Here is a 72,089-nt window from a genome sequence, read left to right on the forward strand (position 1 = left end):
TTGTAGGGGTGAGCGCATTCTCTGTATCTTTTGCGCATGAAATTATATTTAAGTATGTTTGTTTCCTATTATAAATTAATCGGTGAAATCTCTCTCTCTCTCTCTCTCTCTCTCTCTCTCTCTCTCTCTCTATCTCTCTCTCTCTCAGTTCATCCGGTTATTAAACAAAATAAAGATAATGAACCAAAACTGCATGATTTAATTTAATAATCGGTTGAAGGTATGTATTTTTTTTTAATTTCAATTATTTCTAGGTCTAATTCTAGATCTGCTAGATACATGTTAAAGATGAAAAGACTCTCAACTGCCTTTGTTATATCGGGCAGGATATTACTACTTTGTTTGTCTAGACATAGTTTTGTTCGTTTGTGTATATCTAATTAATACAGAATATACAAGATATACACAACAGTTGTGTCGTGTGCCCTGGTGCACGTTTGTGTATATCTAATTAGAGTCTATTGTTTGTCCAACTTAAGAAAACCCCTGGAACTAACACAGAATATACAAGATATACACAACAGGTGTGTCGTGTGCCCAGGTGCAAGTCAGGGTTTCTAAAGGCGTTGAAATCTTAGTATGTACGTGTATACGATAAGTCTAGTGAATAAAAGTTTATTTGCATTTGTAATTCATTTTCAAAGTATTATTTCCTAACTCTGGGTTTTAAAATGTTACGTCTACAAATTAAAGACACATGTATGTAAGAGTAAAATCTAGAGGCTAATTAATTCCAGTACCGGTGATAATAAATAGGGGTTAATTGTTTAAATATATGTATAAGAGTAAATATTTCATATACCCGGCCTGGTACATCATACAATTGTATGTACAAGTATATGTATACATCATTTGCAATTGCAACATGCAGTAGATACGTCACCCGTAATTGGTGATATTGTTTGTTATAGAATTGATAGTCTAAAAATCATGTATACAATTAAATGTTTAAACATACTGGAACCGCGCCATGATCACGAAAACCGGGAAAATTGCGTAGAACTAATACCCTAATAGTTTCAATGCATTTAATAAAAGAAATGATTTCATCTTCTTCCTTGCATTTCATTTACCTATGAATTAGATGAACGTTTATCTACTCGGTTTAAATTTATTTACTAAGTAAGCCTAACGGTTTCCATTAAATTAAGGTATAAGATATTTTTTTTCACTGAAGACCAAGTTCCGTATTTCATTCTAAATATATGCATGCATGTAATTTATAAATTAGATATGATTGATTGTTACAATTTGAATGGAAGACAAAATCTTTTCAAGTAAAAAATACACATTGAATACATTGATTCAATATCCACTGATATATAGGATATAAAAACCTCCAAAAATATGTAAGTTGCCGTGGCGCAGAGGTAGTGAGGAGATGCTAGTAAACGAAGGGTCCCGGGTTCAATCCTCGTCTTGGGCGTTTTGATAAAAAAAAATTTCATTTAATTTTGTAGAACAAAAACCGTTTATAATAACTTTTCTATCATTATCATATAGTTAATATATTTTAAACTCACTTGAGCCTTTGCCTCAGATGAGCTAAAAACAAAACCCTGAAGAACTCTCTTGCAAATGTAAAGAAGGAATGAATAATGTTCGGCCAATGGTGTAACATTTAGGAAAATCGGAAAAAAGAACGTACTGTAAACGTACTACATTTGGCTGCGTTTTCTATTTAGCGCTTTTGGCGGAATGTTGCTCTCCGCTAAATCAAATACATCGCTAAATACCATACATCTATGTATAAGAAAAGTCATATTCAGGAATATGCTAATTCAAATCCACGCCAACTTGTTCGAAAACTAATTTCCACCAAATAGCGTACGCACCAAATATAATACGTTTACAGTGTATGCTTATACCCCTTCATCATAAATGGACTTACTGTGAACAGAGTGAACAGGACATAAGTTAACATCATTATCGTATTGAATAAATCCCGGCTCACATAACTTAAGTCCTCAGATAAAAACTGGAATCCTTTAAATTCATGGTGTCCAATTTTTGTGGATAATTTTTTTTATTCTTGGGGATGTCATTTCGTGGATGCGTCGGTTTTCACTTTCAGTAAGAAAACTCTCTAAGTTTGTTTTCGTCGATGATGTAAATTCTTGTGTGGGGGCTTCCCACGAGTACCACCAAAATTGAGCCACCGCGAATTCTTATGATTCCACTACTACTAACGTTAGTGCTTTCAAACTTCAGTTTTCAAAGTACATTTTTTAAATTTTTTTTTCAGTCCAGACGTTGACATTTCAAATAACGCTTGTGCTGTTATAATGTGTTTTTAAACTTTATGAAACATTAACATGACGCTATCTATTATAATTTATTGCAAATCTGTTTTAAAAGTACAAAGTTTATTTGAAAGTTTTGAATAATTTAAACACAAAGCCAATTTTAATGAATGTTACAATTCTGAGGAGATACAGAAATAAAGATCATAGAGAGATACATATCATACATTCATCACGTGAAATATGTTTTAACTATGTACATGTATCCACCCAATGGCAAACAGACCTATCATAAAACAAAACGTTCATGCGTAAGAAAATATTTTGCGTTTATTGAAGTTAGAATTTAAGCATGTGAACACATTTCATTGTGTCATTAATATGAAAAAATAACCAATGTTTGCATGATATTATTTGCATGCATTTTTCATTAGCGAAGTGCATTATTCATGTTTCTATAATTGTTCCAACATAGCATCGCCATATTTTGTTTCATCCGGTTAATTTTTTACATTGTATCTTAAAGCAGTTATAGCTAGTTATCAATAAGTTTAAAAAAAAAAAAAAAACTTTTTAAGGTTTATCCCGAAATTTAGATACAGTTCTAATCATCTGAAACAATTAGGACATCTGTAAGTTTTTTTTACCAACCTCTTTGCTTCAATTATAATTTTGCCGGGCGAGTCTCGCGAATATATACGCTATTCCAAGTCTTGAATAAAATCAGAAAAACACACTATACATATATACATGTACTTGTTTGTTTATATTATTGATATTACTGAATAGCTTGCCTAACAACACAATAATGAATAATATACCTTTTTATTTAGTATTTAGTCTTAAAATATGCCTTTGGAAGTAAGTGAATACATGTAGACATGCATGTTCAATATACACATAAAACATCATAGACTACGTTACTCTAGTTTTTTTTAAGAGGTTTGTGTCTGCTCTTGTTCTGGTTTGTATTTTTGTTTTCTGCTTTTGATCTAAAACACTGTTCGTTTTCGCTACATTTCATTTGTATTAATGCGTTCAAGTGCGAGATATGTATTAAGTAATATCCGTGTGATTAATGAAATACACCTAAAAATACACCAAACTTGTCACTTATCTGTCAGTCTCTCTGTTTATATAACAAAGAAAAAACATTAAACAAACCGGACGTGCTAATAATAAATAACTAAAAAAATTATCTTGTAGCAAAATATGATGATGATTGTGAAACCCAAACCCCAGAATGATAAAATAAATATCAGAACATAAAAATATACGAGATTTCTCATCACCAATGACTCCCAAGTACTTTGATTTTTTGTGTTTGCTAAATTAGAGTTCAAAGAGTTACAAAACATTGTTTCACTATTTAACAGTATCCTGACTTTGAGTGGCTTTTGCAAAAGAAATAGTTCTCTTTTTTTTTAAATAAAAGTGCATTGATTTACATAAGTTAGAGAAATATAAATCTTAATGTTGGATATTAGAGGTTTGATATTAAATACTGGCGCCTAAAAGATATTCAAGATGAAGAGGTAGAAATAAAATAATACTTAAACACCTTAATAACACCTTAACAAGACAAACATATTCATAAATATGAAATAAATGTAAGGTTGTAACACAAGATGTTTGCAATGAAATTAATTACTTTAATTATTGCAATACTAGTATTCAAAAAGCTTATTTGGCATCACATATTTTGCATCCATAATCATTACGAAAAAAAGCATTTACAAATGATGATGTTTTCATGTTCTTTGAATATATAGAAACGATGGGTGTACGGACATATGTTTATTTCTTCCTGACTCTTATATTGATCTCCTTGACAGATTGTATTTGTAAGTATTATTTGATTTACATTCACACTCATTCGTGTAACGCTGTCAAATGTTCAACAGATTACTCAATGGCAAAAATATAAAGGTTTTACGTCTTAACCGACGTTTCTGGTTTTCTGAATATGAGATGATTTGTTACATTTAACAGCAATAGTTATTTTTAAGATGCATTGTTTTTAATTTTTATCATTTGAGATAATCTGGCCTACAAAAGGCCAACCTGGCAGATACCAAGCATTAGCATCTATCCTCCAGAAAGGGCTGTAGATTATCTAAAGTCTAACCGCTCGGCGGCCGGTAACCAATGTGCTATTTCTGACGGGACACCACACGGCGCCACTTGGATGGTGGACCTCCAGTCTATTCAAGTTATACACAACATCGTGATATATTACAGGACAGAGGGCAAGACGTGGAGTGAGTCTTCTGAAGTTATCATTGTTGTTATTATTATCAATTGTAGTAACATAAGTAAGATAAATAGTAGTAGTAGTAGTAGTAGTGGTAGTAGTAGTAGTAGTAGTAGTAGTAGTAGTAGTAGTAGTAGTAGTAGTAGTAGTAGTAGTAGTAGTAGTAGTTGTAGTTGTGGTAGTAGTAGTAGTAGTAGTAGTAGTAGTAGTAGTAGTAGTAGAAGCAGGAGTAGTAGTAGTAGTAGTAGTGGTAGTAGTAGTGGTAGTAGTAGTAGTAGTAGTAGTAGTAGTAGTAGTAGTAGTAGTAGTAGTAGTAGTAGTAATTGTGGTAAATTAAGTGGTTAAGAATGGTCAGCATTACTCTCTGTATTAAATGTGTCGAAAAATATTTGTTCTAAAAAGAATCTCTTAAAGGAACCTTAACATATATAGATATTAATAACATTGTTTACCCGTACGGTGATGAAAGAGATACATAAAATTGCGTATGCATTCAAATGAAGGTAATTATCAATAAATCACCAAAAAAATCGTTTGACGTAATTCAGGCGGCATATCGTCTTGCCCGTGAGGAATCTAATGAAGACCTAACGATACAAAGGTTTAGTTTAACCAGGCTAACCTAGAAATTGATTTAAAGCAATTCTTTTAACAATCTTGACAACTGCAATCAATTGTTATTGATCAGCGGAATAAAAATTCTTAAACTATTCTATCTTCATTCTTTACCCTTAATTACTAGTATATCATATCTGTTCTATTCGTTAAGCAACGAGCATAAGTATAACCCCCTTTCCAAGAAGTGTGTTATAGAATTTGAATTATAGCTTAAGAAAAGAACATTCTTTAAAACCAGTAAAAATGTTGAATAGAGATTTTGTCTTGAAAGCATATCGGGAAAATAGCGTTTTCTAAGTAGCTGTAATTTCTAAAAACATATACCGATATCCAAAGAAACCATATGTTGCGATTAGAATAATAAAAATTAATCAAAGACTTCTTTAAAGTATGTTTTCTATTTCACAAAAAGCTTAACCTTTTTTGAAGATGACATAACAACCACTTGCACAGTATTATTTTTAGGAAATCTTTTCCAAAAATTTTATTTTAATGATTTTGACCAAAAATACACTGTACTCTGTGATCCAAACGAGGATATATTTGGGTAATTTTATCTACAGTTGATTAAGGGCCTTTAGAAATAAACAAACACTGTCAACATTTCAGAGAAATCTGTACGCATATAAAATTGCAATAGATAAAACTCTCTTTGAAAGTTTGTATCATTTCATTTCATTTGAAGCAAAGTTATCTGTTTGTTTTTTTTTAATAAATAGGCAAGTTTGGTATAAGATAAATTGTTTCGTAAAATTCATTAGTTCATTTTATGTAAGATAACAGTCAAAACTGCTTTTCTGAAAATCAAATTTCAGGCTTAGGCTAATATTCTTAAAGTATGAAAAAACACCACTATTTTCCACAATTGGTTATATTTTTAATTACTGCCCTAGCTTTAATAACCGATGGACCAGCCAAATGGGTAACATTTAATAAATAACGTATTTGATTTTATTAGTAAGGTATGGGTCATTACCTTAAACACAAGTGTGTGCAAATATGTTAAGAATTTTATAATTGATTGATTTAGAATCCAGCAAGTATGCGAGCAGATTCATGAGTTTTTCTGTTTACGTATCCAATACAACAAACAAAGATGATGGGTTCCTCTGTTTTCACGATACAAAAAATGATGCCAGCTCCATACAAAGCGTCATGGACATCGATTGTCAAGTTGTGGGCCGGTACGTGATAAATTACAACACGAGAGAGGGCAAGCTCTTCCAGAAGCCCACTTATTCAAAGGAAGCATACATTGAATTGTGTGAAGTCGAAGTGTTTGGTTAGTTGATTCACAAAGAGAATAGTCTGGTTTACTTTCATAACAGGATAACTTTGTATCTTATCTCATGCAACCTTTGCAAAAATAATTGTGTTACAGTTTTGTATGTGAAACATTTTTGTCTTTAAACTACGTGCAATAATTGTGTAATATTTACGAAGTTCGAGAATAATGCATATAATTTTTTTTAGTATTTAATAAAATCTCAAAATTTAAACCTGATATTCCTTTTATCAATTATTTAGTATATATGTAATCTTGGTTGTTTTCTTGCCTAAAAAGGCTGCCCCGAACTTGGCTTCAAAGGACCGTATTGTGACGAACCTTGTCCACATAATTGTCAATACTGTAACCCCAAAACTGGGGAATGTATTGGAACCTGCAACCCAGGATACTATGGTGAACAGTGCAAATTCTACGATCGGGGTAATATTCATTACTTTTCATGATCAAAAGAGCTTATTTTTTCAAAAGGAGTATTTCTCACATCCTTAAAGTTATATATATATATTCTTTTCATGATTAAACTTGATCCCCAGAGAAAAAGGGCAATTGATAGAAAGTGTACATTTCACTTTTTACACTTATATATCCACAGCTATTTTAATATAACTTTACACAATTGTTTTCTAGGAAATCTAGCCCTACATAAACCGACATTCCAGTCCTCCACATTTTTTAGTACTACCGGAAGTAAGGCTGCTGTTGATGGTCAAAAGAATGACCTGAGTTTGTATTCGGGTCATTGCGCTGTGACCTCTGAGCATCAAAACTACGCTCTCTGGAGAGTTGATCTCCTGCAAAGGCGTAAAATTGAAAGGCTTACCTTACAAGCTTTGACTTCTGTTTCCAAATGGGGTTAGTGATTTTTTGTGTACCATGATTTTTACTACATGTATATGGGTATCATTATTATGATTTTAACGCGTTTTTGGTTAGCTAAACAAATTCATATCTGTACCATATGATTCCCCCACGCAACAATACGATAGGTATTTTAAACGTTTATTTTTTAAATTGTGACTTTATAATGAATTATATGCAAATAGTCATCATTTAGATTTAAGATATACGCCTTCTTTTTTTAATGCATACGTTCTGATTAGTTTATTGCATGTTTTGTCGTATATAAGATGTAACTTAAAAATATAAATTTGAAAATTGGATACATTTAACTAACGCAAAATGTACGATAAATACAATTCAAATTTTGCAACTCCTAAACTGAATCTAAATGTTTCTTTTTCACATCTTATGTTAAGTTTTTACCGGTTCACTCGAATTAACGTAGCGTCATTAATAACAATCAATTAGCTCTAAATAAAAAAAGAGATTTGAACGATGTTTGCCAATGTTTAAATAATATCAAAGTATGAATAAGAATTTGGCAAACATTTTCAAATGGCTGATTTGTTAATTTGTATTGCTTCCAGCTGAACTTACATAGCATGCCTTTATTTTTCATAAATTAGCTAGTAATTGTTTTTAAAAAAAATCCACCTTTTTCTGTTATATTGGATTGTAGCAATGTATCTTGACAACGTAAAGAACAGTGATAATAACATGTAAGAATGACACGTGGTTTTTTATTTATTTTAAATGAGAAAAAAAATTATACAGGACTTCTGCTGGGCTTTACATTAACAGTTTCTAACTCCACCAATCAAAACGACGGCGTCATCTGCTACAAAGACACAAACCATACAAGGTCAACTATACCTCCCTCATTCGAAATAAGCTGCCCTGTGATTGGTCAATATGTCTCGTATTACAATGAAAGACTCCCGGACATTAGCTACCCAGCTGGTTACAGTCAAAACGCCCAGTCAGCTCTGTGTGAAGTCGAAGTGTATGGTAGTTATTGTTTGGATTTTTCTTTGTTGTAGCATTATTCACAATATTTATAGCCTTGTCGCACAAATGTGTGTTTATAAATCCAAAACTAGCAATACTTTGCCTTTCTTTGTATTCAGGTTGTCCAATACCTGGATTTGACGGTCCGCATTGTGCTGTCCCTTGCTTCTCTAGCTGCAAAAATCGTAAGATCTTTTAGAATTGATCAATTTAGTTCAAACAGTTTAAAAACGTGTTCCAAGTAAAAGACATGCAGCTATTTTCTATACTAAATCATGTAATATTGTACTATACTTTTTCTTCTTTAAACGTTAACGTGAATTAAACGATTTGTAAACAAAATTGGGGTCAATAACTGATATCCTAGATGCATCTAAATGATGTTAAGCATGAGATGTGATTAATAATCCTATACAGTCGTTTGTTTGCAGTAATTGTCATGTTTTTGTTGGCAAATTATAATGCTTTTCTTAAAAGTTATGATTTTTGCATATTGAACGGATGCTCTTCGATTCCCACGAGACTCTAGTTCAATGCAATAATGCATCTTTGTTTTTTTTCGTTAGATCTAGAAAATCTAGCTCTATGGAAACCAACATCTCAGTCTTCCACGCGATCTGGCGCTTCCGGTTCAGAGAAGGCAGTTGATAACCTGAAATCTGATCGGACGTTTCGCGGTGGTCAATGTTCAGCAACTTTACCGGATACTCAAGCATATTGGCGAGTTGATCTGAAAGATGTATATCGGTTAGATCGCATTGTGATATATTTTAGGACAGAAAACAAAACATGGGGTAAGATGTGTTAGCGATGTTTTATCTATTAAATTGTCTTATTCTGTTTATTTTGATCGTCGGGACATCTAAAGTGAATTTAATAACGAGTTTGGCACGTCTTCTTACTCGCAAATGGTTGGTGTAAAGAAAAGACATAAAGAATTTTATTTCTGTGTGTTTTTTTTTTCATAATAATTGGTTTTTTCTTAAATCTGCAATATCTGGCCATTATAATTCAAACTGTAATACCGTCTGTGAGTTTGTCTTTTTTGCATTTAAAATTAATCTATTTTTTGAAAGTAAATTCAAAGGTTTTATGCAACGTAATTATTCTATACCAAAAACTAGCGCCTCAAATGTTGTCAACGAATATCGTAATAGCTCCGACAGCGGCTTCTGAGCAATCGACCATTAGATGTGTAGGGTTTATAGCACATCGTGTTACACGCACGCAACTGCAGCCGTTGATGTAACTGGTGGTTTTATATATATATATATATATATATATATATATATATATATATATATATATATATATATATATATATATATATATATATATATATATTTATACATATATATATATATATATATATATATATATATATATATATATATATATATATATATATATATATATATATATATATATATATATATATATATATATATATATATAAATCTGATTTAGGCATTGAGGAGACCATACCCTAAAATGTAGTTTAGGGAGACAATATACAAAATTTTTATATGTGCATATTTTTTATTGCAAATAGTCATTTAGAGGTCTTCAAGATTCAAATAACTTTACATGTGTTTTAATTTTTCAATATATCTTGTCCTTAAAAAAATACAGCAAAAATGGTCTCCATAATATTTTGTTACTCTCTCATAAGGCTTAAGGAGACCGTGCATATATTTTCATATATATTTTTTATGGCTTAAGTAGACCATTCTTTTTTCCCATAATTTTCATGATTTGCAAGTGCTCTATAATTTTTTATCGCCACGCAACATAGAATTAAGATATAATGCAAGGTCACTGTGTACATGTGCATGTATATGTAAGCTTTGTTAATATCTCACATAGTTGATGGTGTGGACTTTTAATATTCACAGTTGGTCATTTAGAGGTCTGTGGAATGGCAATAATCTCACATCGGTTTTAATTTTTCATTACTATTAGCCCTTAAAAATATACTATATTGTCCCTCTAATATTTTGCTACTGTCTTATGCGGCTATGGGATACCGATAATACATTTTTATTAATATTACTTAATTAGGGTTTAGGTAGACCATTCTTTTTTTTACCATAACATTCGTGATTTGCAAGCCCTTTAATTTTCACTGTCCGGTTTTTTTTCGCATGTCACGAAATTTGCGAAAATGGGGAAAATATGTAGCATTTTAAATTTGCGTCCCTACTGAAGATTATCTTCTCAATTCAATCCATTCTACATGTATCCTAATGTGTTTTAGAATTTCACATTCATAAATGAAAAAAAAAAAACATTTCAAGTTCATGAACAAACTTTACTAATCATCAAAACTAATTTCAAATAGATTTCATTTATAACTTATGGGCCAGGGTGTAAGCATTTGTTCAATTTTGAAAGTTTAAACAATTAATCATTTCAAATTTATTATTAGAGCAATCATTTGCATTCAAAATTCAGTGTACATAACATGTCCATTATTTTGGTGAACTTGCAGTTCAATTACAACAGTTTCATTTTTTTCTGTGCAACAAAATCATGTATGTAAGGATCTGTAAATTTATGAAATCAAAATATTCATAATCTATTTTCAACCTTCATATTTCAAATTTCATACATTTCAAGAAAATAAAGTTTTTAAAATTGATTTACTTAATATTCTTCATAATTCATATATAACAATAAAAAAAGGTGATCAAAGATCACGTATTGAATGAACCATTCATTAATAAATGTTAATGAATAACATTGATAATAAGTACACATGTAAGAAATTGACAAAGTTTAAAAGTTACTCTGGGAGCAAAAATGACTGATCAAATGCATGGCATAAAAAATATTAAAGGACGAACAGGATTATGCAGCTAAAAAAATTTCCAAATTTTTAAACATAAAGACATTAGGATGTCATCTACAATACATATCACGTTTAGGGGCCACTTTCTTGCCTTATAAGAAACAAAGGTAATCACAGATTACAAAGCACCGAGACGAGGCATCACCTTTATAAAGCATCACCTTTATGAGACCACCTTTATCACATTACCTGAATATCATAGTTAATGATCTTGGATATCTATGGATACTGTTTCGAAACAATATATTACTATATCATATGTTAAAAAATTGGATAATAATCATATGTTTATTTCATATATTAATATAAGATACACACATATAATAATAAAAATAAAATACTGTAATAAATAATGATGCAATATGATATTGTAACATATGATATGACATAGTGTCATGTTAAATACATTATTGCATTTGATCACATAATACAATATCATAATATATTATACAATGTCATATCACATAATACATCACAATTTTGTAACACATTATATTATATTGTATACTTAAATATGATATTGTATGATATTATATCATATTTGATACATAATATGATATTGTATCATAAGATACAATATAACTTGATTCAACATTGTATCAAATCATATGATACAATATCATGTGATGCAGTAATATATTATATAATACAATATCACTTTATACAATATCGTATCATATGTTACAATATTAGATACTCCAATATCAAATAATACTATTTCATGTGATAAAATAATATATTATATAAACCAATATCATTTTATACAATATCATATCATGTGATAAGATATTATATATTACAATACAATATTGTATCATATTATACCATATTAAATATGGCAATATAATATGAAACAATAGCATGTGATAAAATAGTATATAATATATTATCATTTTATACAACATTGCATCATAATAAAAAATACTTTACATTACAATATAATGATACAATATCATATCATAATGCACAAAAATATTGATACAATATCCTACTAACTTTTTATAATATAATATATGATATAACATTGTATCATATAAAACAATAGTGTATCAAATCTGACAATACTATATCATATGAATCATGTTATATCATTTAACAACAAACACATCTATCAATCAGGTTAGAGTGAGGTAGGATATTCTTTTTAAACATCCTTGATAATAGAGATCAGGATCTGAAACTGAAGCTACCTCTATGATTCATTTATATTATAGTTAAATTAACTATGCAAGCTATTTTCTATAAATCATGTGACCTGTTCCAAAATAACTAAACCTCATCCAGCATCCAAAACCTATGACTCGGATTCGGCATTCAAGCCTGCCTGATGCATCAGTATCATAAGACGCATCATCAATTCAAGTTTGGTTAAGTTAGGACCAGTAATTACTAAGATATATTTTTTAAGCATCCTTGAATATGAAGATCAGGCTCTGCATCTGAAGCTACCTTTGCAATTCATTTATATTATAGTTAAAAAACTATGCAAGTTTGAAATAGTACTAAATAAATTTAATATATGACCTGTTCCAAAAAACATAACCTCATCCAGCATCCGAAACCTATGGCTAAGATTCAGTATACAAGCCTTTCAGGTGCATCAGTATCTTAAGATGCATCATCCATGCAAGTTTGGATCAGTAGTAATTTAGAAATTGCTATCAAAGGCCACCTGCACCAAAAACTTTAACCTGTTCCAAAAACCTTAACCTCCAGCATCTAAAATTCATTGCCCAGATTCAGCATCCAAGTTTTTCAAGTTCATAAAAAGGTCCAGATGCATTATCCATGCAAGTTTGGTGAAGATAGGACAAGAAATAACTAAGATACAGGACCTGCAACAAAAACTTTTACCAGGTCCGGACGCCGACGCCAGCAGTATAGCATAGGTTCCGCCGAACTTCGTCTCGGTGAGCTAAAAATAAATTATCATACATGCCCTACGTCTTGTTGTTACATTACAGTTACATTACATGTAAAATGATGAGATTCATGTTTGCTTTTTCATTGATTTCATTTCATTTAATTTTTTAAATGTCCTAAGTCTTGTTGTTTTTCTCTCGTTGAAGATTTTAGATCTAATCTTCAAAAATTTGGTCCTCTCATCAAGCCGTTCGAAACTCCTGGATTTCTCTTTTACCTTGAAAAGATTTTAAAAATAATATGAACAATCAGAATTATTATATTGTTACATATTCATGTAAAAAGGATAATACCTATGTATAGATTCAAGGCATACCATACTCTGTATGGTTTTTGCTTCCACTACTTCTTGCTGAATATTTTGATTTTCATAAATACATTCATGCTCGAACTACATTCATCCACTTATATGTCAAGATTATCTGTTTTGAAATGCCCCCTCTACCGCTTTAGGCTTCAATACACAACCCAAAATAGAAAGCCTATAGGGATTTTGCATTGCATCGGCCATGAAATAGCCTGGATGACATAATTGAAAAATTGTATGAGGTATTTCAAGTGGGTTCCGAATGGTGAAAAGATGTAAACATATCACATTATAAATCTCCATGAGAAATTTGTTTCTATTCCTGTAACGGTCACCTGAGTAGCATATAACCCATACACAAACTTGTCGAGGAGTCTCATATAGGCATTTAATTAATTAGGTTTTATTCTGGAGTGGAAAAATCATAAATTAGTAATGACGGCCACCTCCCTGCCTGAAATCTTTCAAAAAGAACTGTGAAACCTACAATTTTGGCAAAAAACTTAAAAGATCGGGTCTACAAAATCATGAATTCAGTTTCCTTTCAGGTGTGTGGGAGTAAAAAGGATAATTTTTAACATTATATGCAATAACACCTATACATCCATTTTGGCCCTGCCCTAGAGTTAAAACCCATACTCCAGGGGACATGAAAATTAAAATTTCAGTAGAGGACTTCCTGGAAAACATAATTATAGGTCAGTTTTTATACAGATGTGTGAGAATAGAGAAGAAAATGTTATAACATTATATGCATTAACACTGTATTGCCTCCCCCCCCCCTCATGTCCTGAACCCCTGACCCAGGGGCCATGAATTTTACAATTTAGGTAGAGGAGTTAGTGGACATCGTAACCATGTATTCAGTTTTTTGCCCACATGTGTGGGAGTAGAGAAGAAGATTTTTTAAGATTTAAAACATTTTAATATATGGCCATATTGGCCCCACCCTAGAGCCTGAACCCCTGACTCGGGGGTCATAAATTTCACAATTTTGGTAGAGGGCTTCATGGACATTATAACCAGATATATATATATTTATATGGGAGTAGAAAAGAAGATTTTCTAAGATTTAATACATTTTTACTATATGGCCATATTGGCCCCACCCTAGAGCCTGAACCCCTGACCCAGGGGTCATGAATTTCACAATATGGACATCATAATCATGCATTTAGTTTTAACAAATATATATGGGGTAGAGAAGAAGATTTTCTAAGATTAAATACATATATACTATATGGCCATACTGGCCCCATTCTAGAGCCTGAACCCCTGACCTAGGGGCCATGAATTTCACAATTTATGTAGAGGGCTTCATGGACATTATATCTATGCAACCAGTTTTTTCCTAACATGTGCAGGAATAGAGAAGAATATTTTTTAAAATTTGGCTCTTTTTTTGCAAATTTGGTCCCACATGTGGCGCCCCGGGGGAAGTAGAGCCATGCATTCTACAATTTAGATTCCTCTCACCATAGAGATGCCTCACATCAAAAATGGTTATAATCAGCCCTGTAGTTTTTAAGAAGAAGTTAAAAATGTAAAATTGTTAAGGCACGATGCACGATAACGGACGAAAACGGATAGCAATAAACTCAGGTGACCTAAAAATTGCTAATTCATCAAATTGTGGATAGATAGACCAAGCAACAAAGATATATCACCTGAGCTGCTTTTAGTCTTCTTGGCTGCAACTGGGCTTGCAAGAACTTTAGTTCCATTATCATCTTCGATCTCAAAGAAGCACTCTGTAATAACAATATCATGAATATCTTACTTTGCAAATACTAAGGACAGGCATGCATAAAACGTAATGAAAAGAGAAAACATTATGGATGGGTTTTAATTATTAAACGATGCAAATCAATGTACCTTTGTCATCTTAAATAAAGAAAGAAAATTATTGAGAAAAGTTTTTATCATTTCAATAATATGACTTCTATTACCCCCCCCCCCCCCCCCACCACTACCACACACAGATTCACATAAATAAAAAAAAAGACTGATCACCTTGTGGTGTAACATCCGATGTATTTGTATTTCCACTCTCGCAGGGTTTGGACATCAAATCTTCTTCAGTCACATGTGATTCAGGTGCTGTACTTGGACCTTTAGGATTGTGCACATGTAACTCCGACACTCACCCTTTTAGATAAAATTTGAAAAATGTATACAAATACAAAAATTATTTAATGAAGAAAAAAAAAATACATACACAGTGATTTACCACAATAAAGCACTGCCCATATGCAAATGTGGGGGTATTTTACCCAGTTTTAAGCTTAAGTGTAAATTTTCCCTTACATGTAAATAATCCCTTTTACAGTATTGAAAGTGGTACTCAGCAAATGTAATTAAACACTTTACATTTTCATTACTATCAGTATCTGAACATTTCTTGAAAGTCAAATGGATTTGTGCACTACAGCCTCTGTCACAAGTCACAAGGAAATAACTCCATCTATACATTGTCATTCAAAAGCCTGAAGCCTAACACCTAGCTGCAATAATGTAGCCCTCTCCTGTTTTTTTTTTGTTTTTTTTGGGGGGGGAGGGGGGGGGGGAGTAAACATCAGTTATAAAAAATCGGAGAGGGCTACATTGTTGCAGCTACATATGTATGACTAACCTATTATCAAACAAGGAAAACATTCACATAATAGATTGAAACAAACCTATCAAGTTGACTTCTTTCATCACAGGAACTGAGAGAGGGAAAACAATGGTATGGAACTGCAAAAGATCAAAGAATCGTTATTGCATAGATAAAGTTTAAAACAAGAAATCTTTTAAAGAAACAGTTGCCTCTTTTGTGGCTTTATCAATCTTAAAATGATTACTTTCTTTCAAAAGTCAAAATTAATTATTCTTACTAGACTTTGACCCGTGCGTGCACGGGTTGACATTGCATATGATATCGGACATTTACTACATCGACGCACCGTATTGTTTACAATTACATAACCAAGCTTTAAGCCTACAATAATGCTATTAATTTCACTACACTCTGCTTAGTTATAATAATCTGACAGGAATGCCTCCCATATACCCGTAATGTAGCAGAAATTGCAGAATCGCTCTGAATCGATTTTTGAGAAAAATAATGAAGTTGTATTGAAAATAACAGTCAAATTATTCATAACAAACCATTCTGAGGCTGTAAACACTTTTCATCTAAATATGTAATTCATATTATTGAAGGATTCAACACTTTTTTGCTCGCTTCAAAGTTACACACCATGTTGATATTCGGATCTCTTGGGATTTTACTCTAACACAGTGTATTTATATTTAGGAATATTATTACATATAGGAGAATTTATTACATCCATTACATTCCACTCATATCATGGAAATCAAATGCATTATCACAGCATTAGGGAGACCAGACAAACATGTTAATTGTTATACATAATAACGTTGCAACTTTGATTCTAATTCATTTACTTTGTTCAAAATGCTCACTGTTTTCTCTGAGGTTCAAGATGTCCTGTTTTTCCATTGCGTTGCGGCTAGCTCTCAATAAATCTGTGGTGGACTCTGTATAAAAGTACTAATATATTGTATTGTAAATACAAGCTTCAACATTTACTTTTTAAATCATTGCAAATTTTATTCCTTATGACTAATTAAAATAAATATTACAAATATATTACCGGTACATCCATTACATTCCACTCATATCATGGAAATCAAATACATTATCCCAGCATTAAGGAGACCAAGCCCCAGGATCACATAATAACATTGCAACATTTAGTTTAATTCATTTACCTTGTTCAAAATACTCAGTGTTTTCTCTGTGGGTCAAGATGTCCCGTTTTCCGATTGTGTTGCGGCTAGATCTCAATGAATTTGGGGTGGACTCTGTAAAAAGTACCAATATATTGTATTGCAATTTCAAGTCTCTAAGTTTACTTCTTTATATCATTGCTAAGTTTATTCCTAATGATTAATAAAAATAAATATAACAAATATATTGCATCCATTACATTCCACTAATATCATGGAAATCTAATGCATTATCACAGCATTAGGGAGACCAGACAAACAATTTTATTATACTTTCATGTTAAATGTTAAATACTGAAATCTGATTGGTTTAGACGCAGTTGGTAATCCGTTCTATTACCCTCAGTGTTAGCAACACACTTGGCAATTGGTAACACAACAAACTGTTACATGCGCTTAAATTATGAGTGTACGGTTTGTCGTAGAATTTACTTCATTTCTAAATAAAAGCAGTAAAATTTTCTTTAGAAATAAGACATTCAGTAAAATAAAATGAATAGTGCCTGTTGGGAGGGTATCTATTGAAATTGACACCCCTCGAAAACCATTGTCAACCTCCGCTCCCTGCTTTACCTTAGGGTCAAGCTGTCTTGTTTTTCCATTGTGTTGCAGCTAGATCTCAATGAAACTGGGGTGGGCTCTGTAAAAAAGTACCAATATATTGTATCATAAATACATGCTTCTAAGTTTACTTCTTTATCTCTTTGCAAAACTTATTACTTATGACTTATACATGTACTTATAAGTATAACAAATATATTACATCCATTACATTCCACTCATATCATGGAAATCAAATGCATTATCACAGCATTAGGGAGACCAAGCCCCAAGATCACGAGCAATCTTAGACTTGAGTAGTAAATTGTACACTGTCAGTGGCGTAGCTACCATGTATGCTTATATGCCTGAGCATGCACATCATTTGGGGGGAAAAATCAGTAAAAAAATAAATAAAAAAAAAAAAATATAAAAAAAGAATTCAAGTATTAAGGTCCATACTTAGTTATTCCATCAACCCGTTTCCGTCACTCGGTCCTACTTTATCCGAAATCAATGCTAAACAAAGACGTATTAAGCACCAAATATAGCCACGCAATATGGTCTTAAAGTACCATATTAAAGAAACAGTACACAATGCATGTACCTAAAAAGGCAAATATTTATTTTGCAGTTGAACTTAGTTTTACACATTTTAAATTTCCCCGATAGAATATCACAGCTTTATTGAAATATTCATTACCATAAACTATGTGAAAATGAACTTAAGAATAAAAGCTTTGAGTGGGTCAAAGGCAAATGTCAAAAAAAATTTCTTCTTCTAACTTTTAATAAGTTTTGTGATTTTATTTTATGCCTAAACTATAACCCAAACAATTTTAACTGCCTAAAAATAGGCTTAAATAGTAAGCATTCCTTTCAATTTCTGCTTTAATATTTGGTGTTAAAAATCGTCAGAATCCATGAGCTTCCGGGGGCTTTCGCCCCCTGGGCTTTGTCCTGGACCCACTGGGGGCCTCATGGTGGCCCCCACACCCCCTGCCATTTTAAGCATGCACTTCGTTTCAGGTCTAGCTACCCCACTGACTGTATTAATGTTTCTTGCTTAAAAACATAATAACATTGCAACATTGAATTTAATTCATTTACCTGCTTCAAAATGCTCACTGTTTTCTCTGAGGGTCAAGATGCCCTGTTTTTCCATTGTGTTGCGGCTAGCTCTCAATGAATTTGGGGTGGACTCTGTAAAAATACCAATATATTGTATTGTAAATACAAGCTTCTACGTTTACTTTTTTAAATCATTGCAAATTTTATTCCTAATGATTAAACAAAATAAATACATGTATAACTGTTACAAATATATTACATCCAGTACATTCCACTCATATCATGTAAATCTAATGCATTATCACAGCATTAGGGAGACCAGATCAACATGTAGATTGTTATACACAACTACATTTCAAAGTATATCTAGTTAATATAAATGGATTTACTTTAGTCTTATTTAAAATGACTGGGCTCTCAGCCTCTTGTTCTTTCAGGTATTTTTTGCAAAGTGAAAATGGACTGCAGATGCAAAATTATTCTTTAAATAATAACATTACCCAAAACCTTCTTATTTTCATCTGATTCAGAATCAGAACTTGGCGAGTAGTTTGATACACTAAATGGGTCAGAATCCACATCAGAGGGAACTGAAAGAAATTAAAACAATATAGAAAATTTTCTTTCATAAACATTCATCAATTATTAGTTTACCACATTTGGTAATTGATGTTTCTTTTTTATAAATCTGACAACAGACCACTGACTAAATCAAACTTTTCAGCCATGGTACAAAAACAAGACTGTATCAATATTCAGTGAAAAATGAATTCCAATTCAGATTGATGCTTAAATTAACTAACCTACCAAATCTGATAATTCTATGTAAATGTATATTTTTCAAGAAGTACATTCTGTAAACAATTTGCAAAATATACATATTTACTACAGAAACAGATTTTGTAATTTATCTAACAAAAAACAATTTTGTTCTGCAAAGGAGACTCTCCACATTAGTGACAGATTCACAATGCACACTGACTTATATTAATAGCTTTTTGTTGGCATGGATGTTAGCGCGAGTGGGTCATGAAGTGGGAAGAAGTTGGGGTGACTGGATAAACCCACGTGACCAAGCAGGCGACCAATGTACCCTATCATATACAACAACTGTCGATCATGGGGATTAAACTTGGGTCGCAGTGGTGATAAGCAGGTGCATTGTCCACTGCACAACTGGACACCTCTTTCAAGCTTTTAATTTAATAGTGCTTGATAATGAAAACAAAATAAATCTATTCAGGTCTGCACAAGAACCGTATATAATGTTAAAACTGAAAGAAAATCAAACAACTATAAACAAAATAAAGTGAAATAAAACCTAACAAAACCATTACCAAAATCAAAAGGATCACAGCCTTTTCTGAAATCAATCAAAACTAGTACCGGTAAAAACATGTACATGAACAGGGGCTAGTGTTGTCACGATGATTGAATTTCAATCAATGATCAGTTGAAAAGGTTGTCGATTTATCATAATCGATTTTAGATTTTATAATCAATTATACTCAGTCTGGGTTTATTACATTAATATTATACCTATCATTTTGTTTTCTAATCTGTATTGAATGAAATGAAAACTGTTGTGAGCTGGGGGTTTTCTTCAATCTCAAAAGATGTGTAACATTCTACCTAATAAAAATACAGCAAAAGTCTTATAAGCTTTTAAAAGGAAGTGAAAATAGCACTTATATATTTTAGATTATACATAGCATAAAATTTAGTGCCCCATATTATTGAATTTAATATAAGTTGTTACCGATTCGATTATTGACCGATCATCAGTTGGCAAGAGACAACCAATTCTGCTGATTAATTGATCACGATTTTTAACCTATTTAACAACACTAACAGAAGTTTTAGGCTTGTTTTTCAATAAAAACATATAAATTATCTATTCTGATACTTTTTAAATTTTTGAGAAAAACCTATTTTTTAGATTAGTTTAAAACAAATCAATGTACGAAAAAATGCAAAAACAAAACCAAAGCCAGATAACAAGATATCCAAAGCCTGATTGTAAATCACTAAACTCTCTCTTAATAATTATTTTTTGTGTATAATTAATCCAACCATTTTCCTACCTTGCTGCGCCACCGCAAGCTTTTCCCATCACAACCATAGTAATATACATGAAGTATCTCTTCCCCAACCACAATGTCTCTCTTAGCAAACATTCATAGGTATTCCCTTCCATTAAACACTCTGAGTTTATGGTGGAGTTTGCATCGTCCTTGCCATCATTTACAAACTGGCAGATACATGTATGGTTGTTCACTCCTGACAGCATCAATACTACTGTAACAGTGTACATAAAAAGAAATCAAACCTTAAATTATATAAGAAGCATATAATTACTGGTATTTTTGCTTGACTTAATTAGAATTGTTTATAGTTATTTCTAGAAACATTACTGCCATACATAAATGTTAAAATATTACATTTAGCTGCAGGTCTGTATCTCCTGGTCTGAAAAAAAAATTTGGATAAACGTTGCTTCAATTTTTTTTTTCACATCAGGAGCTACATACCTCCAGCTTCATGTAAATATGTATAAATCGTATTACCAAAGTTCTTTTCCATTATATTGATAGATAAATATTTTGTTTTCTGTGCTTGTCTTCAATCTCTCCTCCCCATCCTGTCCTTTTAATGTTTCTCCTGCAGGAGAAAATCTCCACTGACATGACTGGTTGTGCTAATAACTCCAAAACCTACATTAAAACCACAAGCACCTGTGTGAAAGCATTGTTTATATGCAAAGAAAACTTTTGGATTCATAAACATCTACATTAAGCCCCATTCACAATTGGCGTACGAGCACTTTACAATAACTCTTTGCGATCGGAATGTTTTAGATTTGCACGAGCTCTCTCATATATTGCATGAGGTCTCGCATTTGTTGCATGCATTTTAGTGCTTGCATCAAGTCTCCTTAAAAATTGTGGACATGCACACTATTCAGACACGACTGAATGCGATCCAAATCATCGCAGTGCAATGCACGAACAATATATAGTACGAACATTTTACAACATTTTGTATACTCGCAAGAGTGCAGGTGCATGATTTTTAAAGGTCATAAGATGAATCGCTGCTGTAGAGAGAGAGAGAGAGAGAGAGAGAGAGAGAGAGAGAGAGAGAGAGAGAGAGAGAGAGAGAGAGAGAGAGAGAGAGTTGAATGTGATAATAGTCTACCATATATCATATGTGCATGTTCTAGTGAGAACATACATTAAATTAGTAAACAACAAAATATTTACAACCATCGACCATTTCTAATGCTATCATGTATGAAACATGTCATGTTATTCTAATAAATCAACAATTACAGGGGGAAGGGCGCCCCGGGTGCGCATAAACATTGAAATTAATACAAGTATTAAAAAGTAGTTTTAAAAGTGTTGCTACATTGGTCATGCTTCTGGATTGAATGTTCTTGAGAGCACATTGTGCACAACGCTGTGTAATCAAGACATACATGTTTTGCCTGGTCAACAGATCACACTCAGCCCAACGGGAATCTGCAGACACATTGTTTACATTATTATTAATCATCAAAAGCCAAAAATTTTACAAACCTGATAATATCCAAAAAGCCAAACGAGAGTGATACTATGATGTCACATTTGTAAATGTGGGTCACAATTGTAAATGTGGGGTGAGCATCCCGGTTGTAAACATGGAGGACTGACTATCTTACCTATAATAAGTCAATTCGTACATAGAATAGTCGGCTATCTTTCCACTATACAAGTGAAAAAGAGTAACTGATCTTAATTTGCTTTTAATTCATTTAGGTAACATGGGGTACATGTACATATATCTACATTACGTACATTATTAATTTAAAACAATATTACTGGTACATATAACTGTAATATAGAAAATTCTTCATGTCTATCTATTTACATAAAGCGACATTCTTCGGTTAACTTTTCTGTCCATTTTCAATAAACTAGCTATATAATTACAGGGATTTTTCAGCCTTTTTTTATTTTGAAAATGCCATTTTTTTTTTGGAATTGGGAAAATTGTATCGACAATTTCACGCAGTTGGGAGAAATCATATGTTGCATACATCATGATTTCTGAATTTATTATCATAATGGAAAATCAAAGAGCTAGACTTTAATTGAATAGAATCTAATTAACTTCACAATATAGATATATGTATAATATTCCTATATTTAGTTATTTGAACAAGTCTTTTTCCCTGAAATAAACACCTTCAACACTGGTCATAAAAGTATTACATTATTAAGAATTTATCAACATATCCCCTTTTAAATTGAGAATGTATTTTTCTGTTTGAAATATTTCATAACATTTACCTTTTACTTTTATATCAGTCTAGTGTGTGTAAAAAAAAACATGAACTATTTACAGTACTGTACTGTATACCACAAAATAACGATGTTTTAGAAAAACAGAGGAAAATCGGATTAAAAGTTGGCGATGTTTACAGCGTGTTTTGAAACTTTTATGACTGCAGTTTTGCTAAATGGGTTTAATCATTTGTTAATACTGAACATTTATGGACATTCTGGTTATTTTACGAAGTATTTTTTGATAAGAAATAAACATAAGAACTATTTACCAGTTGGGGAAAAATACTGCTATACTAGTATTGGGATCATAATTTGGACAGCTGCTGAAGTGAACTTATTTCCAATTGGGAATGGGGACGACTTTTGCTCCGGAGAAGGTACTGATAAATCCTTGAATTACATATTACATCAAACGTACAGTGGAAATGAATATCATGCTTTTATTGTTAACTTCGTTTCGAATTTCCTCGAAGATTAATCAACATTTGGTGTAAAATAGTCAAGTTGCACATATTATCGCCCTATTTTATTTGAATATTTAAAAAAAAAACTTCATAAAAACATTACTTTGTTCAATTGTAGTAGGATTATCAATACTGCTTACCATAAAGTGGCTTTGATTCCTAAAAGGCAGCACGCTGGCGTTAAAAGGTCCATTGTTTTAACCCGAGACGTTCCGAGAGTACTCGGAACAAATGGCAGAGAGCACTTGCCAAATGTTCAAACATGGTCAAGAAATTAACGACTTTTTTTCTAGTTAGGCTTTATACATAAAAAGTGAAAAAGTATTTTGAAAACAAGTTCATTTAGAATAATTAAAGGCTAAACAAATTATATATGTTAGATTTTTTGAAATATTGCAAGTTTTCGTTGGTCTCCTAAATGCAGAAAAATAGTCATTGCTAATTATACGATGGAGGCAGATTGAATTCCTTTTTACGAAAAAATATAGACAAAAGGCAACTATTGGATGTCAAATAATAGACACATTGATGCATTTTAGGCAAAGACACACCGTTCATTCATTTAAAGATAAGCCAATTACATTTTAGACAAGGTCAAAATAATACGGAGACCAAAATATGTCTCCCTAATCTACTGGTCTCCCTAATAAAGATAAAATAATACAATCGGTCTACCAAATGCATAAGTCAGGTATATATATATATATATATATATATATATATATATATATATATATATATATATATATATATATATATATATATATATATATATATATATATAAAACAAAAAAACCTTAGATACATACAATTTACATCGAGCAATTGAAATGAGTAATTTCTACACCACATCATTAAGGAAAACTTTAAAGTTTAAAAATTCTAGTTAATTTCAAACTATTGATAAATCATTTTTACAGAAATGTAAATGAGAATCAAGGTAAAAAACTTCTTGAATGACGATTTCAAGCTAGTGATGAATCATTTTTCACAAAAATGTAAATGAGAATCACGGTAAACAACTTCTTGAATGACGATTGTTTGGGAATGCACAAGGGAAACACATAATAGGATTTCGTCTGCTAAACAAGTGTTATCGGTAAGGTGAATTGAGTCTCTTTTTCGTTTTTGGAAAGAACCTAAACGTGTGCTTGTTTATTTTTTACTGTAATGCAGTTTCTCGATCAAATAATCAAATAAATCAATAAATTTATTTGAAAAAGCAAATACTTGCTTTTACGATAATTATTTTAATGAATGGACAACGTTCAAACGTCATAAATAGCGTAAAGCACCGCACATCAATATACAATAGTCAGCATAACAATAGAGATGTGTTGTGTTTGTACTATGCTAAATTAATAGTTTTGTATTAGCAGTTTTGTATTAGCAGGGTTAAATACATTAATTATGCACTCGCTTCCAGCTTGTTTACTATGTTTCAAGCCATGACTAATATTTATATAATAGTGTTGCGTTGTGCATGTACTATGCCTAAATAATAGTCAGGGTTTGACACATGGTGCATGAGCCGGAGGCGAGTACACTATCAAACCCTGACTACTATTAAGGCATAGTACATGCACAACACAACACTATTGTTATTATTATGCCGAGTGTTGTATATACTGACGTGCTTTGCTTTAAGTAGGTGTGACGTTTGAGCGTTGTCTGGTCCCAAAAAATAATCACCGGAAAAGCTAGCGTTTGTTCTTTCAAAGTAATCAATTGATTTCAAATTGATTGATAATTTAATCAACAAATTGTTGTACAATAAAAAATCAACAAATGTTTATGTTCTTTTCAAGAAACGAGGGACGTTTCACCTTACCGAGAAAACTCGAAATGTTAGCAGACGATTGAATTTTGTTCTTGTACATTCTTTATCAAGCGTCATTTAAAAAAAGTGTTTTTGCGATTCTCATATAGAATTCTTTCAAAATTGTTTAATCCACTTGTTCAAAAGTTTATCAAAACTTTAACTAAAAAAATTATCGTTAATAATGATGTGTTTTTGGAATGATTTATAATTTCAATTGCTTGATGTCAATCGTATGTTTCTACTTTATATATATATAAATACCGCCAGACATTCCATCGGCTGTTGTAGCGTAACGGTAACGGTTACGCGTTGGGCTTCAAACGTTATGCTTTTAGTGGCAAGAGTTCGAAACCCGCTGTCGGCGCTTGCAATATTTTCGTTGTAAACATTTGTCGTGCTCTATTTCGGCATAGTATGCTTACGCTATATAAACCCATTGTATACTATGCAAAAATAGATGAGTATTAAATATAGAGAGACAAACTGACAAGAGGAATGATAACTAGGCATAGTAGATGCACAACTCAAATCTATGATAATAAGAATAGGTACTGTAATAAGAAATGTTCTAATATTTCTATGCACATGTTTTATAAAAACATTGAATAATGTTGTGCAGATGAACACAACCCTCATAGAGCGGTGCCCCTTGGGTTCTACCTATACATCTCTAACACAACCGATATAACGACCGCTGTCCGATGTTATCACGCTAATTATGACACAATCTACGATCTTCCGGATGTTATGCACATTCTCTGCGCATTGTCCGGACGTTACGTCATCTACTACAACGAACGGAAAGAAGGATATGTCTACCCTGCAAATTATTCCCAGTATGCATTTGCTGATTTGTGTGAAGTTGAAGTCTATGGTATGTTTTCATTGCATCTGGATTTAGGGAGGGAATATGAAGTTAGTACGGTTCAATGTTTTATTCAGGTTATTCGATCCTCAGGTGGCTGGGGAAAGTTTTTTTGATACAATTCATTGTAGCCAAGGGATGCATGTCTTCGAAACTCTGTAACTAGAATTTCCTCAGTTCCCATTCAGCACAAATACCTTTAATTCACTCTTAATAAGGCCAATCACCAATTTCTGAAGAAAATTACTAATCAAAACCTGTACAATTCTCTACATACTGGTTTTTATGAGATTTTGACCCTTTCATAATTTTTAAAATTTTTTCATGATTTTTCAGCTTTTAAGACCTCCCCCAGCTAATTCCCTGCAGAGGGTTGACCTTCCGTACCGTGTGCATGTTTCACTATCACATGTCAGAAACTTACCGCTGTATAGTTTACAATGTCCCATCCACCTACTTTTCGTGTTATTTTACCTCCCGTCTGTAACTTGCAATTTCACTGTGTAAAGTCAGCACAACAGTCATAGCCGCAGGTTTCGCATTTTACTTCTGATTCTCATGTACCTAACATAAGGGGCCTACATATTGCATATCAATTTCAACAAGAGACACCCCTCTAACTAATGATAATCATTAAAAATCATTTCATTTTTTTTATTCGAAACTGTCCCTTGCTACCTCAGGCTCAAAGTTTGATTTTTTTTTCATCGTAAACGTATCATGTTTCTTTTAAACGTTTTACAAGAAATGAATTAAAATATAAGTTTAAGATTGTATCAATGCATTTCACAAAGGTATTGCAAAGTTGCAAAGTTACGATGGATATAGTATAAACGTGTTTGAAAAAAAAGAGTGGCGGTGCACCTGTGGCTTGAATTATTTATCATCTTGTCATTAATAAGTAGTTCTCCGTGAATCCACTACGCCGAGCACGTAGTTGTGTACCTGATGGTAATACTAACACTAGAATACTACTACATGTAGTAATTAAAATTGGTCGTATAAAAGATTTATGGTACGGATACAAGAAATCCAGATAATTTAGAGTTATCGAACATTGCTGAGGGTCGGAGATCGGTAGGGGTATATACTGTTGATGTGTTCATGATAATGCCTCTGCCCTTTGTTCATTCTTCCTTTGTTTTGTAAGCCAAAGTCTACCGATGTTAAATACTGTGCATGCATAGCTGACCGTAATTGGCCTGAACAGAAACAAAGTGAAATATAGTCAACATTAGCTTTAAAAATAAATAACTGATGTTCAATAATAAGTTCCCGACGGTGGAATTTTAATAAAACCCTTTTGCTTCATTGATAAAACAAAAACTGTGTATATATTCTAGTTTATTGAATACTTCGTTAAATTAAAATTTAATTTTGAGCAACTGTATTTTATCACTGAATCGAAATCTGAATAAAACGTAAGTGAGATTAAACCTGCGAGAAAAAAGTAAGAATTTATTGAACAAAAATACAGTATATGTAGTTTAAATGTATTTTATCCTAGGCTGTCCTGCCCCCGTAGAAGATGGACCAGGGTGTACTCGTCCCTGCCCAACTAACTGTGAACAGTGTTACCCATATACTGGGGTCTGTCAAAAATGCAAACACGGCTACCAAGGGACTGAATGTGAACCTGGTAAGAGCAGATTTCATTTTCCTGATAACTATATATATATATATATATATATATATATATATATATATATATATATATATATATATATATATATATATATATATATATTGGCTAGGCAATTCATGTTTCAAAATAATTAATTATGATTGTTCGATAACACAGGGTCCTTAGTCTGGATGAATATGCTTAGCGTAGTTCAGATTATCGATAGTTATATATTTTTTATAATGTGTAACTAATATAGATAACACTCGTGTGTTAAAATAGGTTCGATAATTAAACTTCTTCAATAATGGCCTTTTGTTTATACTAGTAACGTTAAAAGGGGCTCATCATTAGGTTGTCATCAAACGAAAATAGTGAACTTTGCCTATCTTTACAAAAATAGGAATATTGACTTTTGGGGAAACATATCTTAGAAACTCAAGTATGCCTGATTGTGGAAGTTGGATAAAAACGTACGAAAACTATATATTTATTTGCTTTGATTGGGTTAGTAAAAGCATTTTGAAAGCTAATTGTATGCATTGTTTTGAGTTCCTTGTATCGAATCAAAAAGTTCTTACTTTATTTCGATGTATATTGAAGTTACTGCAGTGTACTTACTATATATGTTTTCTTTAAAAGTCGTTTGCAGTGCCTCTGCCTCCATAAGTATTTCACCAAACAGTACATTAAATAGTACTGACTACAATGCTATATATTCGGCGGACGGACTCACGTTTCCTTCCAAAGGACGACTCCGGGTGGTGTATATCTACATTGCGTTGCCAAAGCTTGCATCCGACCTAGCTTACTTGCATATATCTATTGTTAAAGCTGAACATTTCAATGTAATGTTTCTGTCAGACAAAATGGAAAAGACAGAGGTATGATTTAAAGCTTATCCAAATACTTTACTAAAGAACGCAATGATCGCTTCTTGTTTCTGTTTGTCGGAGATTTGTATTGATTAACTATTTGTTTTGTTTTTTTCTGTTTTGTTTTTCTTTAAATTCCATATTGCATTTGATTATTTGTTTCGTGTATGAGGGCGTAAAACACACGAAAAACGCTAAAATGCTTGTTTGTTATACAAAATTTATGTATATATGCATTTCTGTTAATAATTCAAAACAGCCAGTACTTTATTAATTAAATTATTTAAGAATTAAATAATTTTCTTATCACTTAATCAGTTAAATGTCAGTTTGAAATGTAACATTAAAATAAGAATGCCATTTAAATACTTTTATTATCTTGGACAATTATGTTTCAGTATAGAAGAACGAGTATTCAAACAATGTTTAGAATAATTTTCAATTAAGATATTATAAAACAAAGTGACCGTCTCTTTCTTTCTAGCGTTGTGTGTATTGTAGGAACAGTATTGGACATTATATCCCGCATCAAAATGCAAATGAAATGCACAATGATACCTTTTTAATTTTGTACATTTTATTCAAACATATTCTCTCTCTATTGATTTGCTACTATTAATTCCATTCCTTACATATTATTTTGTCGTTATCTATTGTGATTTAAGACATTTCTATTTGCATAGAACGCGTAACTTTGAGTTTTGTAATTTATAGCATAACATTTGCCACTCAGATTTATACATAGGTTCATTCTTAATAAAAATATGTAATTTGTTGATGTTTTATTAGTTGTCAATGGCTTATGGAAATAAGATAGATAAATCAATCGTATTACATAGGCAGAATCTGAATGTCCTGTTTCTTATTTTGCAGTATGATCAAGATGTTGTGGGCCCTTTTCATGGTCGCATATATGCACGTACCAACTATGGCTCTGTAACCCAAGCTATCCGTATTAAAGTACGATATAGGAATTCGTTCACCATATCCAATCTCAAACTTCCTCTGAAGACGTGTAGAAATGTTACAGTAAGACAACCAGACATTTTATTTACTGAATTTTAAAAAAATATGTCACAATGAAAAATTATGACAGAAAAACGAAATGTTTAAGTAGTAAAGGAGACTTATAATGTACCTTTGATTTGAATTATTAAACAAATAAATACGTCTCAGACAAAACATCTAGTCAAATACAGAGAGAGAGAGAGAGAGAGAGAGAGAGAGAGAGAGAGAGAGAGAGAATGTTTGAATAAATGTAATAATTATTTCACTTTGTTTACAGACGCACACATAAACCAGGTGGGAAGACCGGAGAAAAGCAAATAACTAACATAATATGTTTAATGCGTGAACAGATTTACAACAAATTTGTGTAAATGTATCTATTAAGCTATTTTTGTTCTTTTACGTTTCTGATACACAATCTGCCCGACATGAATTCTTTACAAAGTCTTCATTGTGTGTACATTTTTATCATTTTAATTGTTTGTACGTTTTTTTTTTATTTCTACAGTAATATAAGTGCCTAACTTTACTCTTAAACTTAAACGTTTAAGAGCTTAATGAACTTGTATGAATATTCCATAAAACTTATCATCTTATTGGTCTAGAACGTCATCTGACATGGTAAACACAAATTGGTTTTCCCGGGACATAATTACCAAACTCAACCTTTTTGGAAACGTTGGGATTTTTTACATTCGATTTGTATGAGAAGCTGAACTAAAAACATCATTAAAAGATTATTTGAAGATTCTCATATTTTTTATCTTAGAACACACATCAAACTATCAATTAAGTTTTTATTTCATAGACGTCTTGGAGATATGACGATTAATTGCAAAATAAAAATCAAATTTACATTGGGAAATATAATTTTTCTTTGGTAAAAAAGAAAGATATGAATATTCTTATCAGAATTGTTGTACTTTCTTATCAAAATTGTTGAAAGGGTCTTATGGAATGACGATATTTGGTCGTGGGGTATCTTGATATTCTTTAAACTATTTATAGATTTCTGCGTTTACACACGTTATATTTTTTGCTATTCAGAAGGTTTACGGACACTCTACTTGATGTCATTTTTAATGAATAAATAACAATTGCTAATCAACAAATAATAATAATGTCATTTAAAGGAAACTTCAGAATATTTACAGTACATAAAAGAAGGAAGTATTAAATTACAAATCATAAAACAAAAATAAGCAAAACAAATACATTGTGTACGTCTGACTATCTGAATAAACTTGATTCATTTTTTTGCAGTATTGATTAAGATGGATGGATAGCAGTGGTCATTTCTTTATTAGATTGATCTCCTTTAAAAAAGAGCTTTATATGAAAAAAAATATTAACATATTCAAATTTAAGAGCATAAAAATGTGGAATATTTCTTTATAGAACAACTGTTTTGGCTTTAAAAATCATAGCTTAATTTGAAGTAGATCCAGTCTTTAATTTGTTGACCTCCCTGCCTTATTCACTGTACACTGTCCGTTATTATTCACTGTACACTGTCCGTTATTATTCACAGTACACTGTCCGTTATTATTCACAGTACACCGTCCGTTATTATTCACAGTACACTGTCAGTTATTATTCACAGTACACCGTCCGTTATTATTCACAGTACACTGTCCGTTATTATTCACAGTACACTGTCCGTTATTATCCACTGTACACTGTCCGTTATTATTCACAGTACACTGTCCGTTGTTATTCACAGTACACTGTCCGTTATTATTCACTGTACACTGTCCGCTATTATTCACAGTACACTGTCCGTTATTATTCACAGTACACTGTCCGTTATTATTCACAGTACACTGTCCGTTATTATTCATTAACTGAGTTAAAACGTTGGTTTTTGTTTCTTATTTGTAATGGAATTGAACGAAAATTGCTCTGATAAAAGGCCACGGTATGTTTACAAATTAAGCGCGCTTGTAAAAACACGTGTAAAAACAAAACAATTGTTTCACAGATATGAAGCATTAGATATTTGTATATCGCCTGTCGGCAAATGGCAATAGCAGTATACGGAGATTTATAAGGATTTGAGCTCAATTCTTCTTTTCATTCTAAATGTCTTCAATTATTATTATTAATGTTAGGAATCTTTCGCTGCAAGTGAGTTACAGGGGTTAAAATTATTTGTGTAGTAAACAAAGCACGAGACCTGTTATAGTTTACATATGCTTTGTATTGATATCAGTTACAGTCTAATATTGGTTTTTATTGCTGATCGAATTATTCAATTATGAACACCTGTCTGCCAAAGTTGTATTGTTAAGGATTTTGTAATTTATGTACATTATTTGTAAACAAATAAAGAACTCGAGCTTTAATTGCATTTCAATAACTTCTTTTCTCAAAACCTGGATTCTAATTTTACTTCTAACATTAAAATTTGATAATTCATTCAGATTAAAATCTGTTTATACAAAAAACTAATTATCTTTAATCAAGTAAAGTTCGATTGATGCTAACGGAAAACGGAACTAATTTAAACACCATCTTTGATATAAAGAAAATCAAATTCGTTTCTAGCATACATTATTTTCCATCCAATCGCGTTTTGTTTTTCTATGTGTCATAATGTACTGTATGTTAACACTTATTGTCAAATCTGTTGGTGATGTGACGTCAGTTCGTGCAAACGATATAATGAAAACTTTTGTTTAATAGGAGATATACGCTGGACATTGGAGATGTTAGAAAAGAAAAACACTTCTGAAAGTAGCCTTCTGTAAAGGTGTTAGTTAGCTTCTTAAACATTTTAGTATCCTTAAGGTTAGCGGACACCGTACTTAAAATCATTTCTAATCAATAAGTAGCAAAAGCTAAATGACAAAAAATAAGACATTTAAAAAACCTGTTTTAAAGTTAAAACAGTAACATTTTGATAGTTTAAACATATTTGTTTATAACCGATGTAATCTGCGTAAAATTACAAAGCACGGAAAATAATAAGAAAACCAAACAGACGTTGTAGTCCAAAACAAAGAATGATCGGAATGTAATGACATTGGCCAGCATACCAGTAAGGATATTCCTCTTGAATATACGTTATCATAAACGAATTTAGATATCCTTGTCAAATGTTGATAACTTTTGCATGATGTAAAAAGTAATATTGGTCTTCTTTCAAAGGAAACGATTTACGTATAATGCAATGTCCTGTATCATTGCAATATTAGTCACTGCTACAATTGACTGTATAAGTCAATGCGCACTTTATTATTGTTCATTCCTTTAGAATATGTGTCACTAAAATAAAGTTAATCAAATTTTTTTTGGTGTTTTTTTAAATCATTATTTCATTAAATAACTGTAATGTTGTATGCTTATTTATTTAGCCGAACTTGCTGATTTATCATGGAGCATACAAATATATAATGTCTTCATTGTTGATTCAGAGTTCCTTGTGCATACTGAATCTGAAAGAAAAAAGTAAAGTTTTAAACTATGTGCAAAACTATTTTCATTGCTTTATAACTTAATCCTGCTTATTTAAGCTTTTTCAACACGTTATAATTCGATATTGAATATCCTCTTGAAATCTGCTTTAGTCTTCCTTAAAATAGATTTCTTTGTTGTTTTAGATAACAAATATACAATTACATTTTATAACCAAAATAAAGGATTTTCTATCTTCAGTATCATCAGTATAAAAATGAAATAAACATTGCAATGTATAATAATGAATTTGGTGGACACGAAAATTAAAAAAAAACTTACTAATTATTGATATGCTTAAAGCATTTCCTCAAGGGAAGTCTCATGTTAGAAATAGTGAATGGGTATGTATAGTGGACAACTATAACGACGTGCGACACTTGGGCAATGACGCTGTTTGCCATTGAAACTTTCCAACGTTCAAGATCCTTAGAGTGGTCGTTATACTGTAACGTCAATATGTTAAAAAAACAAATATTGTAAACGTTTTATATTTGGCGGGAATTAGTTTTTTTAACAAGTCGGCGTGAATTTGAGTTAGTGTATTCTTAAATATGAATCGTACTATCCCTAAACATATATGCATGGCATTTAACGATGAACTTAATTTCGTTGAAGCAGAACACAGTAAAATTTCACTGTTCAATCTGACGATACAATTAGCAGTATGATGTTTTCTTTTACCAAAGAAACCTGTCTTCTTTATCGTAATCTATTCTCAAAATTATGTAAAGTACATGAAATGTTGTTAGAAACTAGTCTAGCTAGGTATATTTTTGATTTACATGTACCAGTATTTCGTATCATATTGATGACGTCACAAGCATCTTATCCAATACAAATTCCTCAGATTTACAATAGTGTAAAACAAAAAAAAAAGGACAAAAAATGTAACACTGCCCCGAGTATTATGAAAGAAAAATCTTCAAATATCAAAAGCAAATGACGTATAGCACTAAGAATGTTGGTACTAAAAACATTTGACTTGTTGTTACGTAATATTACGGGGCATGTTTAATAAAACAGCAAAATTTGAGAGAGTTTGTGATAAATAATGATATTGTTTATTTATAGGGATTAATAATTTCATTTTAAAAGTGTAAATATTAAACAAGAACTAATTGTCGATAAAAAAAAAGTGTATCATAGATAAAATGATTTCAGAGCAGTTTTACACATTTGATTTTTTGTTAAGGTAAAATAGTAGTATATGTTTTACTTTCAAGTGATGCAATGGAAGGAAAGTTTAACAGAAAGACTTCATTCGCAAGTAAAAGTATAGTTATTTTTAAAGAACACATTCACTTCATATTAATATTTAGAATTGTTTTCATTAAAAAAATAAACAATTGTTAAAAAGGAAATTCAAATTGACGATCATTAACCTTGGAGTTGCCTTAACCTACAGGCTTAATTATCAACTTAAAGAAACGGATTCTACTTATCTTTAAAGTTTTAAAATCAACCACCCATAAAAATAATTTACGTTAAGTTTGATTTAATTTTACTCATTGGTTTTGGGGATAAAAAAAATGTACCCAAAAAAAAAATCTAACAGACAGACAGACGGACAAACACAAACTGTCAATTGCGAAAAAAAAGGAAAAAAAATATTATTAAAAAAGCTCTCTTTATAGTTTATTTATGTGAATTAAAAGGTGAACAATCTGATATAATGTCTTCACATTAATCCTGTATGTATCATTCTATTTTTAAAAAAATGAATTAAAATCGCCATACGTTTTGACAGACACTTCAAAACACGAGATAAGAATAGCTGGTTTTTTTATTTTTAACGATTTAAAAGAGGATCCAATGAAAAAGAATATTTACTTACCAGTTTGATTTCATGATCTTCTGTATTAAACAAAAACACAGTGACGTTGTGTGTCTTATTTATTTCAAACGATATGTTAGCAAGGTTTGAAGACATTCCCGATAAAAACAGATTGATATATACGAGACCATCTTCGTCTGCTTCTGAAAAAGATAATCCGTTTCTCGAAGTCATGCACAGGAAAAATGTCCACATGTGTGCAACATGTGTTTAACATATATTTTACATATATATTTTACACGTGTAAAACACATAAAAAGAGCACACATATATAAAGTGTTTAATTCCACACAAGTTTAACATGTGTTTAATATGTGTCAAACATGTGTGAAATTAAACATAGCATATTTTATATGTGTAAAACACATATTCTATATGTGTAATATATGTGTTGCATTTTATATATGAAATTTATATATAATTTTTTGTTAGCAATTTTCAATAATAAAGGTACATCTTTACTTAAGCTTTCATTTAAAATATATTACGTACAGTACGTGTGCTTCATATTGCAAACTATTCCATGATATCAATGTATAGATCATCAGTATATTATTGCAGATGCACACCAGGCATATAAAAAAATAATAACAAAAACTTCATTAATTTGTTCTCAGGAGTTTATTCTTCATTGCCATGTAACAATTCATTTCTCTCTTCCTTGTTCCTGTAAAAAAAAGAAAAATGACACAATCATACATAATTATGTATTGTTTCTATTTCATTTTTAATGTACTACACCATTAGTTATTGTTTGCCATGTCTCTGTTTTACAGTATACATGTACACTTGTTACATTATCCAATGATATTACATTATATAGATTCAATACTAAAATTCATACAGAAATATATTAGATAAGTACCTGGTAATCTAGGTCAGAATATGTATTAATATTGAAAAAGAGTGAAATCACAACAATTTTTTAACTTACCGCTTGGTAACCTTTAATTCTTCTTTCTTCTTTTTCCTGCAGAAGCTCCCAGATGTTTCGTCTGTTGTCTTTTTTTATTGATACATAGAACACTGGTGACAGAAAAAAATCTCAAGTTAATATATAGTCATGGTATATTTCATAGATTGAAGATATAAATTAAATTGTCATGTGAAAATCAAATTTTCATTTTAATTTAATATAGCATTGAATGATTCATTTTTGACGTCGTCGTGTCAATAACTGCCGTCAGGTGAGCAGACAAATTGAATAACGCGCGTTAGCGCGTTATGATAACTTGTCTGCTCACCTGACGGCAGTTATTGACACAACGACGTCAAAAATGAATCATTTAATGCTTATATTTACATTCCGTTACTAAAGAAATCAATTGTTTACTTAAATAAATCGATATAAAGTGTAGATCACGGAGGGAGTGAATAAGTAACAGCAGGAACAGCTGTTTTGTAAAACCGGTTTAAACTGGTTTTCACATAGACTGTTGAGATGAGATCGACGAGCATGAAAATATAATCCATGATAAATAACTCTTGAAATGGTGCTTTAAACAATCAAGTAAACTTTTTTGTTGAATAATTATAAAACATGGTGTTTTTACAACATTCATGAAATATATTTTTAACAAATAACATAGAAATCACTGTTTGAGAACTACTTATGCAAATTACTCGTAAATTTATACGCAGTGAATAGGTGTTGCATTTAGAGGCATTTAAACATCACGGAATTAAATGGAAAAACACAGTAGAATGTAAATATATATATGTATTTCTCTAACAGAACTTAGTACATACATGTAGTTAATACTATACAATCATGTATATAATATAATTATAATTCTCACCTTTAAACTCTGGCCAGAACTTCTATCATTCGGTAAACTTTTTCGTTGTTAAGAATAACCTCTGAATTAAAGAAATAAAGAAAAAATAAGCAAAATTCTTTTATAAAGTATCATTCAATAAATAGTTATATATATTTATACACATGTACATGATGCACTTTATTTGTACATAATTATGTCCAAAGAAGGGACTGGTTGCATGTTAAGTTCAATTGTTTGAGTTGTTAGCCAATACATGTAGTATACTGTGGAATCATTTAAATTCATGGGGGCCAATTTTTGTGGATTATGACATTTTTGCTCTTTGTGGGGATGTAATTTCGTGGATGCGTAGCCTACTGTTTCAGTAACAAAGATAACTGTTTCTAAAATTGTTTTCGTTGAGGATTTAAATTAGTGGGAGAGGGCTACCCACGAATTCCTCGAAAATTGAGCCACCACGAATTTTAATGATTCCACGGTATATACATTAGATCTGACACTTTTAAGATGCCTTAATAGTATTGTTGATTTTTATCAATATATAAGTATGTCATACACATGATATTACAAAGTCAGACTTACAAGTGCTACTGTCATCTACTTCCTCCTCATTTCCACAGGACTCTTTCCTGGTGGAGTGAATTGCCTGTACAAATAATTGCACAGCCATCCAGGGGGAGAGGGTCTCAAATTAGTCCATTGTAGAGCAGAACAGCTAAGAAAAATAAACATCAGACTTTCAATATTAAAACTAAAAAACAAATATTTGTTTAAATCAGTCACTGTCTACACATGTAAGAAAAGTCATTGTTGTACATCCTAGAATTACCATTATTGAAACTATAAAAAACTGAAATATCCAGATTTTCAGAATTATATTGCTGTTTTGCAAGTACATGTACATGTTATATAATAATTAATTGTTACAAGTGCTTTTGATTGCTAAAAACTAACAGCAATTTTAAGAAGACTGAGATAATTAAATAACTAATAATACAAACATGCAGCCATCAGTGGATACCAAGCAGCTTTAACAGAATTCTGATACTGCATGCACATATTTTTGCAACAGAATTGACAAACTAACCAAAAAAACTAGCCATCTCTATGTTGATCTAACTTCAACTTCCTTCTTTTCAGTGCATTGACCTTAGCAATTCATGTGTAGACTGGGTTCTTTCTAAAATATAGTTATACCAACTTAATACAATCATCAGATGTTTTTAAATCAGCATATAATAAATATTTAATTTTGAGGAGGAAAACAGACATATTATGATAATATTTTTATAATTAAACCTGAAATATTTGTAAAAGTTAGATTTTCAACTCTTAAAAATTACAGTACACTATACAGAAATTCTTAATGTTAACAATACAGTCAGAACTCTACGTATTTAGATTTAATTACCATGATTTGTCACTTTTATACCAGCTGCAGTGTAGAACTGTCTATGAACTCAAGAAGAATGTCTGGATCTTGAAAAATTCATTAACTTATGTCTTCGGAGTTCCTGACCGACCAATATTGACAGCCTTTGTACTATAGCCATTTTCTACAAAAAAAAAGAATTTATACACAATAGTTGTATATATCAAAATAAGTTGCATATCATAGTACATTGCAGGTATATTATTGCATGTTTAATAATAAAAAAAATCACTTAAACATGACATTTAGAATTAATATGGAAATTTCATTGATTTTCTTTTACAAAATTTAAATCATGAATACTTTCAAAAGAAAGTCAAGCATCAGTTTTGAAGATAAAAAACTGATTTTTACTTATAAAACTTACAACTGCATAAACAGTTTAAAGAGACATATCCCTGCTATCCACTGCGTTAGTTTATGTCTTCTGTGACCTGTCTAAAAATAAAGTGTGTTGATTAGCATACTCACTTAAGTAACCGACTGAACATTTTAGCAAGTTGTTGCATAATAAGTAACATTCTAAACAATCAATTTAATTTTCAGTTTTGATATATCAACAACAACAACAACAACAACAACAAAATTATATAAAACTTACGACTTGCTGCTTTTAAGTTTTATTGAATACCTACTCGTTTATTTGCAACGAGCTTTACTCTAGTTTATTCTACTTTCACTTTTCAAGATTGAAATGTGTCTGATCTAAATAAAAATACATTTGATAAACATATATTTAATGTTCGCTTAATTTTCAAGCATTGTTCTGTCTATAAATCTGCTTTTTTCAGCTACAACTGCTTAATTGTAGCTTTGTGGAAAACGTTTACCGACAGACCTACCGTTTACCTACATTTAGCAGATGTAGTATATACCTTTATGTGTATTATATACATTAAATCACCGTATTTGCCTTCATAGTTCATCTAAAAACTTTCATCAATTTCACCTAAGTAGATTGGATAAGCATCGATCGTTGACAATACATGTTTCTTGTTTTCAACCCGAATTTTCCCGAAGAACACAAGCTACTTGACGTGTTGTAAAATGACTAGGTTGCTACCAGCAATATTTGTATATTTTACAATACAAATAAATGAATAAGAATGATTGACAAACCTTACCTTTAGCCTCAAATCGAATATCTGTAAATGATTGATCAACATCTTCTGCTTCCGTGACGTAAAAAATGACGTATGATTGCAAACGACAAAATTAAAGCCAATCGAGATTTTAATCCGGAATTGGTTAACTAATAAATATTCTGTAAGTTACTCTGCAAAAGTTTGTTAGATAAATTTTATTCTTACAAATATTTACTAATAAATGCATAAATATAGGTGAAAGTCATGAAAATAAATAATAAATTCAACATTTTTTTTTCGTGTATATGTTCTTTGAAACATGTATTGAACATATATTATTTCATATATGTGTTAAACATATGTAAAATATATATGTTACACACGTGTATAATATATGTGTTCAACATATAAATTTTAAAACATGTGTTGTACACATGCATTATATGTGCAAAACATGTGTAAAATTATACACATATTTTACACATGTGGACATTTTTCCTGTGTGGCATCATATATCGATGCATTAAACGTACTTGAGGGTAAAATGGTGGTTCTAGCCAGGGCATGGCAAACTAAAAAATAAAATAATATAATAGTAACATTAAAGTAAAGAGTGCACTTATAAACCATTAAAATAGTTGTAAACTGTTTACAATTTTTTTTTTTGCGAGCGAGACACTTTAGCGATTTTCGTGATTACATCGTCGTCGCGAATATTCCCCGCCGCGACTCAGCCCTTGTCGTATAGTTGTAATAACAACACAAGTCTTTAATGTATGTAAGTTTTATTCCCAAAAATAAGTCATCGCAAATCAGTCTCCAGTAAATCGCTAATCAGTCTCCAGTAAATCGCTAATCAGTCTCCAGTAAATCAGTCACCAGTAAATCGCTAATCAGTCACCAGTAAATCGCTAATCAGTCTCCAGTAAATCAGTCACCAGTAAATCGCTAATCAGTCTCCAGTACATCGCTAATCAGTCTCCAGTAAATCGCTAATCAGTCTCCAGTAAATCGCTAATCAGTCTCCAGTAAATCAGTCACCAGTAAATCGCTAATCGGTCTCCAGTACATCGCTAATCAATCTCCAGTAAATCGCTAATCAGTCTCCAGTAAATCGCTAATCAGTCTCCAGTATATCGCTAATCAGTCTCCAGTAAATCGCTAATCAGTCTCCAGTAAATCGCTAATCAGTCTCCAGTATATCGCTAATCAGTCTCCAGTAAATCACTAATCAGTCTCCAGTAAATCGCTAATCAGTCTCCAGTAAATCAGTCTCCAGTAAATCGCTAATCAGTCTCCAGTAAATCAGTCTCCAGTAAATCGCTAATCAGTCTCCAGTAAATCGCTAATCAGTCTCCAGTAAATCAGTCTCCAGTAAATCGCTAATCAGTCTCCAGTAAATCGCTAATCAGTCTCCAGTAAATCAGTCTCCAGTAAATCGCTAATCAGTCTCCAGTAAATCAGTCTCCAGTAAATCGCTAATCAGTCTCCAGTAAATCGCTAATCAGTCTCCAGTAAATCTCTAATCAGTCTCCAGTAAATCGCTAATCAGTCTCCAGTAAATCGCTAATCAGTCACCAGTAAATCGCCAATCAGTCTCCAGTAAATCGCTAATCAGTCTCCAGTAAATCACTAATCAGTCTCCAGTAAATCGCTAATCAGTCTCCAGTAAATCGCTAATCAGTCTCCAGTAAATCGCTAATCAGTCTCCAGTAAATCGCTAATCAGTCTCCAGTAAATCGCTAATCAGTCTCCAGTAAATCGCTAATCAGTCTCCAGTAAATCAGTCTCCAGTAAATCGCTAATCAGTCTCCAGTAAATCGCTAATCAGTCTCCAGTAAATCAGTCTCCAGTAAATCGCTAATCAGTCTCCAGTAAATCGCTAATCAGTCTCCAGTAAATCAGTCTCCAGTAAATCGCTAATCAGTCTCCAGTAAATCGCTAATCAGTCTCCAGTAAATCGCTAAATAATGTCATCGCGAATAAAAGTTGTCTACTACTTTATGTCTTTAAAATAATATTTCTGATTAAATAGTACAGACCCTGAAACGTACTACTACACCAAAAAAGCGTGCGACTTTCGTGCGAGAAACGTTTCGTGTAAACCGTTTAGCGTTTCGTGTAAACCGTTTAGCGTTTCGTGCGAATCGTGAAGCGTTTCGTGTAAACCGTTTAGCGTTTCGGGCAAAGCGTGCAGCGTTTCGGGCAAAGCGTGTAAATCGTTTCGGGCAAAGCGTGCGAGATCCGTGTGAAACGTTTATCAGATTTCATTCGGAACTCTCTGAAAATTTAATTGTTTCAAAATAGCGCTCGTGTTAAACATTACTTTAAACTGATTGGCAAAACTCCTTTGAGATATTCTCGTGAAAAAAATCTATAAGAAATGATATACTTATCTTTTTACAAAATTGAATTAATTTTTAACAAACAAAAGAAAAGTACGCGTATTGAAAGAAGACTAGTTACTGAGACTATTCGGCTGTGTACAACCAGTACACATACATGTAACCTCGGACATCGGGTAAGACCTGCACCTGGCTGAACCTGTCAATCAAACTCTGTGTATTCGTTTTCATTGGATGGTCACGCGTCTCTTTTTTTGTCAATAGCCAATAGAAATTTAATAACTTCAAGTTAGTCGGAATCAGTATTTGATGATGCACACAATTTCAATGATAGATTATTTAACATTAATTTGAACAAAATTAAATGTAAACATAGAAAGAAAATATACTGTTCATTTCTATGAAATGCGGGAAGTAAATTCTTTTGAATCCCGATTTAAAATATTTCTACAAGTTATTATTTTAATTATTTAAACACTGATAACGGAAAACAATAAGTAATTAACACACTGAAATTTTCCTAAAATGTACATATGCAATTAATTATTATGGGAGTTTATATGCATGGTACTTAATTCAAATAGATTATAATAGATATATTGTACGCTGTTATGCGGGGCGCTGGTTATGTATACGAATATTGAGACAAAAATCTAAATCATTTTTTATTTTTTGTTCTTTCCGAAATCCGAAATAGAAATGACAACTTTCTTTATTGTTTAATCCATTGATTTTTCTCTGTGATATTATGTACGGAACATTTATTTACGCGAATGATTCGACATAAACAGAATTAGTCGGTTGTTTTATAGCATTTTTCTAACTTATGTGACTAATTATATTTTACATAACTTTCAAAATTATCAATGTAAATAATCACAAGTTTATTTACAGTTAGTATTTTAACATCGTATTCTCTGAAACCAATAAAAATATCAATGTGAGAAGAAAAATCAAATCCCGCCGAAAACTGAAAAACCGATTTCAGTTTGTAATCATACGGATTTTATTTTTGGTATTGAATATTGTGTTACGGTAACTTTTTTCTCTGGATTTTTTTTATTATTTACGGCACTAATAAGAATCATGGATATTTCTTTTGAGCAATAAATATATTTATAGAAGTAATACATGTATTTTTGGCTAATTCTGTGAATAAATAATTTTTTGCTTTAAATATAAGTAACAAATTAAATTAATCCATCAATTCAATACTTATGTACATATATGTTTCTAATATCAATATTTCTATTAGTTCGTGTTTTCTTAAAATTAATTCTTACTAACAGAGCCAGGGTAAAAATCCGAGAGGACCCGAATCGATCAGGATAAAAGCGTGTCCAAAGCGTGTGAAAAGCGAGCAAATCGTTTCGTGCGAGAATCGTTTCGTGTAAACCGTTCAGCGTTTCGTGTAAATCGTTTAGCGTTTCGGGCAAAGCGTGCAGCGTTTCGTGTAAACCGTTCAGCGTTTCGTGTGAACCGTTTAGCGAGCGAGCGTGCAGCGAGCGTGTGGTGTAGTAGTACGTTTCAGGGTCTGTAAATACGGTGCATGACAATATCCAAACTACATTATATTCACATCTAAATAACTAAATAGTTATTAGGAAACATTTTGATAATTAGGTATACCATTGAAGGATTCAGCAATATTCCAATTCTTCAAGAAAAAAATCTTTCTACGCTTCGGGAAATAAGTTTGCCTTTGGAGAAATGGAACCTTGCTGTCTATCTTAATATAATATTTTTACTGTTTTATTTTACCGTCACAAGTATTCATTCAGAAAAAAAGTTCAGTTCAGTATAATGCTTCCTATAGCTCACAAGGTAACATGTCAAAGTCAATAAAATCAGATATCACGTCGATTTGTGACGTAGGCAAGTTATAAAGATGAATAAATATAGTTAATCCAAAAACAACGATAATCGTTGCAACGATAATCAAATCATATGGTTATGCACATTAATGATTTATTTCAGAATAATACTAAACTTTCCCCTTGGTTATTAGAAATAACTAAGTGATCCAAATAGGTTTGTATTAGCTCATCGAACTAATGTGCCTATTTCTAGGGATTTGGTCTACATTAAAGATATTCAGTTTGTTTACAACAAGTGTTAAGCTATCAGCCAAAAATATCAAAATACTCTAATAAAATGAAAAAAGAAAATATTTTTACTTTTTACAAATTTTGTCGTCTTGATATCGCCATAAATTTAAAAAAAAATCGCACTTTTTTCTCTCAAAACGTACAAAATAATTATCGTTTAATCAGAAGAAACTGTTTCAACACTAAATGTTTCTAATCTTATGTAAAAGGTGTTTTACTATTGCAGTTGGTATCCCAATAATCCTTTCCCTGTTAAAATGGATAGTAAATGAAATATATAGATATATATATATATATATATATATATATATATATATATATATATATATATATATATATATATATATATATATATATATATATATATATATATATATATATTATACATTAATAGAAAGAGGTGAAAGTGATACTCACCTATATCACAATCGACGCCATCGAATCCAGGTTTACATTTAGAACATAGCCCTGTACGAAAGTGACATTTTTCACAGTTTGAGGGACATGGTTTTGTGCATTGTGGGACATATGCAACGGGACTAGGGCAACCTAAAAGAAACACCCAACATTAGAGAATTAATACAAATGCATAAAAGGAACACAGTTCATGGGATACAAACCTTTCAAAAGACATACCAAAAACCTGTACTTCGCAAAAGTCCGTCTGAGCCTTAGTAGAATAACCCGGGGGATATTTAACTCCAGGGAGACGCTCGTTGTAGTATATGACAAACTGTCCAGAGTAAGGACATTTAACTTTTAACAATTTTGGAATGGTTTGTTTCGTGAATGTTGTATCGTGATGACAAAGAATTCCATCTTCAAGATTAGTTGTGTTTGAGATATACAGGTAAAATCCAAGGTATACGGCCGTGAATCCATTGTCGGGTCCTTAAAAAAATAAAACAAGTCTTAAATTAGAAATAAACATGAAAAGGGGATTTACCATTATACCAAAAGGAAACAAATACAATATTTTTTAACAAATTATGTGCACAGTTCTGTTTTCAATTTTAAGTGAAAACAAACTTTAAAGTATTTGTTTCTGATTAATTAATTTAATATTTGTTAAAAAATAGAAAGGAGCAAATGGGAAAAATGTATGAAAACATATCTGACTACCCCAGGGCAAGTTATCAGTCCGGAACATGAAAACTACGTGGTCAATCGCGTAAACTCTCCCCAAGTTCACCCGCCATGTTGCTTTTGTTGACGGTATTGTCAATGAACACTGTTTGCCATCCCACTTTAATGATTCAAAATGACCGTCAACAGCCTTATCACTTGTCCCGTCTGAAAATGTCGAGGACTGCCATGTTTCTTTTCCAAAGCTTAAATTTTCCAAATCTACAAAGCTCAACAATCTATACCACTATATTAAAATAATAGACTCGATTTTTTGGGCTTTAATACCGAGAAATCGGATATTATGTACTGTCTTTTGTTTTAAATATTTTTAAAATCATTGTTACTTGAAGATAATCATTTTTTTTCTCAATTAAGCTTCGCTCATTTATAATTAAAAAAAATTCCTTTAAAAAATCCGGAAATCATCTGCAGTTTTCGGATTTTACAATATTGTGCATGCGCTTTACATTCACGCTAAATCACTGGAGGTCCTTCGTTTAAATTTCCAAATCATCACATTTGTATGGATAAACTCAGAAACGATATGACAAATACGAGTAAATCTTTTATTGAAGGAAATTTAGGAGATAACTCTACCTCAGTGCATTTTTTATGAAAAATTCCGAGAGTTCCGAATGTAAACATGGTGTGTAAATTCAAAGCGAGGAAAAAAGTTGGTTAGAAGTGTTAAATTCTTCATAAGTATGAAATAAATTTTGAGATGAAAGATATTTACAGCCTCAAAATGGTATATTTGTGAATAATTTGACTGTTATTTACAATGCAGCTTCATTAATTTTCTCCAAAGTCGTTTCGGAGCTATTCTATAATTTTTTGCTTCATAACGGATAACGAGGCGTTTTAACTGTGGTTAAGGCCCGTCCCGAGATTTTTCAGTTAGATTTTTCTAACTAAGCAGAGTGTAGTGAAAATTAAAGCATTATAGTAGGCTTAAAGCTTGGTTATGAAATTGTCAACAGTACGGTGTGTCGATGTATCAATTTCGTAAATGTCCGATATCATATGTTATATGTCAACCCGTGCACGCACGGGACAAAGTCTAGTATTAGTATTATGACTTTTCATTCTAACAAGGTAACAAAATTAGCTGTTAGGTATCCAAATATATGTGAACCAAAAAAGTTCAAACACTTGTAAAGAGTACATGTATGAAATAAAATGTTATTTTGTTTGATGAACGGCAAATCAATATTGTAATTTGAGTGAGTGGGCTGAAGTATTGTGTAACAAGTCTTTTTGAATCAAAACTCTCACTATACATACGCTCTTGTAAGAGGTAATGTCAGGTGCCATGGAGAAGTAAACATCCGGTACTGACCGGTAACAACCGCCGTGTGCTCTTTGTCGTATTTAGAAAATCTGTAGACAACTTTGTAATTTTTTCGCTATTACAGTAGCAAAGAGTTGTACATACAATCCAATTATGTGAGAAAGTTATATACTTTTGTCTTCTTACAACATAAACTTCGGTGTTCTTTCATAGTTAAAATATTCAAATTACATAAATGAATTTGATTTCCTTATGGGCATATTACAAAAATGCATAATATTATTATTTATAAAAGGTTTGTCTACCGAATAGTTGTGTTTAATTCATATCCTGATGTTACGTATCGACTGAAAACAAAGCAAACAGGTAACAAAATACAGGGTTTTATTTTCCTGTATTTCTTTTTTAGGGTCTTCCGTTTTCAACGGAAGACCCTCTTGTTATTCTATTGTTTCTTTTTAGGGTCTTCCGTTTCCAACGGAAGACCCTCTTGTTATTCTACGGTTTCTTTTTCTTTATTAGGGTCTTCCGTTTCCAACGGAAGACCCTCTTGTTATTCTTCGGTTTCTTTTTATTATTATTTTTTTTCTTTTTCTTTTTTTTCTGACTCCTTTTCGGCTTCATAACTCAAAAAGTTTTCAATTTATTTAAAGGAAACTTTCAGGGATTATGTGCAATTATAATGCCTCAAAGATGTTAAAGTTTCTATAACAACGTCACTTCCGTTTTGACGTTACGTCATTTTTAAACTCTAAAAAAAGTCATTTTGTCCGCGACATTTCTCAAAAACGCTTTAAGATAGAGTCTTGAAATGTTCTGTGGTTATGAATTTGGCAATTAACATGTGCAATAAGGCTGGAAATAGAAAACCGTCACTTCCGGTCGAAACCGGAAGTGAAACAAATTTTTCGAAAAAATGAATTTTCTGATCAAATCAAAAATGAATATGTGTTTTATGAAGCTTATCAAGCTGAATCTAACACTGAAAGCCGTTTAAAAATCGGACGATGCATTAAAGAGATATTGGGGTTTAAAAATTGATTTTTCCGGAAATTTTGATTCCGCGTTCGTGGTTTAAAAAATAGCGTAATGTTAAAAGTAAAATTAACTCGTACCAAAAATAATTGTTAAGTCGTACTTGAACACATTCGGATTTTTTTTTGTTAAGTCGTTCTTGAAATCGGAAAGGTTTTTGTTAAGTCGTACCTAAAATTATTCGGATTTTGTTAAGTCGTACCAGGAATATTCGATTTTTGTCGTCTTTTTCTTTTTTTTATAAGAGCTCTGCTTCTTACAGGAACTTCCAGCTTTACTTCCGACATTAACGGAAGACCCACTCGTTGCTTTGCAACGAGCTTTGCTCTAGTTCTTATTATTCTTTTTTTTCTTTTTCTGACTTTTTTGGAGCGTTATATCTCAAAAACTACCCAACCGATTTGCACAAAATTTTTAGGAGTGATAGAACATCATCGTCGCTACATATTATTAAATTTTTGCATGATGACGTCACTTCCGGTTTCAGATATAGACGATTTTGTAAATTTTTAAGGGTCATTTTGTCCACGCATCTCCTCCGAAACTAATCAAGATAGAAGCTTGAAATTTTCAGGGGTTGTAGATGAATGTCTGTAGATGTACCCCAATGCTTCCAATTATGAAAATTACTCAGGGCCTCGAAGCTCGCCTGAACCTGAAAATTAACACCAAATTTTTCCACGAAATTTTTGCACATTTTCTGTAATACCTTTCGATGTGCACATAATTTGTTTAAACATGTAATGCAAAAGTTGTTTCAATTTTCACGAGCTTTCCTTTGATATCAAGAAAAAGGGGCTGACCCCTCAAATTAGGGGCCAAGGGGGCTCTAAAGTCTTCCTACAATAACTCTTTACTGAACAATAATTTGTTATTAAATACTAGTATATAAGCAAAAATGTTCATTGTACAGCTGTTTATCTATACAGTATCATACTTAAGTCATATGTTACGTAATTAGGGGTTTCAAGGGGCCAGAAGTTCAAAATTTTGATCATTTATAGCTGAACAAGGAGAAATATTTTGAAAAGCAATGTAGAACAAAAGTTGCTTAAAATGGTGTTCTTGTCAATATGCTACCTTAAATGTTTTTGCTTATGACCCCATTTAGGAGTTAAAGGGTCGGCCCCTAAAACACATTCGTACAGATATCTCAAGAACGGTTAACATTTCATGAACACTTGTTGAACAAAATATGTTTAAATTTGCAAGACCTTAAATTTCATATCAAGAAAAAGGGGCCGGCCTCTCAAATTAGGGGCCAAAAGGGCTCTAATGTCTTTTTAGAATAACTCTTTACTGAACAATATTTTGTTATTAATTATAGAAGCAAAAATGTTCATTGTACAGCTGTTCATCTATACAGTACCATATCTAAGTCATATATTGCGTAATTAGGGTTTCAAGGGGCCAGAACTCAAAACTATGATCATTTATATCTGAAAAAGGAAAAATATTTTAAAAAGCAATGTAGAACAAAAGTTGTTCAAAATAATGTTCTGAACATTATTAAACCAAACATTTTGTTGTTAGTGGCCCCGGTAAGGGGTTAAAGGGTCGGCCCCTAAAACACATTTGTACATATATTTTGAGAACGGTTTACAATTCGTGAACACTTGTAGAACAAAATATGTTTATATTAGCAAGACCTTTTATTTGATATCAAGAAAAAGGTGCTGGCCCCACAAATTAGGGGGTACAAGGGCTACTAAGTCTTTTTATGATAACTCTTTTCTAACCAATGATTTGAAATTTATTATCAAGCAACAAAGCAGCTTTTATTAAGCTTATTTAAAAACTGAAATCCGTTTTAAAGTCAGACGATGCATTACAGAGATATCGGGGTTTAAAAATTGATTTTTCCGGAAATTTTGTTTCCGCGGCCTTGGTTTCAAAAATAGCTAAATGTTTATGGTAAAATTAACTCGTACCAAAAATAATTGTTTAGTCGTACTTAAACACATTCGGATTTTTTTGTTAAGTCGTTCTTGAAATCAAAAACGTTTTTGTTAAATCGTACTTAAAATCATTCGGGTTTTGTTAAGTCGTACCAGGAATAATTCGATTTTTTTCATCTTTTTATTTTAGTTACTCTTGTTATTGGTTTAAGAGCTCTCCTTCTTACAGGAACTTCCAGCTTTACTTCCGACATTAACGGAAGACCCACTCGTTGCTTTGCAACGAGCTTTGCTCTAGTTCATTATTATTATTTTTCTTTTTCTTTATTTTTCTGACTTTTTCAAAGCTTAATATCTCAAAAAGTTTTCAACAGATTTACATGAAACTTTCAGGGATTATGAAGCATTATTGTGCCTCAAAGTTTTAAAATTTTCAACTACAACCTCACTTCCGTTTTTACGTTACGTCATATTTTAAATTTTAAAAAAGTAATTTTGTCCAGGGCGTTTTTCAAAAACGGTTCAAGATAAAGACTTGGAATTTTCTGTGTTGAAGCAATGATCGTTTTTATTTGGACATAAGACTGGAAATTAGTTTCTGTCACTTCCGGTCTAAACCGGAAGTGTTTTAAAATTTTCGAATTTTCGAATTTTTCGTTTTAATTTCAAATGTTTACGAGGTTTGTAGAGTTTGTTATGCTGAACACGAATCTGAAATCCGTTTGAAAATCGGACGATGCATTACAGAGATATCGGGGGTTAAAAATTGATTTTTCCGGAAATTTTGATTCCGCGTCCTTGGTTTAAAAAATAGCGTAATGTTCAAAGTAAAATTAACTCGTACCAAAAATAATCACTAAGTCGTACTTGAACACATTCGGAATTTTTTGTTAAGTCGTTCTTGAAATCAGAAAGGTTTTTGTTAAGTCGTACGTAAAATCATTCGTATTTTGTTAAGTCGTACCAGGAATAATTCGATTTATTTCATCTTTTTATTTTAGTTACTCTTGTTATTGGTTTAAGGGTTCTGCTTCATACAGGAACTTCCAGCTTTACTTCCGATATTAACGGAAGACCCACTCGTTGCTTTGCAACGAGCTTTGCTCTAGTTTATTTTCTTTTTATTATTATTTTTTTTTTGTTAGCCAAAACATTATAATCTATATATAAATATAATATATATATATATATATATATATATATATATATATATATATATATATATATATATATATATATATATATATATATATATATATATATATATATGATGTAGTCATAGCCGCCTTCAGGGGCGAATTTTGATATGAGGCGAAATTACGTAGTCGTTCTTCATGTCTTGTTAAAGCGTTCACAAAATCTGATGTAAAATCGGGCCAAGCAATGAATATGAAAAACGAGTGTCAGCATTCAACTTAGCGCGGGAATTTGTTTCATGACAAGGTCGTTGTATCGACGGTTAAACTGACGGAACAGGGAATTCAATTTAGACTGTTGTTAATCTTCAGTATTTTCAATTTCAGTAACTTTTCAGTCCCATTTCAGTTGACTGAATGGCACAGTTTCATCATGTGTTTAACGTTTTCGCTTCTCTATATGTGTATATAAAGAAGCATTCTTGCAAATGTAATTATTGATACTTAAGTATATATATTCAACCGTCCTTTAAAGTATTATAAGGGTACACATTAAATGCATATCCATATTTATTCTAGATAGCAATGGACAGTTATAACAGATACAAAAAACCATTAAAGATTTGCAAAATTCTTCGTTCCTTTTATTTCTATTTAATTTTTTGAGATAAATTAAGGTCAAGATCTAGTAAATGAATCTAGAGTGTCCCTTTGATGAAAAAACCATTATGACGTCATACTTTGCATCATCAAAAAAATTTATAACTATTATATAATATTATAAATCTGTAGGCACCTTTCATTTACTAGATCTTTACGTTACGGAGCTTTCTGAATCAAGGCATAAACTGTAAAGTGAAAAAAATACCAGCAAATAAATTGTTTGTGTTAAGGTATTTCGCAAAATATTATCTAACAATGATGTTAAGAAGTCACGCTTGTAAATCACGTAAAATGATTTTGCATCCGTCTGGGAATGTCGTTAATTCATATCTTATTCATTAAACTTTTCATACTAATGATTTTTGTATACACAAATATATATCGAATATTAGACTTCTAAAATGTAATACTGTACCAGACTTTGAGTAATGATAAGGTAATTTGCCGCTGATTTCAGAAACTATTTCAACGAGAAGTATACACCTATAAATATATCACTTTATATTCTGATTTACCCAGATACAGCTTAAAAATGCATTACTTTATGGGAAACAATAGTTATAAAAGTTTCAAACTTATACTTTGTTTGACCAGAGCAAGAATGGATTGACTTTTTGAGAATTAAACAAAGTTGGAAAAGGTCAGAATGATAATTTTAATCCACCAACCATTTTCGTGCTTTATATTTCAAAATTCATGTCTATCATGTTGAATTGTACTTGGTTTTTCAAATCAGATGGAATTCTAAATTCCAAAAACACTTACTGCAAAATCATGAAAATTCGTCGGGGCGAATAATTTGTGGATTACTTTTGTTATTTGTTTGTTCGGACGTAAATTCTTGTACTTTCTTACACCTACAAAGGAATACAAACTTCCTAGTAACCCATTATTTTTATTTGAGGAGTATGTCAATTAGTGTATGAGAGGTACCCAAGAATTCCAAAGAAGTTGAGCCACCTTAAAATCCAATGATTTCACTGTATCATAGCAAATACTTAATTGTCGTTGCAGTTCATTTCTTTATGAATTGTAAGGTAAACATACTCACTGCTGCAACTGTAAACAACAGTAAACGACTGTAAACTAATATATACCACTCTAAACGACTGTTAACTACTATAAACAAATGTAAACTACTCACATTCTTTACAGGTAAATATACAAGGGAGTGTACATTGGGGATCCCTGTAACCATACTGTGGAGAGGGACACCCTATTGTATGATAAATACATTATGAGTTTGATTGTAAATATCTAAAAAAGTTTCCGTTATCCTTTGATCCTTATCTATTATTGTTAACAATTGTACTGAAAACATTTCTTGTGTATATACAATGCATCAACATTGTTTTATGTTTTATAGTTAGTTCGGAGACAAATCTTTGACTTTTTTCATTTTATCTGTTTCAATTGAATGTCTTTCTCAGGTATGGATATGTATTTTGTATATTAAAAATCGTCCAAACGTGATGATTAAATATATTGAGACACAGTATAGAAAAACAAGACCTTCAAATCTACGTTAGACTAAGAAGATGAACATTTCTTTGATATTTTTCATCTGATCTGTTTCAATTGAATTTTTTCGCAGGTATTTATTTTTCATCAAAAATGAACCAAATTTGATGAATAAATATACTAATACAGAGTTTAGAAAAACAAAGACCTACAAATTAACACAGGACATTGATTATTTTTATGTGTATACAATGGAATAAAGTGGATTTAGAAGAAAAAAAATCGATCTAAAACTAACCGTACACTTCGACCTCACAAAGGTCAACAAACGCGTGTGGACTGTAGCCCTTTGGGTATTTTAATCCATTGATTCTCTCATTGTAAAAGATAACGTATCGACCAACAGCAACACACGTAATGTCCATCACTGCAGGTAAGGTATAAATGGTGTGGTGTTTGTCATGGTAACAAATTGTACCATCCGTATGATCTGTTTTGTTGGAAACAGCAACTGTAAATCCCAGAAACCTCGCTCTAAAACCATTGTTTGCGTCTACAATTAAAGTAAACATTTGTAAACAAAACATTAAACATAGAACAGTCATAATCATCGAAAAAAATTTCGAAGAAAAAAACTGTACATGTAAAACACGAAACAAGAATTATATGTATCAAGTTTTAAAAAAAAAATGTAGGTTTCATACTTAAGATAATTGTATCAAAATGGATATTTTTTATTATCATTGTTATTATAGTTATTATTGTTATCATGATAATTATTATCATGATTATTATCGTTATCAGTATTATAATTATTATTATTATTAAAAACACCAACAAATCATAGACTATAAATTACCCCACTTTTTGTTGTCCGTTCTAGCATACACCACAATGCGCTCCACCTGTGAAATGCGCTCTAAATCCACCCTCCACATCGCAATCTCTTTATTTTCCAAGGTGGCGGTACATTGACCGCCTGCATATGCAAGGTTAGATTTCATACCATCGACAAGTTTACCACTTGGATTTTTAGATGAGAACGGATAAAGCTCAGTTGTTGGTCGATGAAGTGCTAAGTTTTCTACAAAAAATGTAAATTTTGAAAGAAATGAAAAGTACTTAAATTGTTTATTCATCACAACATCAATCTTATGAACAACATTTTATTCCGTAATAATATAGATCTTGATAAGGATATTCTATTCAAAATATTTTTTTTTAAAACGATTATAAGTAATACTATTGATCTTTGTGAAAATTGAAAGAATTACGTTATATCAGTGTGATATTAGCAATCTTGATTATTTTTGTTGTAACAATAGGTCCGATACTTACCCCTACCCCTCATCAAATAATATTGCTTACTTCGTACATAATTTTCACAAGAATGTCCTGAATAACCCAGACTGCAGTCTCCTAGGCATTTCCCCGTTATGTAGTTACAATACGTGCAGTTCCGGGGACAGGAAATATCGCAGTTAGCTCCGTACACTCCAATTGGACAACCTTGTTGAAATGTCAAAAAATGAAACGTTAAAGGATAGTTTTTAAAACAAACAACAAAGAATTCATTAGCGGGTGAACAGTTGAAGCAAAATCATACATGAATGATGTTGAACAGTTATTTAATTTGTGCTTAGTATATTAATTAAAGAAAACTTCTTTACAATTTATGCTTACAAAATTTGACTAGCACCGCCAGGGTGTGTGACTTAAATATAAAAAGGTTGATTAACACAATTTGCTCTTGGTGGGATTGATTATGTAATGAATACAATGTTTTCTTGTACAAATGGGGTGTGCTACTGCATAACAATATTCGTTCGTACCATAAACCTCCACTTCACAAAGATTATTAAAAACCTTTGGAGAATAATCGTGGTTGATGGGCGACAAGTTTTTTCTGGAATTGTAGTATATCACAAAACGCCCGAGAACATCACATGATATGTTCATGGTCGGCGGAATAGAGGCCGCAGTAAAGTTGGTGTCTTTGTAACACAACATCCCGTCTTCTTTGACCGTTGTATTTGATACATACAGAGAAAATCCAAGGAATCTGCTCGCATATTGGCTGTGTGCTTTAGGAAACAAAATTGAAATACAAATAGCGAGATAAATTGCATTGATTTATTATAATTACTTTACAATCTACTGAAAAACGATATTATGTTTTAAATGATAACTCCAGAAAAATACACAAAAACAGTAGGAAGTTAACTTGCATTATATCACCTCACTTTTTTACCGTCATACTTTGCTGTGCAACTTTTTAACAAAACTTGAACCCCTTCCCTCTTGATTTAAGGTTCTAGCAACTTAAATAAAATCTTTAAAACTCCAACAAATAATAAAATGGTCCAGTTTTGAGAAACTGGGTTGCATTTTATGTGGCCTGTTTCGTTCTTCAAACAAAACATGGATATTATGCAGAGGTAAATCAAATGTCCTTAACTGTTATAGCTATTATTGAAAACCAATGCACATATTTAGTTGGTTGTCTCCTCAGTGGGGCTATCGACGTGATTTGAATGTTATGACTCACCAAATGAAAGTCCACCTGTCCTGTGATAAATGACTATTCTACTGATGCTTTGAATGTCCTCTAAATCAACCAGCCATGTGTTTTCTTTCAACCCAATCGACTCAGCGCACTGGTTTCCACCTGCAGGGTCTTCATCGCGACGTCCATCCACTGCGAACCGTGAAGATGCCTTCTCCCAAGTCTGCCATGTTGGTTTCTTGAACGCCAGATTCTCTTTTTAAAATATGAACAGTGCATTGTTTTTAATTTATCTTATGTCTTTCCATCATATAAGTTAGCATTGTTTAACAGTCTAAAAGGATGCTTTTTGCACTCCATGCAAACCATGATACAATGAGTTTATAGAGTTAGGCTTATTTCTTAATTAAATGACTAATCTTAGGTTTTAGAAGTAGTGACTGTAATAGGATATCTAGGTACGCTGATGTCAGATAGATAGATAGATAGATAGATAGATAGATAGATATATATATATATATATATATATATATATATATATATATATATATATATATATATATATATATAAGTCCCAAACTTATTATATGGCTTTACCAGAACAGGTTAAGATAATCTTCTTGATGTATACGTTTAATCCCAGTTTTAACAAAAATATGACATAATTTAACACCTGCATTGTTCATATGTATATGTATTTGATTTTTGGGGGAGGTCAGGAATGATTACTTTGGCAGAGATTATGAACTTGTGATAAACTAACTTGGATGATTTAATTCTCCTAAATAGAATATTTTTATAGTAAAAACATATAATTATTCTTACGACGAAGGTTTATCTTTAGAGAAAATTATAGATGTAATTTATGAATTACGAAAGTGTTGTGGGTATCTTTCACATACATTTGTCAATAATACGTCTAAAGATGGTTTGATGTTGGTGGTTATTTTTAGCCTGTCTACATCATATTCCTACATGCTGCTGTGTCTTCATGTGATGACGCAACTGATCAATTGTGAAATATACAGTCCGATAAATTTCAATGACGTACTACTAAGGCGCAATTAGGGTTTTCATATTTACATTCATATTTATATCATTTTATCAAATCATATATAAGGAATCATCTTTTTAAAAAAAATATAACGTTTTAATGTCTTCGGGCTTATTGAATCATCAATATCGTAAAACCATAACACACAGACAACGACTTATTATTTATTTTTATAAACATACCATGTTTGATATTAGCTACTCTCTTTCAACTGTTAAGTAAGGACAATTCGTCTTACTACAAAATTTAAAAAGAAAAGAAAAAAAGAAACAGGACTTACTTCCGTCTCCTTCATTGAACATCAAAATACACACAACGAGAACGACTCTTAGCAACATCATTTCTATGATATGTCATTCATCGCAATATGGTCTTTCTTTTATACAATATAGCGGGTTGGGGTTTTTTGTGTGTTAAATTTGACTACTCTGTCATGTGGTCAAAACTCGTATTTGTTCGCCTACATATTTAATTGATTAAAGTTTATTTGTCTGAGCAGCGTTTAGATCATACATAATAGATAATAACACGTGAGAAGTTCATTATCTTTAAAAAGCACTCTCTTTATGGGCATCAATGTTAACATTAGTTGGCGATTATAAGTTCATATTATTGTGTTATTTGATTCTGTTTTTCTTTTTTTTTTTGGCGATTAAATATCAGTTAAAAACAAATCTGTGTTCAATCAAGTTCATTTTCATCGACTGGTTTTCTTTGGTAACAATCAACACTTGTCGGTATATGAATAAAAAGATCTTACGAGAATTCAAAAAGGAACCCACTTTGTAAAAAAAAAAAAAAAAAAAGTATCCCTTCAATTCAATTTAACTTGCAACTAAACAGTCTTGTATTTTTTTGCGTTTCTAATTACATTCATTTTGTTCACAATTTTCTTCAACGAATTACTGTGTATCTTGGTATACTGTTTAAGAGACCTGGAATATAAGTAAATGTGGTTTCTTTCGGATCTGCTCTTTTTGGCATGTTTTATTATAATTTTACATGCACATGCAATCAATCAACTTTCTACAACCATACTTGTGTTGTTAAAAATCATTTCATTATCTTATGACTGTCCATAATAATCACATACCACCACGAATAGTAGATTTTAAGGCAGTATGCTTTTGTTTCTGTTTATTTTGTTCTATGCAAATACGTGTATGCAGTTTCTTTCTTTTTTTCGTTTGTAGTCTTTAGTTTTCATTTACAACAAAACAATCTTAATATCTATAGTATCTGTAATGGTTAATTTAATGAGTACATGTTAACTTACAAGCAACCAGCAACATGTATTCCTGACAGAGGGTCCATTTAAGACGTTTTAATGTAACCTAAACCCGCGGAAAAAACCGTCGATAAAACTGGACTTGATTCAGTGGTGCATTATCTTTTATCGAGTAGTACATCAGAAATAAATGCAATACAATTAAAGATAAAGGCATGAAGTCGTATATTAATGTTTTCACTAATGTCTTTATTCGAAGTGTAATGCGTTGGTTAAATCACTTTATCGTTTCTTTTTAAGTTTTATGCTTACTTAAACTAATTATCAATTTGAAAACGGTAGGCAATGCTATGGTATATAACCACGTATATTTTATTTCAAGATTATTGAGTAAATTAAATTAAAGAGAAGATGTTGATGGCAGTTTGGTTGCTTATGTTCGCGTTTTGGTTTAATCTGCTGTTGAAAGAAGCAGATGGGGGTAAGTTTTTATAGCTTAAAAACATATGCTTCCTTTCACGAAAAGTTGAAACTGATTTATCTGCCAATTTCACTAAGAAAAAAAATATTGCGAAACATTTTTTTTTCAAATAAAACTAAATACTGTGGAATCATTAATTTTCGTGGGGGCCAATTTTCGTGGATTGCTGAAATTTTATAGGTTCGTGGGGACGTAATTTCGTGTATTTTCTTATACCTACAAAATGAAATATTACTTTATAACCCTAATATATTATTCGTGGAGGATGTAAATTCGTGGATGAGAGGTACCCACGAAATCCACGAAAATTGAGCCACCACGAAATCTAATGATAAAACTAAATAGCTGTTTCACAATAGTTGATTGAGGTAAGTTGGCGTCCATGACCTATCAAACATATACTGTTGTATATAATACTGATAATGACTTCAATGGACAACTGTATTATCATTATTCTACTAACATTTTGCAGGACGATTTATATAAGTTGATTTTGAATTTTCAAAAACGTATTCATTGTGCATTATCTGTTTGTGTTTTATTAATGGATTAAACTATAGATTGCATGAAAAAGCAGCACTTTTAAGCAAAAAGGAAAAGTGTACTCCCTGGGAAGAAGATACGCCTTTCTTATCAAACGTGAAATAATTTATACATTTGTAAACTGTAAGTCAAACGTTTACTTCATTTATTCATAATTCTTAATTTAATTTGATAAACTAAAGATTTGTCGTTTAGTCAACTGAATAAAGTATAGAAGGTTTGGAATTTGATTTTCTTTATCAATACACATGAATTGTATCATACTTTGACAAATTGTCCTAGGGAGGTTAAATGGTTATTGTATGTGTCGGTTTTTTTTTTAGATTTTAGTTGTTTGTATGTTTTGCTTTTGTTTTCTGGGGTTTTTTTTGTTTGGGGGGGGGGTGTTTTGTTTTGTTTTGGTTTTTGGTTTGTTATTGTTGTTGTTTGTTTGTTGTTGTTTTTTTTTATTTTATTGTTTATCTTGAAATAATTTGCTCTGAGTCACTATTATAAAGAAAAATACAAGTTTAATTCTCTAAATAGTAGGAAATGGCCACAACCATATGGCTCGCTCAACCCAAATAATAATGGCTATAGTACTATCTGATTTGTGTTCTTGTCTTTATAAAGTTAATTTGGCGTATGGAAAACCGACCTGGCACACGGCGGGAAAACATACATCGGATAATGCTGTAGACGGGCGATACGCAAACCGCTCAGAGACGGGGAACCAGTGCGCACTATCTTTTGCGTCAGAGGAAGTGACGTGGCTAGTAGATTTAGAAGCTATTTGTAGTATAAATACAATAGTACTATACCACAGAGTAGAAGGAACACAGTTTGGTGAGTGTATAATATGATTTTGTTTTTGTTTTTTTTTTAAGTGTGACCTCTTCTTCAGTATTTCAAATTACTAGTGGTTTATTCTGTAATAAATCCACAACCAAAGGACTATATGCCCAAAATTTAGAAATATGACATTGAAAAGACAACTTTTTCCCGCCATTTTTGCATTTTTAGTGTATAACAGCTTGTTTTCAAGCAGTTTTTCCTTCCGAAAACATAGAGCGCATTCTTGAAAAAATAAAAAAATTAATCAGAGATGTTTCTAGCCAAGCCTAATAAGTGACAAAACATTTTTCCTTGTTCAAGCATGCGCTCTATATTTCCCATTCGTAAATAGATAAGAAAAATGTCAATTTTTGGCTGATTTTGATTGAATTATAGAAATGGCGTCACTTCTGACGTCATATACTGCCAGTGAGTGCAACTAAATCAAATAAATAGATAACAAATATATTTTACATCAACTCTTCTAAAAAATTAGTTAACATTTTATTGTACCCGAAAAACTTTTAAAAAATGGCGAATTATGGGGGCCAAATTTAACTCTTATCATATATAGTATGTTCAATGCATTCATTCAATAGCGTAACGCTCTGTATGGTTTCAAGCAGTATTGGTGAAAAAAAAATTATTGGTGATTCTGTAGTTTGCCAAAAGAAATCATAAATTGTCCTGTATCAAATATAAATTTTGGTTTTGCTTAAAACAATTTGTTCAATAATAAGCGCAAACACTCTATTCATATTATTTTGTTTTATTTTTTAACTGTTTTAATGTTCTTTCATTTCATTCCAAAATCCACAGCAAACAGCGTTTACGCAGGAAGATTCCTGGGTTTTTCTGTCTATGTTTCAAATTCAACCAACAAAGAGGAGGGATTCTTATGTTACCATGACACTAATCACACAGTGACCGACATCCCCCCGGAGCTGACCGTCCCCTGTGACATACAGGGTCGTTATGTTATCTATTACAACTCACGTAAATCGGGTCTGTCACCGAGATTTGGCTATTCTGGAAAAGCGTTCATCAACCTCTGTGAAGTAGAGGTCTACGGTAAAACATCTGACACATCTTATTTTCTGCATTTAAAAACATCTGTAAAAAATTGGAATTTCTGAATTGATAAAAGAGGTATTTGCACTTTTAAGGACAAATCGTAATTTAACTTTTAGAAAAGGTTGTTTGCCCTATCCTGGTTGAATATTGAACGATCAGCAGACTGTTACGTTGAAATAAGCATAGATAATGAATTTTCATCATACACAAATATTGATTTTGAATCTAATACATATTATAATATTAAATAACACCGAAAACTTTATTTTGAAATGGCTTGGCATTAGAGTTTGTAAGGGTTTTTTTAAACCTTCAAGAATAAATGTAGGTCGACTGGCCCCCGTTTATTGATTAAGAACAAACAGACCCAAACAATGAATTAAGCAGAAATAGTGTTATGTACGTGTGTATGTGTGTGTTGTTAAATGTTTATTGTTGCTTTTAACAAGGCTGTCTTTTTTATTGCACTTCCAAACGTTAAACAGGTTAAACGTTTCAGGAGTAAATGCATGTTACATTATAGTTTTACTTAAACATAAACCCTTTTCCCTTAATCTTTAGTTGTTTATTTTTATTCTATTGGATTTAAGTGCTTTATTTTAGTCACTCCTGAAAAAGTTTGAATTAAAGTGTTCGAATGTTCCCATTAGTTAACAAGGTTACAATGATTAATAGTGCGGAGTATTTAATCTTTCTTAAATAAAGATGTACTTGAATGCCCGATTATTCTCATTATTTGAAAAGGTTTGCATACTTTAAAACTGTAGAGCAATAAGTCACTCTGTAAAATGTTGAGGTTAAGTGTTCGAATGTTCTCATCATTTAAAAAGGTCATCCTATTAAATATTTTGGAGCGTTAAAGTTTTACTAAAGTGTCTGATTGGTTCCAATATTTAACAAGGTTGTCCTCTAGGATACTTCGATTCAGCTTGTTTTTATCACTGCCCCCGCCAATGCAAACATTGTCACTACATGTACGGTACATGTCTCGGAGGTTGTACATTGGGGTTCGCTGGTCATTCCTGTGAACAATATGAACGAAGTAAGTAATATCGTGCTCTAAATATACAGAATTGTTATGATAAATATAATCGTGTTCTAACTATATAGAATTCTTATAGAAAGCTGTACATTTATTTAAAAATCCATGCTTGTTATTTCATACAAATTAAGATGAATACTCGTCTTTTTTGTTTATCTTTGTTAACTTAATTGTTTTGCTTTTCTTGTATATATTGTTGCATTATTAAGTGCATATTTTAGTTCATACACAAACACCTTCAAAACAATATATGTGTAATTTTATGAAATATAAACAACTTTTAAACTTTTAAACTTACCTTATTATCAATTAAAAACTAGAAAAATAGAATACAAATGACGAACACATTCTTAACTGAATTTTCGTTGGGAGGGATTTTACTGAAAATCACTCCTCTGTAAGCGTCAATTCATTATACACGTGTAAGCGTGTTCGCTATAACCGTGTTTGACAGTTCTGAGAATATCATTCATTTTCCAATTTTAACCTCTTTTCACAGTCAACATGGCGCTTCACCAACCTACCTTTCAGCTTAATCCTGTCTACACAAGTCGGAATCTTGTTGATGGTAAGAAAACCGACTTTTCTCTAGGAGGGAATCAGTGTACCACTACAGCCGAAAACAAAGCATTCGCCATGTGGTGGGTGGATCTGAAAAACACACGACGTATTGAGCGTATAAGAGTGTACTCAAGAAGGGACGACAAGCAATGGGGTAATTTTTCATCAACTGTATAATATAATTTAACCGAACCACCACCCTGTCTCCTATCACACGAATCCAAAGAGTTTCATATAGCATGCGGTATAGGAGCTTTATAACAAGTCTCTTTATATATTGCAGGTCTAAAGAACGAATTTACAAGTCGGTTTCGCGGGTTTACAATTGTTGTTTCCAACACAACTGAACATAAGAACGGTGTAGTGTGTTACAATGATCGAGTTTACCTCAGTAACATAGTACCTTCTGTGGTTGATGTATTCTGTTCTGCGATTGGTCGATACGTTATCTATTATAATGAGAGATTTTCTGACCTGACGTACCCATACGGCTACAGCAAATTTGCATTTGTTGATCTCTGTGAAGTGGAAGTCTACGGTAATACGCGTTTTGTAGAATGATTTGTTTTTTTAAAATGTGAGCACATGTTTTCAAATGCATCATATATCCAACATAATAGCAGATTGTATCTGTTGATCATAAAATGAAAAAAATCACATACAGTCAATGTGCATTTTAGTTTATTTACCTTTAAAAAAAGGAATATCACTACCTGAAGTTCAGTCGAATCTGGGTTAACAAAATGTTATAAAGACATTTTAACATTTCTTTGTCTTAATATTGTAGGTTGCCCTGTTCTTGAATACGGATTTGAAAACCCTAAGTGTACAGTTCCATGTGCGGCTATGTGCAAAAGCCGTAAGTGCTCTTGAGATTTTATATCATTATGTTGGATACTTGAAACAATACATAGAAAAAACATTTCTTCCTCAGCTAAAATAAACAAAAACAAAAAAAACAAAAAACAAAAAAAAACCAAAATTAAGCCACAGATGGCGATTTAAAACAAAGTCGTTTAAGCTAAACTTAAATGAAAGCCAAAGGGAGCTTATCTGATAACATTTTTTCTGTCGTCCTTCTGCCCGTCCGTCCATCCGTCTTTAATTTTTTTTTTATTTTGAACATCTTCTCCAAAACCATTCAGCCAATTTAAAATTTGGCACAAAGCTTCCTTATGGAAAGGTAAATATAAATTGCAAAAATGAGTTTCCAGTCTTTATTTCAATTTTTTTTCAAATTACAGTTTTTACGAAAAAATAATAAAGAGAAGGAATAGGGGCTTTCATCAGTTTATATCTTCGAGTTCAGTATTCCGTATCTCGAAAACAAGGTTTTTGGTTTGATGCAGCCATGTTTCATATATAATAAAAGTGTCAATCTGACAACGAAGAATTTATTTCTTTGTTGTTTAATATTTCGCGTGCAAAGAGAATCTTTGAGACATTTAAGATACATTGGTGCCGATTTTGTGAAGTAAATTGTGGTTAAATATTCCTATGCGTTGACATTTTAACTTTGTACGGTAGTTTTAGTTTGTTTCAATTCTCGTTTCATTTTCATAAATTATGTTTTTTTAAATGTGAAACTATTGCCTTTAATGTTATTTAACGTATTAAATCAAACATAGACTTCGGTAAATAAGACAGCTTACGTTTTTTTTGCGCAAAATACGACGCATTAATGGGTACCGAATATTGTAACAACATACTGAAATACAATTCTATCCAATTATTAATTACCAATAATCTATTGATATACGGTAGGATCTTTGCATAATGGTTGACTAAAGCAATGCGTTTTGTCAGATGCTCAGTATTTTTTTTTGAGTTTATTCAGTGTAAACAGATATTATTTTCGCTGATGGTAATATGTAGGAATATTTGTTTCATTTAAAAAAAACATTGTTCTTTCTTTGTTAAAGAGCATTTTTCTCCTGTTTCATTGTTTACAATTTTTTATTTACTATTCATATTTGAGTGTCAAATTTGTTTCAAGCTATCAGGAATTTACAGAACTTTTCGCACAATTCTACTCTTTGCACACAGAGGTGCATGAAGCCATCTTTTTATCCGTTAACATTTTAAATGTGGGAAGGACATACGTGTATCAAGTTTCAAAATCAAAAGTTGAAATTGATAAACTCGTGTGTACAAAAACATTACTCGAACCTAACAGAATTTTAAGCTCTTCATCTTGTTAACTATCCTGCGATTCAGGCTGAACTTTTAATTGATCATTACAAATGTCTCGCTAAATATCAATTATTTGAAAAGAATAAATGAAAGGATGACATTTTGTAATTTTTTTTGGACTCCTTCTAATACGATGAATTATATGAGATATGGACAAATATTGATAGTTTTTCAGAAACGAGTTTTAAAAAAGAATTCTTTTAAACAGTTTCCATAGTTCTGAACCAATATTGGTATCGACTGTTCTTGAAATTCGTGTTTAGTTTATAGTCACTTGTTGTTTTTTTTTTAATAAAGATGAAAATGATGAGTGAGTCTTAGCACAATTGGTGATATGTAATAGGCCTGCAAATACATTGGTTAGAATGACTCTTATTACGTGACAACATTTCTTTTTATTCTAGTGTACTCATTAATGAAGTGAAAAAGATTTGTGAATGTAAGACGAGTTCGCACCAGGTAAACAACAATCGTTTATGATGGGGAGGCCAATTAGATTTTTCAAAGTTATTAATTTGAAATATTGATTGCATTGAAGTACAATTTTCTTCCTTAACATTGAGGTATTTTTAAACTAATATACAATAGCAGGTAAAAAATTGAGGAAGGAAATAAAATTATGTGTCTATATGATGTCATATATTTTGATTAGGGATGTCAATTTTACTCGGTTGGCTTAGTCGATTAATTGGAGGCTTAAGTCGACCGATAGTCGAGTACTCGATTTTTTAAGCGTATGTATTTGAAACCTTTTTTAATCAAATGTTACTGCCACATTGATCTTACATGTATCTTAAATAAAGAACATTTGAAACTTATGGTAACCTATACTAAATGTGTTTGATTTCAATAAAATTTGAAAGTATTTTATCGAAATATCGCTAGAAATGTTCTGGCTTTTCCTGTTTTCTCGTGACTTTTACATATTTTTAATTGAGCTCCGTATCGTCGTAGGCAAAGATGTGACAAAGTCATTGTCCTTATCTAATCAAAAATCAAAGTTTAAATGATTCTAAAAACAAACCTCTTAAGATAATTATTGATATGATTACAGTTTTGATACATGTATACAAACATCAAATCAAAAAAAGAAAAAAAAAAAGAAACACGTTCTTGATCTTAAGTAACGGTTAAAGGGACTTGGACACGATTTGACTTAAAATTTTCAAATTTTATTTTTCCATTTTCAATATTTATACTGATAAATATAGAAGTTTATAATGCTATGTCAAAATTTGAAAGTCAAATATCAAATTATAAGCAAGATACAGAGTTCATAATTGTTTGTTTGTAAACAAAGCTCAATATTGTCTTTTTTTTTTACATATGTGTTGTATTGGTGTAAGTTTCAATCAAATTTATCTTTCTTTTGTTGATAATAGTATTTATGAAGATATTGAATTAGTTTAAATTGTTTATGCATGTCATTTTGTCTAAGAAATGGTAATTTTCTACATTACATTTTTTGTAAACAACTATAAGACTCGAGCTTTGTTTACATTACAACCAATTCTTACCTCTGTATCTTGCTTGTAACTTGAATTTAACATTCAATATTTTGGTCAATCATTTAAAATGCACCAGTTAACCATTTTATACATAAAAAATAAAAATAAAATTTTTGATCTTTAATCGTGTCCAAGTCCCTTTAATGTCTCTAAGTTAATCAAAAGAAAATAATAATTATTAGCAGCGTCAAAACTACACAAGGGACATCGATGAAAAATTGCGAAACTTTACGGATCAAACATGTCGATAAAAGAAAAATTGTTATCAACATTATAACTGCAGCGTAGAGAAGGTATAAATGATATTTTTAAATTCTATTCACTTATTACGAGTAATCGACTAATAAAATTTAAGTCGATGATCGGTGTAACCGAGCGATAGTCTAGTACTCGAGTACTCGTTGACATCCCTAATTTTGATCGCTTTTTAAAGTGTTTGAGTGTGTTGGGGGGGGGGGGGGGGGCTAAAATAAATTGTAAGTTAACAGTGTATTCCTGAAAGAAAAAAAGTATCATTTTTTCATTTGTTTTGTTTTTCTGTAAAAATAAATATAAGGTGTCATAGATTAAGTGTATGCAAAAATAAGTGTAAAATCTGGATATGTATTTGTTGTTATTCTACTGAGGGGTAATACGGCAAAGTATCCCTAAAAAAAACATTTAAAGCCATTGTTGCTCAGGTTAGCTGTGAAGCCAATATGCCTATTGTTTATAGCTGGACTTTACCGCATTACACTTTAATTTTAGTCGACATTTTTCCAACATTTATCTTGATACATTGTATTTAAAAATAAGCATATCGTTGATAAGAAGATGACAACACCTAACACTTCTTTGTTTATTTGCATGTAGAAGAGTGTTCAGCATCATGCTAATTAAAATTATTAATGTTTAAATTATAATATACATATGAGTATAAGTTATTTGTCTTAAAATTCATAAGGAATAAGAATGAGATATTTGCTTATGTTTGTTTGATGAAATAATGTGTACTGAAAAGAGATATTCACTACTGGTTTTTTTTTTTTCGTTTCTTTATGTGTCCTTATCAGAGGCAGATTTAAAGACTCTGCAAATTCAAAGCATTTTTCTTTTAATAAATTAACAAAAATAATGATTATTTATCATATATCTAATAATCTGCGAAAAATACAAACGGGACCAAACTAATATTTAAAGACCAGCAAAAACAGTTAAAAATAAACTTGCTTATTATTATTATTTTTTGTTGTTGTTGTTTGGTTAGTGTTGAACTACTTTTTAGCAATCCAAATTTCATTTCGGTAATTATTATTATTTGTAGCGAAACCGTTTGCAAGAATAACAAAGCGGCAAAAATAGCACTGTTTATTGTACGTTTAAACGATCTGTTTATGGCATCAACAAATCATGTTTCATATATCCTTAACTTTTGTACATGTGGGGCTCCTTTTATAACATTAAAAAGCCGCCTCGTTTTACATTTATTATACTTGTGGCTGGTATTTCCAGGCCTGGAGAATCTGAGTTACAAGAAGAACACTTGGCAGCATACAACGCGTTCGACAGGTTATAGCAGTAGAGCTGTGGATGGACTTTATACAGATCGGTCCTATAGTGGCAACCAATGTGCGGCGACTGGAGATTCATATTTTGCTCTATGGTGGGTCGATCTGGGACATGTATCTAGAATAGACCACATCGTCATGTATTTCAGAACAGATAACGAACCATGGGGTAAAAAATGATGTTTGCAGCAGTTGTTTATAAATGATTTTTGTATCGTATGAACTTTTCTGTTTAATGTTTTATATGTCCTTTATCATTTGAAAACTTTTATTATATTACCTTTTAAATACAATAAATATTACTCGTTGATTGTTTTGTAGGCTACTCCAATGGTTTAACATCATATTTTCTTGGGTTTTCCTTGTACATTTCGAACACTACCAATCGACTTGATGGTGTTCGCTGCTTCCACGACAAAACATATACAAAACAAACAATTCCTGATCACGTGTCAATTGACTGTCCATACGTCGGCCAATATGTATTCTACTACAATGAAAGGTTTCCTGGAATAAAATACCCCGAGGGTTATTCTAAGTACGCGTATGGTGATCTGTGCGAAGTCGAGGTTTATGGTAAGTATCTTTTTCTTTAAATTTAATAACACAGATCAATTAACTACATAAAATACCTTCAGAACTAAGCAAACAGAGACTTGTGCCAGGCACATTACTATGGTACACTTTACGCCGATTCTTACGTGTATTACTCAGAGCAAGCTTATTATTTTATGCAAAGTTTAACAATTCTTCGTTCCTTTTTTTCTATTTCATTTTTTGAGGTAAATTAACGTCAAGATCTAGTAAATGATTCCAGAGTGTCTTTTTGATGCAAGAACCATTATGACGTCATACTTACATGTATATCCCAGGTTGTCCTGGTCCCGTAGCAAGCTTATTATTTAATGCAAAGTTTAATGTATAAGATTGGTCCACATATTTAATTCACTAGGATTTCTTCATACCTCCCAGGTTGTCCTAGTCCCGTAGCCGAGGTTCCCCAATGTTCAGACCCTTGCCCAGTGGACTGTGAACAGTGTTATCCGGGAACGGGGTGGTGCACCAAATGCAAACCTGGTTTTGAAGGCGCTGCTTGTGAAATAAGTCAGTGTTTGGTGACATTTTCGAATTCAATTGAACAACTTTGGTTGCATTATTGAAATAATATTATTGATCTTTTTAACTATTTGGAAAGTAATCAGTTAACTTTTAAACAAAAATGTTCGTTGATATAACAAAAGAACACATCCATTTTTAAGTTTGAAAACATGTTTTTTCATAGCCGAAAAATAATGTGTTCAATTTAAATAAAATGGATGATTTTGTCGATAGCTCATATTTTAAATAAGAAGTGTAGCAACGGAAGCACATGTTCCATTGCCAAAAAAAGATCTAAATCCCATTAGTTTTATTTGTTGTAACAGAATGAAAAAAAACTGAATGTTAAGAAGTCCTATAAGTACTAAGTGTTAAACTACCAATTAAAATATGTTTTATGGTTAGTATAAAAGTTAGCTGTTTCTGTGAACCTTTCATTGATTCTGCGTAATATTTGTTTATTATGATCTGTATTTATTACCTCCGACATTCAGATAGGAAAAACAGTTTCAAATCAAAGCAGCTACCGTAAAAATGCGCATTATAATATACATTAACATTTTTAACAAATTCTGTTTTGTACAGAAGAATTTGGTTTACTGGCTTAGAAAATAAGGGGGGAAAATGACTGTTTAACCGATAATTGATCCTTTACACAAACACTTAACAATAAAAATGATTTTATTTTTCAGTAAAACGGCAACTTATGTTCACAATCAAGATGTAAATTATCAGGAAATTAAATAACAAAAACAATTTACATTAAGATTGTGGCGAAAAAGATTTGCTAATTTCATAAACTCTTGTTAACACGCTTTAAGTATTTTAATGCACTTGAACATAGGTACGGTAATCTTTGCAATGAAAACTAGTTTAATTACCTTTGAATAATATATTTCAGTTTGCCACGCAAAGACGGATGTTTACGTATCACAGCCACTTACATACGGTGGTTCAAAATACGATGCAATGTTTTCGTCCACTGGGTTATTCTTCCCAAAACCCAAAACACCATACCCCTTTACACACATCATATTGCAACTTTATGGGAAGAATTCGAACATCGCAAAAGTTTCGCTTCATGTGGAAAAGGCTTCAAACGTCACTGTTTCTTTATATGATAGCAAACGATCTTATATTAAAAGAGTAAGTGTAAAAGTATTTGTTATATGTCTGATTTTATTCATGGTTTTGAATATTTGTCATTCAAAATATATGTTTGTTTTTTGCAGCGCATGGAATCCTCTCGCGAACTTCAGAGTTTTAACGTTAACATAGTAAACAATTTCAATTCCTTTGTGACCTACATAGATATTATTGTGCATACTTTTGAACCTTTCATCATTTCCAATTTGAGACTTCCTCTGCGTGAATGCGTCAAAAATATAAAAGAAAAGGTAAGTTTTTAAAAAGTTATTGTTTTTTTTAATTGAAACTCATGCAATCACATATAAATATCTGCTTTGTAAATTTATAGAAAGTTTTTGCGTAAAGAAATCCGTTTACATGTCGTTACATATGCTTTGGTTTTTTGGGGTTTTTTGTTTGTTTGTTTTTGATTTTTTTTTTTTTTGGGGGGGGGGGGGTGGTTATATTTTAGGAATGCATACTAACTAAACTACAAAGAGCAATTAAATATACAAAAGCAATATACATGATTCCTAATGGTTTTCCTAATATCTGCATTTATAACTTTTACCGTTCACTTCTTTTGTAACATACATAAGATACAATATTTTGGCGTTAATAAACTATGAAGTGATCAGCAGAAGCTGAATTTCTTTTTTAAAAAATGGCTAATTGCAAATGGCACGACAACTCACACACAAAACAAATTGACAAATACATTTAATTAAACGTTACAACTTCTATTGTATTTTGAACTTTTTTTCAGATTCCATGTAATGATCAGCCGCCCGAGTTTCTCAGACAAGCAATGCAAGGGGGGAAAATGTAAACAATCAAAACATGCAATAACAAAATTAGTAAATGCATAGGAAAACTGTTCGTTTTTGTTTTATTCATCTGAAATGAGAATTTTGACAGAAAACAAATAAGTCAAAAAAGATGCCCATCCATTGAACATTTTTTATTCCTAAACACGAACAATCGTGGAGGACTTGTTCCATCTATTTAATTTGATAATGCGTGACTCGGGCTTTAAAATATGCATATAAAAATACGAATACATTTACCATAGTTAAATCAATTAAAAGAATTGTTCCAGAAGAATTGAGACAACCCAGATATTTTCTTTTCTAAGTTACGAATATCAGTGAAAATTGGCATAAAGTTTGAACAAACCGCAAAAAACAATTTTATGTCACAGGTGGGGAAAATTCAAGTCTCAACCGGTACTCGAACCCAGGGCCTCTGGTGTACCGTGCCAGCGCTCTTACCACTGAGCTCTTAAGACCCAATATATTGACTGACAGTCACACACCTGTTAACCCGGTAACATTTGCGAAGTCATATTTTAAAACATCAAGTACTTTGGTGGGTTTTTTTTACGGTACACTAACTAGTCGATGATCGGGATCGCGCAGACCTAAACTCGGCAATGAAATAATGTTTAACTTTACGTACAAAGTTTCTGTAGACTTAAAGTTGATAATGAAATATATCAAATCATATATGCTCATGTTGCTTTTCATTGTGTATAAACTTTGCGTAAGATTAACTTGTGTTTAAGTTGAAATACGGAAATAATTTAAGAATATTTACGAAACCAAAAAAAATCTGAATACGCTGGCATATCGAATTTGGACGTCAAGGCGGCGCAGAATATCAAGCTTTTTGACAGATAGTTTTGTTAGAATGAAAATACATTGAGTAAATAACAAGTACTTATAACACATCAACTGATGTCAACGATAGTAACATGTGATCGCAATGACTGTAACAGACGTTTCACAATTATTTGACTTTCTGAAAGCAATTATTCAAGCTTTGTTAACAATTTTTGGGGGAAAAAATGTTAATCTTTGCTTCCAAAAATAAATACATCAACAGAGAAATTATTTACATTCCACGTTTTCTGTTTATTCCTAAGATAAGGTGGTCAAAAGATAAGATCAAATCATGCTATGGACTTCTGCATTTTTACACTTGCAAATTTTATCCTGGTGTACATTCTGAAGAGTTTTCAAGGGTTTAACTTAATTTTTTAAGGAATAAGAGTAAATATCTTAATACCTTCAGAACAGCCTTCGTAACGTCATATTATTACTAAATGTTAAAGACATGATTTAGCAACAGTTTCAAAAATCTAAATTTTAAAAACAAGTTGAGTAATTCTTTAATTTCTAAGATTTTTTTAGTATCCAATCTTGCAATACTTAGGTCACGACACACGGCAAAAATTATTTTCAAGTCAGTAACAAGCAATATAATGTCCATAGTAATGTCTCTAAAAATTAATCTTATAAGAAAATCGTATAGAAATATTTTTTAGAATCTAATTCTGCAATACTTAGGTCACGACACACGGCACAAATTGTGTTTAAGTCAGTAACAAACAATAATAATGTTCATATTAATGTCTCTAAAAATTAATCTTATAAGGAAATGGTAAAAAAATATTTTTTTAGAATCTAATTCTGCAATACTTAGGTCACGACACGAGGCAAAAGTTGTTTTTAAGTCAGCAATAAACAATATAATGTCCATAGTAATGTCTCTATAAATTAATCTAAGAAGAAAATGGTATTGAGACCCATCAAATTTAGCATTTTCATGATTTCTGTTTGCTAAAAAGCCGGGATATATTGTTTTGTTTTACAGATACTAGTTACTTCAGACTCATAATACTCTTCAAAAAGACTAAAAACATTGTCGTGACCAAACAGCAAAGCGCAACGAGAAGTACAAACCATATGTAAACTGTGAGAATGCACAATGCTGCAAATAATAGGTCAAAATTGATTCATGCATTTGTGTTTAACTGTTTGATAATTTGTAAGGATGATGGTCACTGTAATTTTGATCCCAAAGAGGCCAATAAGAGAAAAGAGATTTTCTGTAAAAAATAGGTCAAAAGAATAGATACCGTCATCTGA

General features: G+C 31.5%; 3 protein-coding genes, 1 long non-coding RNA gene and 1 pseudogene across 4 annotated transcripts; 2 read left to right on the forward strand and 3 right to left on the reverse strand.

Annotated features, from left to right (window-relative positions):
• The first annotated feature begins 6,270 nt into the window (after positions 1-6,270).
• LOC128174838 (uncharacterized) lies at positions 6,271-30,016 on the forward strand. The gene is made up of 11 exons (XM_052840276.1): positions 6,271-6,397; positions 6,680-6,823; positions 7,031-7,255; positions 7,997-8,251; positions 8,371-8,436; positions 8,818-9,045; positions 25,975-26,229; positions 27,728-27,859; positions 28,709-28,728; positions 29,593-29,748; positions 30,005-30,016. Exons 1-11 carry the CDS (start codon positions 6,271-6,273, stop codon positions 30,014-30,016), a joined length of 1,620 nt encoding a protein of 539 aa, XP_052696236.1.
• On the reverse strand, positions 12,625-21,043 carry LOC128172359 (uncharacterized; annotated as a pseudogene).
• A 551-nt stretch (positions 30,017-30,567) lies between the features above and the next one.
• On the reverse strand, positions 30,568-54,462 carry LOC128172365 (uncharacterized). The gene is made up of 11 exons (XM_052838164.1): positions 54,216-54,462; positions 53,752-53,892; positions 53,243-53,467; positions 52,682-52,936; positions 52,067-52,138; positions 44,894-45,118; positions 44,408-44,662; positions 44,189-44,320; positions 39,824-39,890; positions 33,466-35,195; positions 30,568-33,164 (listed from the first exon to the last, which is right to left on the reverse strand). Exons 1-10 carry the CDS (start codon positions 54,391-54,393, stop codon positions 34,976-34,978), a joined length of 1,770 nt encoding a protein of 589 aa, XP_052694124.1. The 5' UTR covers positions 54,394-54,462; the 3' UTR covers positions 30,568-33,164; positions 33,466-34,975.
• Positions 35,632-37,982, reverse strand: LOC128172372 (uncharacterized). Its single transcript, XR_008242254.1, has 5 exons — positions 37,889-37,982; positions 37,384-37,516; positions 36,820-36,880; positions 35,955-36,046; positions 35,632-35,687 (listed from the first exon to the last, which is right to left on the reverse strand). It is a non-coding gene; the product is annotated as an uncharacterized LOC128172372 (long non-coding RNA).
• A 6,592-nt stretch (positions 54,463-61,054) lies between the features above and the next one.
• LOC128172343 (uncharacterized) lies at positions 61,055-69,988 on the forward strand. Its single transcript, XM_052838145.1, has 10 exons — positions 61,055-61,124; positions 61,624-61,839; positions 61,969-62,223; positions 62,473-62,544; positions 66,878-67,102; positions 67,255-67,509; positions 67,906-68,037; positions 68,933-69,177; positions 69,264-69,428; positions 69,926-69,988. Exons 1-10 carry the CDS (start codon positions 61,055-61,057, stop codon positions 69,986-69,988), a joined length of 1,698 nt encoding a protein of 565 aa, XP_052694105.1.
• The last annotated feature ends 2,101 nt before the right edge of the window (positions 69,989-72,089 follow it).

Source organism: Crassostrea angulata, chromosome 2, assembly GCF_025612915.1.
Source record: "Crassostrea angulata isolate pt1a10 chromosome 2, ASM2561291v2, whole genome shotgun sequence".
Taxonomy (NCBI): Eukaryota; Metazoa; Mollusca; class Bivalvia; order Ostreida; family Ostreidae; genus Magallana; species Magallana angulata.

Coding starts and splice junctions, on each gene's coding strand:
- LOC128174838 (XM_052840276.1), top strand. CDS start 6,271: ATGGACATCGATTGTCAAGTTGTGGGCCGGTACGTGATAAATTACAAC. Junction 8,437..8,817: donor CTTCTCTAGCTGCAAAAATC/GTAAGATCTTTT, acceptor TTTTTTCGTTAG/ATCTAGAAAATCTAGCTCTA. Junction 27,860..28,708: donor AGGGACTGAATGTGAACCTG/GTAAGAGCAGAT, acceptor TGTTTCTGTCAG/ACAAAATGGAAAAGACAGAG.
- LOC128172365 (XM_052838164.1), bottom strand. CDS start 54,393: ATGTTGTGTTACAAAGACACCAACTTTACTGCGGCCTCTATTCCGCCG. Junction 53,468..53,751: donor TTGTGAAAATTATGTACGAA/GTAAGCAATATT, acceptor CATTTTTTGTAG/AAAACTTAGCACTTCATCGA. Junction 44,663..44,893: donor GACTGATAACTTGCCCTGGG/GTAGTCAGATAT, acceptor TATTTTTTTAAG/GACCCGACAATGGATTCACG.
- LOC128172343 (XM_052838145.1), top strand. CDS start 61,055: ATGTACGGTACATGTCTCGGAGGTTGTACATTGGGGTTCGCTGGTCAT. Junction 62,545..66,877: donor TGCGGCTATGTGCAAAAGCC/GTAAGTGCTCTT, acceptor TGGTATTTCCAG/GCCTGGAGAATCTGAGTTAC. Junction 67,103..67,254: donor AACAGATAACGAACCATGGG/GTAAAAAATGAT, acceptor ATTGTTTTGTAG/GCTACTCCAATGGTTTAACA.